At 43.0% G+C, this 72,089-nt stretch overlaps 2 protein-coding genes across 2 annotated transcripts; one reads left to right on the top strand and one right to left on the bottom strand.

The window, feature by feature from the left end:
* Window positions 1-10,249: 10,249 nt before the first annotated feature.
* Window positions 10,250-12,922, top strand: six2a (SIX homeobox 2a). The gene is made up of 2 exons (XM_041947681.1): window positions 10,250-11,087; window positions 12,586-12,922. The coding sequence occupies exons 1-2, from the start codon at window positions 10,528-10,530 to the stop codon at window positions 12,890-12,892; spliced, it is 867 nt and encodes a 288-aa protein (XP_041803615.1). The 5' UTR covers window positions 10,250-10,527; the 3' UTR covers window positions 12,893-12,922.
* A 21,651-nt stretch (window positions 12,923-34,573) lies between these two features.
* On the bottom strand, window positions 34,574-37,327 carry six3a (SIX homeobox 3a). The gene is made up of 2 exons (XM_041947799.1): window positions 36,636-37,327; window positions 34,574-34,766 (listed from the first exon to the last, which is right to left on the bottom strand). The coding sequence occupies exons 1-2, from the start codon at window positions 37,325-37,327 to the stop codon at window positions 34,574-34,576; spliced, it is 885 nt and encodes a 294-aa protein (XP_041803733.1).
* Between the last annotated feature and the right edge of the window lie 34,762 nt (window positions 37,328-72,089).

Here is a 72,089-nt window from a genome sequence, read left to right as displayed (position 1 = left end):
AATATCATTCCTTGCACACACACACACACACACAGTACCACATTCACTGCATTCTGCCATTCCTCTAACACAGACGGGCAGGAAGCAAATGTGTCATTTATTAGGGCCTGTTTCCAATCTGTGCTGATGATGAATATCTGCCATCCCCTCCGTGCTGCTCCTGAATATTCTGAGACAAAGGCCTCTTATGAAATTATCCTGTCATTAGAATGACTGCTTTGATTAGATACTGGGACTGGATTAGCCATCTGCTTGGCTCTAACGCAGAGGAATGATATGATCAAAACTAATTACCATGTATTCCTACGTGAGAACACATTGAAGGCTTTAGTTTCAAAGGATGATATGCTGTATTCATTTCGAGTGGCTAAAGAATGTCCTTATGTGGTGGAATTCTTTCATATATTGCTGTTTGATACAACGGGACGCTCTGACATTGATAAACATGTAATTGTTGTACAGGAACCTTGTTTGAAAAATGAAGATAAAGAAATCTGTTTTGATTTGTGAAACATCAAAGATTAAATAGATAATTTAGTTTTTTTTTCTTAGTTCCTGAAAAACTGCTGATTTAGAAATGGATATACCGGGTTTACAAAGATATTTAGCCTGATAGCACATATAAAGCTAATAAACCAGCTCTCTGTTTCGAACCTCCATATCCAAGGAAACATTTTAGATTTTCACTGCGTCTCACAGTGAAAGCCGTTCCACTTGTTTCCGCATGTCACGCAGCGTGAAAGAGGGCCGATCATTGTGGCCAGTGTGCTCGGAGTTGCCACTGTGGAATGGACATGTGTAGCAATTTATCACTTGTCTCTCAGCACATGTGTGGGTGGCCCAGCGGTGGGTATTATTGCAATTTGGGAGCAATCGACAGTAATCCCCTCTTTCTGCTTGTGTGAAAGCTCATCATCCCCCTGCGCGCCCACAGGCACGTCTTCACTAGCGGTGACCTCCAGAGCTGGTACAAAAGGCTTTGGGTCTGTCGTAGCTCATCTTGTATATCATTATCAGCTATTCTCGAGCTTTTTCTCGGTGGTCTGGAGAGGCCTCTTGGAGTAAACCACTACACGCTCTCTCAGGGAAACTAAGCATAGATGAATCCTTGTAGACGGAGTGATGGCGATTCTACACAGAGCTATTTTACTGATTTCATGACAGAGGAAATACTGGTGCATATGCTTGAATAGACACAAAATCAACACATATAATCTGGACATGGCTAACACTCCCATGTCAAGCTGCACAGCAATCAACAGTTTTGAATATACACTGTGTGGAATAGTAGAGCAATGGTATGGTCCTCATCCTGCATTCAGGCCATTTAATAAAAACGGAACCATAGGAGAACTGAGTGCCTGTTTGAAACACAGTGTACCCACTAAACAAACCCAGTTCAGAGGTCAGTCCTCCTCCTCCAGCTCACCTGTGGCCATCAGCTTTGAGTAACCACTGAAAGAAAACATACTGATAAAAGAAGCTGAAGTATTTGGGCTCAGTTTCAACTGCTAAGGATCCAAGAGGCCCTCAAAAGTTAAACTGCTGATCTGCTGTCTGAATTACATTTACTTGCAATGTCTTTTTCAGTCCTGGAAGTATGACTTGTTGTTGCTACTGTATAGAAGTCGAGGGACGGAGGTCAGGGTGGACAGGCACAGGACTTGGATACCAGGGAGCTGAAGTTTGTGTACAACATGGTGTTAAGTTTAGGCTGCTAAAACATTTAAAAGAGTTTTTTGATATTTAACCGAGACGATGATCTTTCCATGACGTTATTTGATTTAAGTGACAAGATCCTATGGCAATGAATGGATGAACAATCACAGGAAAAACATAGGCTTGATAAATAAATTATAATAATAACAGAACATGAACTTAGTATAGCAATGTTAGATTGAGGGTTTCCCAAAATCATAAAAAGTTAAACAGAGAGGAGATGGCTTGATTTATTTTATACTATTATAGTTGTGCATGTCCAAATATCATTTGATATAAACAGAAAGCGTTATGATCTATACTCTGGCTTGAAGACAAAAGTTTAAGAGGGAATATGTTGAGTCACTGGTATAAACAGCTTCACTATATGGAGAAACTAAACATTAGTAGCATGTAATGATGCATGAGGCAGTTCCTCAGCCCCATCTTTTCTCTCACATAGCTGTGGTTGCCATATGCTCAGATTGACTATAATTGTTAGTTTCCTGGACAAAGTGCTCAGAGGTTTGCAGGCGTTTAATATACCCTGCAGGCAGAATTAAAAAGCAATCATGAAATCCAATTCTTCCATATAAAAACAAATGAGCGATACGCCGTGCCACACTTCTGTTTACAAAGCAAACACTTGCCTTCATCTTCACAATGCCTCATCATCATGCCCAGTAGTGAGCAACATGCAGCAAAACGTTTGATGGATGGCTTGGTTTAATGAGACAGAAGTCATTTTGATGATGAAAGTAGACACATTATTAATAGGATTTCTTGGAGGCTTCATAGTGGAAATGGGGTTCGCAGAGCTTGAATAACTAACACACTGAGCGCATAAAAAAAAAAAAACGAAGAGCTGCACTGTAAAGACAAAGGCAGCAGCGCCAACAAGCGCTGATCAGAAGGAGGCCCTTCTCTTCTTGTGGTGGTCTGTGCTGATGACAGCATGAGCCAGTCCCAAATCAAAGTTGCTTGTATTCTTTGGAAACAAGGATTGGCAGGAGAAGAGAATCTGTCTTTTCATGGGCTTTTTTTTTCTTAGCCATGCTAGCAACATAGCTTTAGAGGTGGCAGTGTCTGTCTCTTGGTTTGTTCACCACTTTGGTCCAGACTGAAATATTGCAACTATTGGACGGATTGCCATATAATTGTATATATATATATAATTTCCTCCAGCACCAACATCAGGTCAACATTTTAATTGCCCAGTACTTTGATTTTTTTGACCAAAATACCCACAAAGCCAATGAAATAAACTATTAACCTCAGCTGTGCTTTGCTGATTAGCAAATGTTAGCATGCTAATGTGCTACACTAAGATAATGAGCATGGTTAAGATTAAACCTCCTAAACCTGTTGCTGATGTTGTGGGAATGTTTCCATGCTAACTTTTAGCTTAAAGCACCTCTGCACTGAAATGCAGCCATAGAGCTGCTTTTAATCCACTTGATGCTAAAACCATTAAAAACTAATACTGATGGTATCTTGCAGGTGGGATGGAGAACAGGGTGTCCATTAAACCTTTGGTGATTTACATTTACAGTAATTTATTTGTCAAAAATCAAGCTCTCATTACCAATTAAAATCATGTATATGAGGTTAAAATAATAGTTTCAAATCATAATAATAGTAGTGACAAAGTACATTATTAATTTTGACATGTGTGCCAAAAAATGAAGCAACTTGTGCAGCTGTTTTCAACACACACACACACACACACACACACACTGAGGCTAATTACAAGTCGCTTCAAAGTAAAACAAAGCACCAGTCACATTACCAAAACTTCATTGTCAATCATCTTCATGCCGTAAAAACACCATGTAGCATGATTTATAATAAGACGTTTCTCACTGATACAGTATCACTACAACCGCTGACTCTATCATGGAACTATTTACTGCCCATATGGCCGGTGACTCTGGGTCAAGCCTGTGTTTCAAGTGAAACCACGAATTGTCGTAAAAACCCTGCATACAGGAATGGATACAAATTCAAGCATTAGCACATTGCTAATTACTACGGGTCGCTTTTAATAAATTCTTTCCTGCCGTACGAGTTCCAGCACTGTAAAAAAGGAAGAATGTTGCATGAGGGAAAAACATTAAGCGATGCTGCAGACGTTTGCTCTGCATAGAGAGCTTAGGATGTATGTAAAGGAATACTAAGCTCTATGGATTCACACAGGAATACTGAAGCCCTCTGGCTTGACTTAAAGAGGACACTCAATTTAAGAATCTACACATTTTTTTGAATAGAAATAGAAACCTGGGCATCCAAGTCATGTTTTCTGAGAATAAGTAACTTAACAAACAGACACACTGTAAAACTGCGCCTCAGCTGCAGAGCTCTCAGTGGGTCATTTGACATGTTTTCTGTCCCTGTGCTTTCTTCACTGTTTTAGTAAAACCAGTTTCCAAAATAAGTCATGATTCCAGCTCTGGCCTCATGCTCTCTAGAATAACATTGTGGTATCAGAGTGGAGTCCTCTTTTTAGTTGTTTTAGGGGTGGGGCAAACTCTTCCCTCATGTTTGTGACCAAAAGGGCCAATTATTTGCTATTTCAAACGTTAAATGATCAGCAGCAATTGGTTATCATGATCCAATTATAAGTGCCAGCCTTCTGTCTACTTTAATGCACAGCAGGCTGATGTTTATCTGATCCTATGTGTTGGTCCAAGGGCTTCTTAGGTTAAAAAAAAAAATCACAGCCTGCATGCTGCAAAGCTGCACACTTTGCCCTGTGCACCATTTAGCAAACTGTATGCGATAAATACATGATTTCATACGGGAGTGTGTTTGCAGTCATTTAAAGCAAGCCCACAGCGTTGACATAAATCAGTGTATGTGTGAAGCTCGTATACCTGCATGTCTGCATACTGCGGGTTTGACGAGAGACAGGTCTGAGGGGATTTCATCATAAAGGTTAGGAACCGTGAAATATCTGAGAAGTGCTGGAACCCTTCTCCTCTCCAAATTATAGCCGAATGCACGCTTTAGGGTCTTAGTGGTCGAGGGGAAACGCCTTGGCAGTGCATAAAGGGCTCAGTGTGAGGCTGAAATGACCGTGCGACTCCTGAAAATAAACAGGAATCAAATGGAGTGATTGATCGAATAAATTAACCTCAGCAGCAAGCGGCACACTCTCTCTCTCTCTCTCTCTCTCACACACACACACATGCTGCTACTCATCAGCTCCAATGGCCGGCCTTATAGAAAAACAGACACTTGTTGCTGTTTGCTCCAGTGCTCAGGCCAGCTGCAATTTGGGAGTAAGTTTGTTCCACAGTAGTGTGGTGGTGGTGGTGGTGGTGGTGGGCGGCAGTGGGGTGTTGGTTAAGGGTTTTTTGGCAGTAAGTAATACATGTAATTACATGAGTGTGCACACTGCCTAACTGCAGGGATTTTAATGTGTTGCCTTCACTCAAGAACATGTTCAGATTTTAATTATGTGGGATGGAAATGCACATGATTTCACCAAGCTTCTTATTCGCTGAAAAATTGCTCACCTGCCGGTTTCAGATTGATGTAGCAGTTTAAGCTGTAGATTATCTTAGCAAACATTGTTCAGGTATTTTATCAAGTGATATGGTAAGGTTTAATCAAAGCATTAATGCATCACAATGTTTGTCTTGTTAGGTGTCACTACACACACAACACACACACACACACACACACAGAATAAAATAAAATACATTGCAATTTAATTCCAGGGAGAGTATATTATTGCAAAGTTCAAGCGTTGTCTCTGAACCTTTTCTAGTCTGACCAAGATTCAAATTAGTTGTTAACAATGGATGCTTTACTTGCTATTTAAAGTAATAGATAATATAAAATCATAAAAATCTGATATTGAGTCTCATGATAGCAGAAATCTTGAATTAAGCTGGTTCAGTGTTGTTCATAGAGGTTGATACTTTGTGCGATAAGTATGCTGCATAGAAAAGCTGTGTCCAAAATAAATAGAAGATAGAAATGATTGTCTTGTACCTGATTTTTTTTTTTCATTCTAGTGCTTACTCTGTAATGATCATCAACTGAAGCTGATGCTTGACTCGCCTTTAAACTGCCTGTGAAATTGCTGCGTTTTGTGCAGGCATATATATTCTGGAGTGGGCCTGAAATGTAAACCGTCCAATCTGATGAACCTACCGACCGGTCAGAGCACACACACACACACACACACACACATGCACACAAACACACCCCTCTGCCCCGCCCCTCCATCCCCACCCCTCCTTACTGCCTGTGCGGTGTGTTGAAATCTCCTCCTCGCTCTATGGGATGGGATAGGATGGCCTCTGGGGTAACGAGATAGATGTAAACAACCAATTATTGGATAGGCCCTCATTCATACCCCTTTAACTGGTATAGACACAGAGGTTCTGGCTTTAATAACGCCTCTCTCTGTCTCTCCAACATTTGTCTGTCTGTCCCAAAGAATGTTACTCATCAGCCTCTTGCTGCGCTTGTCTCAGGTCAGCGCGTGCAGCAGTCTTACAGAATAAAAGCAACGCCGCCCCCCCCCCCCCCCCCCCCCCCCCCCCCCCCCCTATATGCGCCGTGCCCCCAGCCCAACACACAGGCTTTGCAACACACACCAAAACACACATCTTGCAATAATCAGCTCAATTAGTGCAGGTCGTGGTGGAGAGTGGCCGAGGTGAGCGGTGGGAGGTTGTGAAAATAGAGGGCTGGCTATTAGGAGAAACGCGATCTCCATTCATCAGCGGCCGTAATAATGACCGTTTCAGGGCCGGAGTCCTCTGATCAAACTGATCCGTGGAAACAAGTGGTTTACAAACACTGTCAAGGGCCAGACACTGGATCCCGTTTTGGCGCGTCACCGCCGGTGCGCGCTCGCAGCCGCTCTGACCGTGAACAGCCCATCGATGCGCTCGGTCTCTGTTCACCTTTTAATCACTTGCTCCAGTGTTGTATTTGCTCTAATACAGCCTGTCTGCTGCAGTAACAATCATGATCACTAGGCTTTCCACTCGGATGCATTCTAGTTTAATAAGTATTTAGATATGACGAGCGTATCTGAGCGAGCAGATGTATATTTACGTCAAAAATGCCACAAAAAAAAAAAAAAAAAAAAAAAAGAGGGACAAATTTAACAAAATTTGACCTCGTCTGCGCTGATTTTATATCTGGCGGTGATTCTAAGCAAAACTGGATACCTGTCATGAAGTAATATATGGGAAGCTACTGTTATCCCAACATTCATGCTCACACAGTGTAACATCTTATCAGAATAACATCTAATGAGGCCCCTGAATGGCCCCAATCTGGAGCTCCTCTAGGACCCCACTAGTTACATCTGCTCCCATCACCCCCTCAAAAATAATCCAAATGACTCAGGACAGAGTCAGCTGGAGACGAACTCGGCTCACGGGCCTTCATGTAGCCACTGCAGCAGCTACAGAGAGGCAACAGTTGCCCTTTTCCGAAAACTGTGAATCAAAATAAGTGAGAAACAGCAGCGCGTCTGTCGAGGAGTGTTTTCAGGCCGTGAGGTCGCTTTATCTGAATCTGAGTGGCCCCTGATATGAAACAGAAAAAAGAGACGATGCATAAAACCTCACTGGAAAATATGGTGCCACTGTCTTTACAGCAGGGGGCTTTAAGGTGTGTGTGTGTGTGTGTGTGTGTGTGTGTGTGTTAGATGGTTGGAGATGATAAGTTTTAATCTGAAATCAGATGTGCGTGTTTTCATTTGCGCTCATCGGTCTCGCTCCCTGCGCGCGAGCTTTCTCCGATTTTCATGAGCTGTGAATAGAAGTGAACAAACGAAAACACATTCAGACTGTGATTTTTGCTCAGTCACATTATGATATGTGACATTGTAATTATTCTAAATAGATATTAACTTATTATTACGATTGCTATAATTACCCCCACTTTATTATTATTTTATTCTGTGTGGGAATAAAACTATTCCTTCTGAGTTACGGGTTTTCTACTGTGAGCTGCATAAGGTTAAACATCTTCCTTGTTTTTCTCCATATCCATTTCAGCGAGCCTCGGTCCCCTGACGATTACCATCAGTCAGCTTAATGCCGTAATACTCTCTGAACTGCGCTGCAGGCGAAACCCAAGTCAATTTATTAAACACAGGGAGAACACAACACGGAAACAGGGATCAGGCTCCTCTTACGGGACTCCTCTTCTCTGGTGATAAACTAACTTCATAATTACACTAATAATTCCTCTTAAACAGCCACGGCTGGGACGAAATAGGCCTGTGCATCGGGAAAATATAGATAAATTGGTCTTGATCTGAGCTAAAAGTGAACGTGTGATCTGATCGGCAACTACATTTTATTTTTGTACCTCTGAGATTTCATGCAGCTCCTTGCTGAGACTTTAAATGGTCTTCTGATATTTATTTGCAACGTCTTTTCTTGAATAAATAAAATGGAGGATCTCCATGTATTAAGTTACACCTGTCAAATACTTATCGATAATTAGAATAATTATTACAATAATTTGAATTGTCATTTTTTAAAATCTTTGATGCCTTTCAGTTAACATGCGTCAGCAGTTCATTCTCTCTCTCAGGTGGAATCTGTTGGAGCTTCTTTGTGGTCTGCAGGTAATATTAAGTTAGATGGAAGCTGCTGGGACAGGTCTGCCGCAGGAGTGTGTGTGTGTGTGTGTGTGTGTGTGTGGTTTGAGACAGCACTGTCGAGTGATGCGATACTGAGTGTGGGTGTAGCTGACAGTCGCGTCTCTAATGAAGCGGTCCCATGGTGGGCCGATAGAAATCTACCAACTGGTCAATCTTTGGTCCAGCAGTCAATAACACGCCATGCCCTCCCGCGTGACACACGTCACCATACACCTGACAACGCCACCGCAAAGCACGTGACAGCGTCGTGTCGCTCACCATTGCTGCTGCTGCTGTTTTTATAAGACAAAAAAAGTCATGATTTGAACAAGCAGCAAACTTTCCCTTCTGTGAGTCATAAAACTGATTTTACCTCTAAGACCCGTCCTGCCACTGCTCCCTCTCTGTGAGTCTCTGCATCACTGCTCTGAATTATCATGTTGAAATCATTACTCAGGGCACTTCTTCAAATCTTATCTTCTAATCCTGTTTGTGATTTTGATCATCTCTGACTTCCAGCTTCCTCCGCTGTTGCACTAAACCGTGTCGGCCAGATGACTTCAGTACAAACGGAAATTTTTGTCTCACCGGCGCGCAGCTCCGTGCCCGCTCCCTTCTCCGCTGTGGCCCGTCAGACTCTCCTCCTCCTCTGCTCTCCGTCCAAGAAGCTCCGCTCACGGAGGCTTCACCCACCGTTAGACCGGCTGCACACCTCAGTCTGCCTCTGTGCGCTCCCGCCGCCTGCGCCTCGCCCCCCATTTAGATTCTTCATCACCGTTATCAACGCGTGCATGAGATGATGAAGCGTGTCACGGGAAATACTCTAATCCGTTTTAAGCAACATGTCTATTTTGTACAGAATTATAACAGTCCTTTAGGGATCACGAATATGGAAACATAATTTATACCAGATTAGATTAAAATATAACTTAAATTAGCGAACTATTAAGTTAACCAGACGACAGATGCACTTCTAAACCAAACTTTCTGTACTTCTGTGAATATTTTAAGTCTTGTTGTGTGTGTAACATATCCCTCATATGACTCCCTTTACGGCTTCATTTAGTTAAATACTACATATATTAGAGAGAAATATTAGAGAGAATTGATTAATACAGCTGGCATGATACTATTAGCTCCACCTGTAAACGCACTTTCTCATTCTTTTTTTTTCTTTTTTTTTTAAAAAAAGGCTGTCAGAATATTTGCAACTCCCAGTGATCTTATATGAAATTTGTCTAAATTGACTGGATGTGAGCAAATATAAGTAATAAATATAGAAAGAGGTCGAATTAATTTCTATTTATATAATTTTTTTGCTTCACTGCAACCGCCACGGGTCTTTTTTTTTTTTTTTTTTGCGAGCTTTTCTTTAAACGCTGCTTTCCTTCACTTGCATGAAATGGTGAAGTGACTAACTTGAAAGTTCCAGGCGTTGTGGAAGTCTTGATTGATTTGTGAGCGCCGCTTGAGGCATGAAGACATACTTGAGCAGGCTCTGTGCGCTCTGGCGCCATCCTTCCCCCAGCTCCGGCACCAGCGCCGCTCTCCTTCTCCACACTCCCCCAGCTCTGCGCTCTTTGGCTGCCAGAGGTGTCTGTCAAAGTGAGGGGAAAGGGAAAAAAATGTTTTAGGAGAAAAATCTGAGCAATATTTCTGTTGGTAGGCGGGCTGGTCGTGAAGAGAACAATCGGGTTGACTTTGCCAGGGAGCCACCTCAAAGCATATCAGGTTACTTTGAGTGACAGCGTAACCATGGCAAATAATTTGACTAAGGCTATTGTCTTATCCTCACCATCCCCGGGTCAGATAACCGACCAATCAGAGTTCATATAATCGCTTGTCTTGCCAGCTTAGAATAATATTATTAAAACGAGCCAGCGAGCCCGGTCTCCGGGAGTAGGTTATGTTGAAACGGCATAGAAAAGGTGGAGGAGGACGGTGGAAGGAGTAGCAACTTTCTCTCTTTCTCACCAACTTTATGGGGATTTGTCGCCCGGGGTTTTGCATGGCTGAATGGACTTGAGTTTATTCCTCAATACGCAGTTGGATATTACCAAACCTTGGGCACTTTTTAAGTTTTAAGCTGCTTTTTTTGGGGACCTGTTGTCGCTTGTGGACTTAATGCGTTTTGATTTAATGTGAGACTGAGTGGAGAGACGTGGAAGTAAGGCACAATATAATCTGTATTGATTTACGTTGTCGCCATGTCCATGCTTCCGACGTTTGGTTTTACGCAGGAACAAGTGGCGTGTGTCTGCGAAGTCCTCCAACAAGGGGGGAACATCGAGCGGCTGGGGCGCTTCCTCTGGTCCCTCCCGGCGTGCGAACACCTTCACAAAAACGAGAGCGTCCTCAAAGCGAAAGCCGTGGTCGCCTTCCACCGGGGGAACTTTCGAGAGCTCTACAAGATCCTGGAGAGCCACCAGTTTTCGCCGCACAACCACCCGAAGCTGCAGCAGCTGTGGCTGAAAGCGCACTACATCGAGGCGGAGAAGCTGAGAGGCCGCCCGCTCGGCGCCGTGGGGAAGTACCGCGTCCGGAGAAAGTTCCCCCTGCCCCGCTCCATTTGGGACGGAGAGGAGACAAGCTACTGCTTTAAGGAGAAGAGCAGGAGCGTACTCCGGGAGTGGTACACCCACAATCCTTACCCATCCCCGCGGGAGAAAAGAGAGCTGGCCGAGGCCACGGGACTCACCACCACGCAGGTCAGCAACTGGTTCAAAAACCGACGGCAGCGAGACCGAGCAGCGGAGGCAAAGGAAAGGTAGGAGGAAAGATAAAGCGATCAAAGCGTGTCTCACAGTGGGTGAACCGTGTAGGGTTTTTATGAATGTGCACATCAAGCAAAAACAGACACAGTGTATTTTAACAAACAGCCAGTGTTTCTTCGGCGCGTCTATGCAACATGATTCGCTGACCTACATCTGGCAATTTATTGCATTTACAAATATTAATATATTTTCGGTCCTCAACAAATCTCCAGTTCTGTCCACACATCTGCGCGCATTGTTGGGAAATTATATCAGAAGCACGCACGTTTTTGTGCTTTTGGGTTCAGTAAACTGACGTCCCGCACTGTTGTTTGCGTGTTTGTGATAATTGTGCAGGCCGTGCGTAAAAGTTGAAAGGCACAAAATTAAAGGCTCGTTGTCAGATAAATTACACGGTTATAAAAGTTGCATATACCCCCACTTTTATGTTTTAATCACACTTATTACTACAACATGAAATGTGACTTTTGCATTAGGATCAGAGACATAAACAACTACTTTTTAAACCCTCCAGATACTGAAGCGAGCGCCGAGCAGCCATGGAAGAAAACATCTCAGAACACGTCTAAAAGTTGTTTTGCGGTGTAATTGATGTGGCGCGCTGTGTAGCCTTCATATCAGCCCGGCTGACATTTCATTAGGAGTAGTTTGTACTTTTCAAACTTTGGAAGTTACACAGACAGGGGCTCTGGAGACGTGTTTTAGTCAGGTGTTCGCTGGGTTGGTGTCTTCTTTCACCCTCTGGCCACTAATTCGGGCTGAAAGCTGCACGTAAATCATGTCTTCCCGCTGAGAAAAGCCTCACTCACACACTGCAAACATACGAACTATGCCATACGCAACAGGCACACGTTTAGCCACAATTAGACCTGTCATTTATTCAGACGTGGCGAAGGCCGGGAGCTTGTCCTCTCTGAGAGGCGTCTGAAGCCACAGGTCACTCTGGATAAATCCACTTGCCATCAGCGCAGATACTTCACGCAGGTTAAGCGATGAAATAGATTTATTGTCTTCAGTCGCTGTTCAGCACTGCAGCCGTTTAACTCTCCTCGAAGCCTATAATTGAGACTTGCTTATTGTTTGCATCGTGCCACACGTGCGCTTCAATTCATTTCTGATTGGTGTATCACTAAATCGTTAGACTCAACATTTTATCATTTATGTATGTTAATTGTGGTTATTGTGGCTTTTCTAAATATGGCGTCGCCTAATTAATATCCCAGTGCACACAGTTGCATGAACACTATTTTGTGTGTGTGTGTGTGTGCGCGCGCGCGCGCATGTGCGTGTGTGTGTATCTACTGTATGTCTGCCTAAACCTACTCTTTACGAATCTTTAATGACCGTATTTGGCCTTCTGGTTTGTATTCTGAGTAAATCCGACTGTAGCCGGTCTTCAACATGTGACCCTGATCATTTCTTCCACATTCTTCCTCATTCCTGTGTCAGTCTTTCTGTCTGTGCCACGCTCATTTTGTTTTCTGTTCGCAGAGAAAACAACGAGAACAGCAACAGTCACAACCCATTGACTTCTTCCATGAATGGAAATAAATCTCTATTGGGGAGCTCGGACGACGATAAAACACCCTCGGGGACACCGGATCACACGTCTCCGAGCCCGGCCCTGCTCCTCGGCCCCAACGCCGGTTTACAGTCCCTGCACGGCCTCGCGCCCCCGCCGGGACCCAGCGCCATCCCGGTGCCGAGCGGCGCAGACTCGGTGCACCATCACCACTCATTGCACCATGACACCATACTGAACCCTATGTCTTCTAATCTAGTGGACCTTGGCTCTTAAAAAAGCGGCACAAAAGGGGGACAGAGAGCAACGTTTTTTTTTTTTTTGTTTGTTTTTTTTCTTTTTTGGAAAAGTAATTTACAAGGTGGCGTGAAGCTTGAAGCACTTGCGGCGAGGTGCAAAGCAGACAGACTGGATCACTGCGAACAGCCACCGTAACAAATCATTTAGTCTCATATTCAGCCTTTAAAAGTCCTTTTTAAACAGGTGGGAAGAAAATCTGCCGGTGGGCGCAAAACCCCCAAATTAATCCACAAATTAAACTTCAACTTGTTTCCGGGATTTTCAAGAAACAAGTGTCAGAGCACTTAAGAAATGTTCGAAACATGCAGTACTGAAAGCAGCTGCCAGTTTCTCACCCTGTTGGCATATTTTCTCTTAAATTCGCTGAAGGAAAACTTGATCCAAAGATTGTACGACTTGCTAAGGCGGATCATTTTGGCAGAAAAAAAGGTGAGGCGGATATAGGTCGTTTTAGGTAAAAATAAATAAAGATATAAAAAAAAATAAGAAAAAAGAAAGAAAGAAAAATAAAAAAAGTATTTTACCGGAATGTAATAACGTAACATGTTATATTGTTGAAAACAATAACAATAAAATGTCTTAATTCTTGTTACTATTACCATTGTTGTTTTAGGGGTTTAGATATATCAGCAGACTCTATAGGCACAGAGCTAAAGGTAGGACACCCCATCGCCTATTTGTTTACACACGGTTTTCCAACAGAGCCATAAGCAGTTTTTTTTTCAGGGGGTCTGGGGAGGGGGGGTGATGGGGGATGATATTCTCAAGTGTCTTATAAGAGCCGTGACGAGATGAAATATCTTAATCTCTTGATATTATTATTATTATTTGCCTTTTCATTTGGAAAGAGACTGCATGTAAACTTTGCGATAAATGATGAAACATAAAAACGATTCACTTATAGTTTCATATACCCTTTACAATAAAAGAGAAAGAAATACATGGATCAAAGTCGAGGATTTCTTTGATTCTGAATGATTCTTGACTTTTTTTTTCCTTTTTCCTTTTCAGAAAACCAGCTTGTTTGTATAGTTTTCTATTTTTAAACCCTTCAAGCTTGTTGACATTCAGAAAACATTTAAACGAAGCAAATATTCCCACACTAGAGCAGCTGCGGGGAAATATCCGATCTGTGTGCTGTTTGCTGGATAATGTGTGCGCATTTTCACTTTTTAACAGAGCGTTTTTAATGTTTAGATCTAATCCTATTGCCAATTCTGTACCCAAATGGCCAGTGGGCTGTGTTAGAGCTGCTTTGTACCCAAGCTTCACCATTTCCTCTGGCCTTTTGAATGTGCGCTGAGCCACCGGTTCCTTAATAACGCCGGGGAAATGTATGATCAGATAGCGCTGCCTAAAATCAAGAGCCCTCAGGCTTTGACGCATGTGCCTGCTCCAAGAAAGGAGATATTGTCCTGCATGTGTGGGCAGTTTGAGGGCGCGCATGGGTCGATATCCCGGGATTATCTACCATCTAGTCAGAAATGCTGCCTGTCTCTCCGGTCATTTCCAGGCGTCTGCAGCTAAAATGGAACAGCAAGAAGTGGGTCAGAAGAAACCAAAAAGTCTGGAAACGTGTGAAAAGTGGAAATGCGCTGTAGGCACGATATCGATGTTTAAAATTTTAGGAATATGATTTCGGATCAGTCTGTTAACGGAGAGATAGTTTTGAATGCAGAGGTTTAATTATTGTGCATTTGAATTTTATATCAGTAGTATCAGTTTTTTTTAAATGATGTTCGCCGATTTCAGGTCAAAGTTCACAAGACATCATCGCAGATGCTAAAATGACAAACCAAGAGAGAGAGACAGAGAAGAAAAATATCGACACTTAATGCAGCGCTTTGTAAAAACAACACTGTTGGAGAGACTGTGGCATGTGGCCATTACAGGCAGAGCTGGGCGAAATTTATACGCGCTTTTCCGACCGGGGACCTTGATGTTCGAGTGATGACACCTTATCTCTCCGCGCTCGGCTGAGGGGAACAAAAGTGCCGTAGTGTTTGGTGGAGGAGAAGAACAACACAGAGCTGGAAACGGGCGATGAAAGAAGACACTTTGTTTGAACAGCTTCAGCCGCGCAACACCTTCAGCCCCCCTCCCCCCCAGCCACCCCACCAAGCCCCGGTCCGCTGCCCGAGCTGTTCGCAGAGAATAAACACGGCGCACCATCTTTTCTGCCTTTCGTGCTTTCATTAGTAGCTGCAGTGCTTTCCCTCTTACAGGCCACAGGCTCAGGTGGGAGCCTGGCACTGGAGTGCGCTCGCTGCGCTTTGTGGCCATTATAATCACACTGAGAGCAGCATGATGCCATATTTTTGTGCCAGCTACCTTTACCTTTGTGCATCTTATCATCCACAGTTAACACGTGGTGTAATGACTTTGTTTTGGAAAAATAACAAATATGCCTAATTCTGCACCTTAATCCAAATTAAAGTAATTTTAGCTAATTTGCTGCGTGCTGATTGGCTCTTAGGTTAACATGCTAATAGGTGGATTTTTTTTATGTGAAACAGCAGCACAGTTGTGATAAATTATCTTGCAGGCCCAGGAGGCTCTAATGGGAGTGTAAATATGAAAACTGTACACAAAGAGTGTGTCAACTGTCTGTAAATGCGAGGGATCAGTCGCACCTTGTTGGGCACAACTTCTGGCTCCTGAGGGTCAATTACACATGCAGCTCAGAGCCCGCACTTTCTAATTAAGGAGGACTACAGTGCATATGGGTCTACTCAAAACAGGCCTGTAACAGCAGCTTGTGAGGAGACACAGAATAGTTGGTCTCTCACCAAACCAACCCTATAACCCCGCAAACAGTTGCGATTTTCGTCTCCTCGCGCGTTCAGTCTCTCTTGTTTCCCATAAGGCTTGAAACGTGATCTTGAACTGGCATTGTGAGCGCGCCGTGTGTGCCCGGAGAGGGGAGGGGAGGCTATTAAAGTTTTTTTTGGGCAGAAGATGTTAGAAAAATCAGCCAGCATTGAGGAAAAGTCCTAACGAGGCGCGCTGATTTGATGCTGCCAAGGCGGCTTATGGGAACAATGGCCGCAGAGGAGTCAGAGTAAACAGACGGACAGGTGTGAACTGGTCCTGGTTTCTCGCGCAGATTCATCCGCAGACCCTTTTTTTTAATCGCCTGTCAGTTCACCACGGGGTGATCGGGATTTCGCGGAGATTAAACGTCAAGTGTGAAACAACTTTTCTGCAAGCAGCCTCGCAGACAGTTAATGGCGCTTTGCCTCAAGAAGAAAACCATGAAACAATCAGGAGGGAATGTTGAGCCCTGGCCTCGTAAACATCACCTCCGTGCGCTTTTATAGGATATTAAGCGCACGGTTTCTGAGAGCTGGTCTGACCTGAGATCTGTTTTTGTTCCATGACTGATGAGCAAATTAGCGCTATTATTGTCATCATAATTGCATCGCCGCCCAACTCAAAATGCGCCCCACACACACGGTTTTCACGCTGTTTTACCGAATAATAGAGTTTTCATTGTTATTTAATCGCCATATTGATTTGGGATTTTATATGAAACACACGCTCTGTGTCCGCATGGCTGCTGCAGACTAGCAGTTTTTGCATGAGTTAAATCGTTTAAAATAGCTCAGGTTGATTGCATTTAATCTTTACGTTTATTTATTCCTGCTAAAATAATTTAAATCACATTTTTTCTCCTTATTTGCTTATTTTTTTGGAGTTATCAGCGCTGGATATGGCAAAGAAAAATAGATTATAAACAAAAAAGCAGTACATCTACATTAAAACATTACGACAATTTAATATTGTCATGTTATATTAATGATATATTATCTTTCAAGTAGCCTCGTTTACAATAACATTCGTTAAAATAGAATAATTTCTCAGTTTAAATGTATTCGGCTTTAATGGGAGCGTTTCCTCTGAAATCCTCAGCAAAATATCCGATTTATTTTCACTGAACCCATTTCTGCAGCGCAGGAAATATTTTCTGGACGCTGCCATAATTTAGAATTTTTATTTTTAAATTCGACATCAACTGAGATTTGTGCCAGAGTCCAGTCGATAAACGCGTGATAATGATGGCTCACTTTCAGACCGACATGAACTGACACTGACAAACTGCAGGGAAGATTGATCAAGCTGTAATGATCAGTGGATGATCACAACTGATGAGAAATTGCACTCTGGATTCTTGTTAAAAACCTTGTATCTCTATCTTTTAAGCATGTAGGAAAGCAACCACATTCTTTGAGGTGAATCACAAAGCATTTTCTGGCATTATTATCATTAAAGTCTCCTCATTAAAATTGTTTTAAGAGGTGTTCTAAAATATACATCTCAGCTGAGTGTATGGACATGCAGACCTTCAGCTTATCTAATGCACAAAAATCACCAAAACTGGACATACAAGGTTTCCGTCCTGCAGCACAACACTCAAGGCGACTCATTTAACCTGGTTAAGTGATGTTAAGGCTCTCTGTAGAAACGTCAGGTACAGTGATGATAGTTATAATGTGACACATTATTGGTCCCAGTGGGGAAATTCTCTCTTCACTTACCCCCATCAGGGAGGTCAGAGGTCAGACTTTTATAGCAGCAGCCTCAGAGCTGGAAGGGACTCACTGGGTCAAACCAGTGTCCCAGCTTAAATTCACTGGTCTGAAGGCAGCCCGAGCAACTCTGCTCAGAGCTCTGACTCCAGGCATTGTCCCAGTTAACTGTGGAAAATGAAAGGTCTGTGAGGATGATAGCACAGGACACAACAAATATTTCTGAAACAAACGGAGGCATCGGGTGTGAACAGGCAGTGATTCATGCCACCTGTTGTTTAGAGAGGTTGTACTAATAAGGGAGTGATACAGCTGGGATTTACATTACTGATATACTGCGACTGCAAAGTAGAAACTGTTTGAGTCAGGCGACAGAGAGGAATATCAACTGGCTGCAGCATCACTATCATTAAATCACTTCTAACTGCGGGCTTCCACAGCAGCATGAAAAGGTCTGTACCACTGCCTTATTGTGTTTAAGTTTTAAATGAGAGGTTGGGCTTTTGCATTAAGAAACACACCATTTTATCATGCAGTCAGATAAAAAAGGAGCAGCGCCCACATGCAGCGCTCCTTTTGATCCAATGTGTTTATCATATTTACTTTTTCTTCATCTGAACGTCAGCTTCAGTCAGTGGGCAGCACAAACTCTCCCCTCTCCTCTGGTTGTAGGTAGCAGCAGGCTGCTCGTCACCCCAGATGAAGCCGTCCTGCTGAATGGGAATAACATGTCTAACACTGAAATTCCTCTCTGACAATGTAAAAACCATGACTGGAAAACGTAAGAGCTGCAGTGGCACTGCCAAGAGGCGGAGAGGCTGGACAGTAAGCACCCTGCTCTGAAAGGTAAAATGCACACAATTTACCTTCAGATCATTTTAAAACAAGTGATGCTTTGATTTTAAACATACTGAATGTACAGTATAAAACTGTTATATAATCTGTATTTTTGCATAATAGAGAAATTAATGTTGGAATTAACACCTTAAAAAACTTAAAAAATGTGGATTTATCTTATGAAGATAATTTAAAATGGCTTTGTTGTGATTCTTGTATAGAATAAATCCACTCTGTCTGATGGGAAGAAGCCTGCTGGGCTGCTTGGGCTGCACCTAAATGTAACACGGACTCAAATCTGAATGAAAACGCTTCACAGACAGTCTGCTCGTGGCTGATCCGGCAATGCTGACAGACAGCGCAGAGCCAGTGTTTTCAGGCTCGGATGAAGAGTTAAAACTGTGCACATGGCCAGGCCAAGAGCTGCGAGGAACACCCAGACAGACAGAAGGATAAAATCAAAGTTCGTCAGGAGTATGACGACGTAGAGTATGGTTTTTATTACAAACATCCTCGTTCTTAGTGCCTCGCCCAACATCAGTCCTCTGTTTGGAAGGGAGCTCTGACGAAAGCCAACCCGGGAATAAAAAAATGTAAATATTAAAAGGCAATCCGAACGTTAACAAGTTACCCCAGCAGCACAAAACAATGGTCAGCTGTTTACATCAACAATACTTGTGAACAAAGCAGACCATAGTTTTAATCATGAACAGATTAGACAAACAAAATGCTTGAACTTCTTTTCATTACTGAATTTCCACACATTTGGCCTTTAAATTAGTTTAACATGTGTCTAATTGTGAATACCAGTGTTGCACATAAAAAGCACATATTGACAAAATAGTATAAGTAGAAATACATTTTTTTTAAAGACATTTCACTTTCAGATCAGCATTTCTGACATATAAAGCCTCTTTTTTTGTTTCTGTTTAATTTTACAGCACTTTGAGGTCAAACACAGGGGTGTGATTATTGATGAGCACACTGATTTCAGCCTCCCCTCAGCCATTATGCATTTTGGGTGTATCAGGTGTGTCCCATAAAACAGGATAAAACAGTAGGGGGTTTGGGGAGTGAGGAGGAGGAGGGGATGGGGGATTTGAGGGGGGTGCACGGTGTTGGGTTACGGTCAAAAAAAGAGAGAGAGAGAGAGGGATGGCCAGGGGAGTACAAGCATTAATGCACTCCCTGTGTGCTGGACGCGTACTGTTACAAAACACACACTCTCACAAACACATAAGCACACCGCGGGCGCCCTTTGCTCGAGTGAAAGGTCGCCTGGCAGGCCGAGGCCCGACTTCCATCGCTGCAGACCTGAGACCTGAGCCGAGAAGAAACATATTGAAAAGCGACAGTGAAACATCATTTGATTTTAAACAGTGAAAACAATAAAGCTTTACTCTAAGTCCCCATATTTCGCATTTATAAGCCGAATACAAACATGTAATAAATGGTTTACAACGCACTATAATGCAGCTATATGCAGCTATGTGGAGGACGGTTATCAGTGTTTATTCATGTGTTAACTTGTCAGACATATTTAATATTATTGCATGTGTGTCATTCATGATCTGTTCATACACCAGCTTCCACTTATGGGTGCCCACAGGGGGAGGTTGACAAATACATTAAGTAGCACTCAGATCACATTATAATGTGTTATAATCAACGTAAGTAATGTTTGCATATGGTTTATAAATGCTGTATAGGGGGACTTAAAGTAAAATGTTGCTATGAGAACTGGAGTTTTGGGGGGGAATGATGTGCCTGAGTCTGAACATGTGTAAAAGGTAAAGAAGGAAAGGTTGTAGTATTTGTGTTTGTGTGTGTGTGTGTGTGTGCGCGCAGTTGGGGTTAAGAAAAGCTCACCTGGGCTTTTCCCCCCCTACTGTAAATTCCTAGATGGGAGACAGACACGGGCTATTCTGATCGCATTAGGTTCACTCCGATGGCTTTTCCAGCTATTGTCACTTGACACCGCTCCATTAAATCTGTCCAGCGTAAAGATTAACTACTCCATTCTTTATGCTTTCACTGGGTGTTCACTCCGAACACCAAAGGGCAGGTTAAATCATGCAGGAGATTTTCACAGCACGCTGTATTTTACGTTCGGCCTATCTAGCCTTTTACTTGATGCTATATCAACTAGCAGTACAGAGTGTCAGACAGATAAATTGTTGTAAAAGTAGCCCATTCGTCAGTTTAGTCCCACTTTTCATTATTGTTAGCAGCGGTCATCTGATATTACAATAACATACAAATGAAGATGCACAGTTTGTCAAACTTTTGACAAAATGTGTTTCTTCTTTGTGTTTTTCTCACTTTATTTGTTGGTTGGATTTTAACCCTACTTGACTTAAAAAATCCACACATTTATGATATAATAATTCCTTAAGTTCTTTTTTCCCCACATATTTCTAATATATTGTTTTATACATTACATTATTGAATAAACGTGTCTATTTGGAATGATGAAAGCTCCTCTACGTGATGATGGGACTCAACAGTTAGTGGTACAGGAAACACTTTTGTGTAACTCAAACTGTCATTAATAGACTGCAGTTTTATTAAAACAAATATGATACTAGAACTTCATAGAACTAAGTTTAGGTCTCTGTTATAGTTTTTATGATTTTGCTTGAATGAGCAGTAAAAAATGATGAAGGAATAAAGGATTCCTAATGTGCCACAGAAGCACATAGAGAACTGCTGATCATCAATAAAACTATTCATGCCGCTTTTCCTGTAGAGTCTGCTGCTGCTAAGTTTTGACTGATTAGGCTCAGCAGCGCAGCACATTTCTCTGGCGTCATCAGCTGCTGATGCACCCTGAAACTGGTCTGATGCCAGTGTGGTAATGGGGAAGTCTCAAGGGTTTTCCTGGCAGCAGGTCCTGAGTAAAGCCCATTGTCACAGCATGTTCTGCATGCATGAATCAGGCTCATCAGGACAAGTTATCATTTTGAAAAAAAATGAGAGGATAGATACATTTTCTTTTGGAAAGTCTTTGTAATCCAGTTGCATGTGGCACATCACCTTATTTTTGTATTACAGCATAATTTTGCCATATTTCCTGTACAATTTGCCTTCATGTGACAACAAAGTCTGCATCTTCTTTTTAGCCTGTGTTTGTGTGATGTGACTGCGTTCTTTACATCGCCCCCAACCTTTACCCAGCATTACAAAAGCATGTGTTGCTTGAAACGATTGGCGTTATGCAGCTCATTCATGTCCTGCTCTCGGCTCGTCCGTTCCAACTCAGCAGCAGAGGAACAAGCCTTGCCTCTAATTTTGATCAGTCAGTATTGGTGTTGATTGTGCACACTACGCTTGTCTGTGTACAGTGCAGGTTTGTCTGTTTCCAGCTAAACACAGTAACGGGCTCAACCTGCCAGACCGTTGACTCAGCACACAGTGTGTGTCAGTGTGTGTGTGTGTGTGTGTGTGTGTGTGTGTGTGTGTGTGTGTGTGTGTGTGTGTGTGCGCACACATTTTAATATTGCCACTGTGTAGTCGTCTAAAAAAAGCCTCACTGGTAAAAAGTACTGAAGAAAAACTGCATATCTTAGGATAACAACTTTAATAGTTTTAGTTAGTGGGTGAGCAATAACAGAAGACAGACTTTAGACCACAAAATAATTATTGTTTTATGCCCACGCCCTTTGTCATTCTGCAAACGTAATAACAAACGTAAGTCAAAATAAAAGAAAGACAATAAGCAAAGGCAGGGAAAAGTTTGAGGAACATGGTCTCTATAACATGTATTCATTGTACCTGAGGTGGAAAGGGTGTAACCATAGCAACCAGTGTGTAAAGGAGAAAGGGTAGACAAGGTGAGTATAAATGAAGGCATCTGCTTGATAAACATGAACTTCTTCATACGATCCTGTGGCACCAATAAACACACAGTGGCCTGAGACATAGATGCCCATGAAACCTCACTCCTCCACTCACATACTGTACACTGTCACACTGTGTTCACTCCACTTAGTGCTGTGTAGATTTGTTTAAAGAGTAACAAAACCTCAGAACAGACGTGATGAAAGGAGACTGTTTGGTTTTCTCCATAATTTAGAGGAAAGCAGCAGGACTCTCTGAGCAAAAGGGACCTACAAGGCAGAAAACCCAGCTTGAGCTGACCACTGCTTCCACCTAGCGGCCAGAGGGAGTAACTGCGTGTGTGTAAAGAAGACAGGACCCTGAAAGCAGTGATGAATGCGCACCAGCATTGGCAGCACGGCGTGGCTCTGATTCTCCTGCAGGTGCACTGTGGTGAAGAAGACAGGTGAACTCACGAGAGAAAAATCAGCCTCTCTACTGTCAAAAAACAGGAAGTGTGCTACCAAGACAATAACATCCACACCTGTTCACCAGGTTTGTACAGAGAGATATCCAATCAGATCATCCGATCTTTATTTCTACAGGGTAGTTCAAACTGACTTTTTCTCTCTTTTACATGACTCCCGTGGACACAGGGCAGTAAAGGGTCTGGAAACAAACCTTCAGACGTACAAACAAAACTGTAACCGAAATGGAATGAAAGGCTAAACATCATGAAATGGTTAAAAAGTAATTCATAATCAATGCATACATTTTTGCAGCAGTTGGAAGTGTACTTAACCTTAAAGATGTACTATATATATATATATATATATATATATATATATATATATACACACACACACACATACATACACACAGGTATATATAGAATGTTGTGTGTTTTTATATATACATACATATACATACACACACACATAAACATATTTGTGTATGTACACAATATACACAACATATATACACATATATGTATATATAAAGTAAAGTAAATCTTTAAGGTTAAGTACACTATATATAAACACGCATATATATACACAAACATATACATACTATAGATATGCTGTATATATACATATATACATATACACTGTATTTATGCTGTTTATAGATCAAGATCAAGTATTATTTGCTATGAAAAGTACAAGTCACACTGTCAAAAATAGTTCCAAGTTTTTAGCTTAGAAAGGTGATTTAGGTAGCATCCATACTGTACATGCACACAAATAATGAGAAAAGCTCACCTGCACAAACACTTATCTCATGCGTACGCAATGTTTTTGCTGCCAGATTTTGTTGCTGTAACTGAAGGTTTACAAGTTCTGTGACAACAAAAGATACGTTCATGGAAATGGAGACTGTCACATGATAGCAGATACATTATCACCGGTGGATATAATGTCAGCACAACAGTCATAAATGTCTTTCAAATCCACATTCTTGTTTAATTTCGTGTTTTCATATTCAAGTTCAGTCACCAGGAAAAATAACAAAAATAGCTGCAGTTCTCTCTTTCTCTGTTTCCCATCACTCCCCCGCCTCCTGTCTTCCTCTTCCTGATAACTTACACTAGACTGGTTTCCAAGCTGTGGACTCCTCTTGTTGTTATTTTCTTTTCTCACCCACAGCAGTGGCAGCTGCTTGAAGTCTCTTCTTGCTTTGTTGCCGTTCACTTGCTGCTTGATTAGCTTCTCCACTGCACTTCAAACGCTCCTGGGTTTCAGCCAAAGCAATTTCGTAGTGAGAAATGCAGAAAACATGCCACGGGTATAATTTCACCACACAATGAGTGGTAGGCATGGAGAGGGGGATATTTGTCAGTGACCTTAAAGCTTCTGTATACACCATTTGTAATTTATTGTACACTTCACTTGACACACACACATGCAACTACTGGAATGGATCTGGAAGCCATGAATGCCATTAGCAGCTTGCATAGACACCAGGAGAGGCTGTGTGTTCTTTAGATGTGCATGCATAAAGCTATATACTGAATAGATCTCCATGTAATGCATTCTGAGTGAAAGCGTGCCAGACGCTGTCACGCTTTTGTTGTGGTTGTCCTTCAGTTTTGTCTCACTTCCATCTGATCATTTCGTGGATTTAGTCAAATGTTGAACCTTGAGCTCATGATGACCCCTTGTGGTTGAAGTGAGACATTTCTTTTGATTGCTGCATGGCTGGTGTTTTGAATAGTGATGCCCACCAAGGCAAAGATGAAAATAATTCCGGTCCTCTGTAATTGTGCAACATTTAGAGTAAGGAATACTTGAATATCTTATTATGCTTGCTATTACACAATGAACGAGACGTGATGCAGGATTTGTTCCATCATAATTTGGCAAGACTATATAGCAAATTTGTCTTATTTATTAATCTATCTCAATTCATTTTTCACAACTTTTCCAACTCATTGCCAATTTTTCCCTTCAATTTTGATCATCTTTTAATAGAAAGGCCTCATTTTTTATTTTCTGTCCACTTAAAAGCTAATCTGGAGACTATGAGATGAGGCTGCCTTGCTCACAGACACAGCATGCATGATGACGATGCACACCAAGCTAGGACAGTGTTAAACGAACTCTGCGATGCTGTAGATGTTAGTAACAGTCCGCTTATCTCACTTTCACTGGCGCATTTAATGTCCTTTAAGAAATAAGAAAAGGTTTGGTCATATATCAAAACAGGCTCCTCTGTGATAGCATGACCTTAACTAACAAGCTATCATGCTGTGATACAAAAATAAGTGATTTTTGAATGTAGACAACTATCAACTATAAATACTTGATACATAATAAGATCACAAGTCAGTGACAGTTGTGGAAACAGCAGTCTGACAGCTGAGCAACTGGATGCTGACTGCTGCAAAACGTGCACAGATGTTTGCATTCTGAACAGGAAAAATATGTTTCATGCAGCCAAACCTTCCTGAGCAAAGTCATGAATGAGATCCAAGCAAGGCAGCAGCAAGTGATTATTCAGGCGAGTTACTACAAATCACTAGATGGCAGTGTAACATAATGAGACAGCAGCACTCCCTACAAGTACAATGAATACAGCCACAGAAGTGTGTGCATTCATACACATACATACAGTGTTTGCACTCATACGCGTGCGTGCATGTGACATTTGAATGAATGAATGTGAGGAAGCGATATCTTAATCCCAGAACAAACAGCGTCTCACTCATCTCTCCTCCCCGGGGCTTTATGGGATACCAGTATGGTGGAGAGGATTACATCAGGGAAATCAAAAGAGTGCACATTTGCACATTGCCCACTGACATCGTCCCACCAAGAACAGACACCACTGAGTTAAGCCAATTGACCATTTACACAGCTCTCAACCTCTCCCTTTGCCCTCGCTCAGTTCTCTCCAGCCGCTCACGTTCAGGTTTGATAGTGTGTGTGTGTGTGTGTGAAGCAGAGAGGAGATGCTGACAGAAAGCCAAAGATCTGATGTTGAATTAAACATCATATTGTTGAAACTAAAATATTTTCAGATTCCAAAGTATATCCCTAAAATATGAGTTTATATTTAGTGTTTGATGTATATTCTTCATGAACTTGGCTCAACATGAATCTTTTAGATACTGTTTTAATTTATTCTCTTATTTTTCAAGTACTTTGTGATGTATAAACTCCTTTTCTTGTAGTTCTCGGGTGTTTCTGTGTAATTGTATTTACCTCACCAGAATGAACCGCCTCAGTGAGGAGCTTCACGACACTCGTGAACTGTAGAAAAACATCTGAACATCAGTAAGAAGGTGAGCTTATAGATGTTTGACGTTTTGACCTGTAGCTGCTCCTCTTTCATCTGCCTCCACAGTCATACATCAGGTCTCTGAACACTTGCCCTGCGTTTTCTCTCTCCTCTCCCAGCTCTTATGGGAGCTGCCGCTGCTGCCTGCTGAACTGGACTGAGTGAAGGGAGTGCGGAGGACAAGGCCGGTGCACGCTTCAATAATGCATGTATTTTGGAGGCCACCTTGGGACAGAGGCCGTTTTTAAAGAGGCGCTTTAAAGATACTCCACAGCGGACTCATGTACAGGAACCTATTAAAAATAGAAAAAGTGGTCGGACAAAACAGCACGGTTCAGCTGAGGGCCTCCAGAGCTCTGAGCCAGTTATTAACAAGCAAGGTACATCCTACATGCACCACCTAAGTAGATGCTCTCACAGACAATGAACTGCAAAGGGTGAATTTGAAACAGGAATTTCATTAAACTTTCTCCCTGTTTTCCAGATGGTTAATCTCCATCCAAGAGCAGCTACGACAAGCAAAACCTTTCAGTTGGATTAAAGGCGCTGAATACGTGAGGAGGGAGGGAAATCCAAACGAGGAGGCCATAATTTGGCTTCTCATACTGTATCCAGGTATGTTCTGTAAGTGTTTGCTTGTCTGTCTACAGGCTTTTAAAATGTGAATTTAAAATTCCCAGAGTGGGTTTTTTACCTCCAGGCTCTATTAGCTAATGAGTCTGTGAAGGCTGGATGTATCTCTATGTAACCGCTGAGCTGGTGGAACTATGAATCGACTCAAGTGACCCCAGATAAAGCTTGCTTATACACTCACATGAAACCGAAATGGGGCTGAAACCATTTTAGGACATATGAGTGGATACAAAGTGGGGGAATGAAAGAGGTACTGCAATGACATGTAACATGCAAGCATACCCTTCTCCTCCTGCAATTATTTAATGGTGGATTCAAGCCTAGTTTGCCGTAAGCGTTTTACTGTCCATTTACAGTGAAACCTTCTCTGTTGCATTCTCTCTGTCCTCTTCCTCCCCCTGCCCTGCTCTCCATAATAGGCAAGTTAAACTCTAAAAGGCCGCGCTCCAGCGGACACCATTATGCCTCCCCTCCACACCACCACCAGCTCCACCATCTCTCTCTCTCACTCACTCACACACACACAGCAGTCAGTCACTTGGCTCCTTGGCGGCCTCAGTAAAACTCTGGGTATCAGTTTTAAAAAATTAATCAGGGATCAGGGGTTCCATTACACTCTCTGGCGTCTGAATCCTCGATCTAGCACTAAATGGAGAAGCTGGTTCAGTGTTCCAACATCATTTGACTTTCATGCAATGAAACTTTAATGAATGTGCCCTGTACAGTGTGTATACAGTATGTGCATATGTGTGGGCAGTAGGCCTTCACTCGTCCCTGCAGTGCAAGCCTATATATGTTGTGTTTGGGGCTTGCATTGACATTAACTAGAGCACATGGAGGGTGTAACATGGAGGTAAGAAGACCCAACTCAAACAGAGGCCTTGACGCTGCAGATCGTGGTGCTGTCACTAGTGAGGTGTTAAATATGAGCTTTTCAACATGTTTAGAAGAAGAAGAGCCAAACACCTTGAATTCTGGTCCCCTTCGCCTTCCATTTCTCAGCTGCTCCACATGAAAGCAGCGATTTGGACAGCCACGCTCTGGGATCGCGTCTCTTCCTCAACATTCCTCTAGATGGCAGTCAAGGAACACGCTTGTCTCCGCTCGGCTCAGCCTTCATGGCCGCTTTGCGACTGCCTGGCCCGCCGCTGTCCCCTCACTGTGTGGACTTCCCTCCGCTCGGGGCTGTTTGTAAGCTCGGGGAGGCTGGCATCCCGCGTAATCCATCCTATAGCTTTCTAAATGGAGGTTAAATTGATAGGGACACCCGGGCCTCAGTCAATCCCCGACCTTTTGTTAAGTGCATGGGCACCGAGAGGAGGCGTGTCCTCGGGCAAAGCTTTACTGAAGCACAGGCTTTTTACGGCGTGTCACACATGAGGCCAATCACTGTGATATATCATAAACCAATAAGATGCAATACATATTTCAGAACCGTGACTCCAGTGCATGTGATCTGGCATTTAAATGACGTGATTTGTCCTGCAAACAGAAAATCTCTCATCTGTTTTCAATCATCCACTTGATAAAGATGCTGGCAGTTTGGTCTTTTTCGCAGATGCGCCAAACGGCCTTGATGCCACCAGCATGTGATGATTTCATCATTGGTATTTTCCAAAAGAGAAATCATGTCCAAAACATACCAGACACCAGCTCGAGGAGGTGAACTTGGAAGCAAAATCTGCAACTTTAACTGAAGTTTTCAAACAAAACAATTTCAATTTCGCTTTGAAATGCTGCTTCTTTCGTCCTTGTTTGGGAGTAGGACAAGACATGCCCAAATATGTTTTGAGATGAAAAAGGCCTTGAGTCTCTTTATGCCGAATTACTTTGCTGCACGAACCTCAGGAGCTTCATGCTCCCCACGCTCCCGAATCTTAATGGTTAAAAAAAGATGATGTGTGTGTGTGTGTGCGTACGTGCGTGCGAGGTGTCTGTGCGCAGCGGGACCGGGTGTCCGTGTCCAGGTTCATCCGGTGCTCTCAGTACCAGAGCAGGCAGGAGCTCCAGTTGACAGACAATAGCCCTCAGCATCAGACCAGGGAACAATCACCGATTCATACAAGGAAAAGGGGGGAGCGAAAGGGGAGACTTGTCACCAAAACGCACCAAGTCCGAGAGCAGGACGGAGTCTGTTTTAATGGTTTCTTACTGATTAACAAATATTCACGGACGTGCTTGTGAAGACGGGTATGTTTTGAATGGAATAAATGGAGACATGTTAAGGTGACTTTTATCAGGCCAGTTGGTTTAAAATCTTTTTTGCAAAAGGTGAATCATTGCAGCAGTTCAATTAACCTGAACATTTAAATGATAAAATATCAAGATATTATTCCTTATTGTGATCGTGGCCTAGTCGATTGACGAGGCCACTTGGCACAATTAATCAAAAGTTGGCAATTTAATTCAGTTAATAGTCATATTTAACCAAAGCATGAGTGAAAAACCACCTTTAATATGTCGTGTTTCAGTTTAATTATTCAGTGTAGCTTAATTCTGAAGATAAACTCCCACATCCTTCCCTTTCATTTCTGGTTCGTGGCGTTTATAATGCACCGCGGTTCTCATCCCGGACATCAGTGCTGTACGGTGCCGTGCCATGCTAAGAAGGCCTGAGAACGGCGGTAGAAAACACAGGTGCTGGGGCTCTATTTAAGCTGCTCAGCCCTCTGTCCACTCGGTGTGCACAAGGCGAGAGATCACAGCCTGCACCCATGCGCCCCCACCCCAACGTACACACAGCCCCATATGTGCTGTCCGTCTACGGCAATACGCGTGCACGTGTGTGTGTGCGCGCGTGAGAGACAGGGGGGGATGGGGGGTGGGGGCGGTCATGTTCGCTTGAGTAAGCCAGAGTTGGGTTGCTTTCATGTTATGCTTGTTTTAAAAAGATGAGGCTTGTGCAATGGCAGTCCACACTAATAAGCATTAGACTGAAGTATTTCTTGACACCCCCACCACACACACACACACACACACACACCTCCTAACCTGAATATGAAAGAGAGAGAGAGAGAGAGTATGATCCCATCTGTCTATACATAGCCTACATATAATGAAAGCTTATACACCGCTGATCCTGTATCATTGCCTCCTGCCTTGTGTGACCTCCAAATTACGATTTAATGGACGGACACTTTTCAAACGCTGCCCTTGTCTTAGAGGGAGTGTGTGCGTGTGATAATGGTGAGTGTGAAAGAGAGAGAGAGAGAGAGAGGGAGAGAGGGGGGGGGGGGGTTGACAACAAGCAGCAGGTGCATGGCGCCCTGGCATTGGTGAAAACGCGCACAATTTACGCACGTCGGAAGCGGACACACATAATCGAAATTTACGCAAAAAGTCAAAGTGGCACACATCTCGCTGGTTGCAGCCAGGCCAAATTATAAAACAAATACCATATAGCTCTATTTTTTTTTTTATCTCATTCCAACTGAGTTTATTGAATTTTATGGCGGTTTTTATCTCTTATCGTGCCTTTAATGTCTCTAAAATCATGTAAAAAGTTGTAGCTCTTTCCTGTAATTCCTCTAAAATGTGCTGCAAAATAGTTGTGATTTAAGGGTGATGGTAAGGTGAAAATATAACGTGCAATTAATGCAGACTCGGTTGTTTTGGCCTTTACAGGGGTGGCTAATTGCTGCTAATATTTCCCATAATAACCCAGAAAAGGGAGAACAGCAACTCTCTGTCCAAAATGCAGAATGGCAGGTCACGGTCATATAACTTAGTATAAATTACCACTCAGCAGCCCTGCGCCTTACCTATTGAAGGAAGGAGAGAGCCAGAGCAGAAAGTTTAGTCCAAAGGGCCCCGCTCATTCCTGCACTGACAGCCGCGCTGGTGAGGCTATAGGGAAACTGGTGCTCTTTGGGTGCTGCATGAATACACACCAATAGGAAAGTTGTGTTCAGTTAACCGGTGAAATCCGAGAAAAAACAGGGCAGGGCAAGTATTTCTCACCGCCAGGCTCCGGCTTAATAGTCCCCCCCCCCTCCTCCCTCTTGTTCCCCGGTTGGACTGACAGTGCCTGAATTAACTTCGGTATACAAGATGTTGTGGTTGGGAATGAAAAGGAAGGTAAACTATGACCTCTAAGCGGATCATCGCGACGCAAACAACCATCAATCCAAACAAAAATCAGTAATACTGTTCAGAGGAGCATTCGCTTGTGCTTTTCTCCCCTTAAAGGCACTTTAAATCACTTTGCCTTCAAATCTGGAATCCATAAAAAGAAAAAAAAAGAAAAAACGCTAATCGTCTTTATGTTGTTGACTTGATGTTCATGCAAATCTTGTTTGACAGATGCACTCGCACAGTTAAACGCAAAACAACTAAAGGGAGCGAAGAGAGGAAAACATGCGAGTCTCCATTGTTGCCGCACTTGTCTCACATTCTCGTTTACTCTCATGTAAGTATCACACACAGAGATTACTCCTCGCTAAGTTCCTTTGTCTTGTGATCCATATTTGAGTTGACAGATCAAGAACAAGAGCTCCCCCACTGTTAATGACCCCAGCCAGCAACAGATAGACTCACACTTCCAGCACTTTTTACGACTGCCAGCCTGGCCTACATATGTTTAACGTGCACCTGTTTACATGCGTCTCATTTACACGATTAAACATGCTCCAGTGGAAAATCACTGTGATGTTTTATTAATATTGACTTTTGGTGAGTCTCTGGTATCATATCCTTGTGTTGAATTCCTATAATATTTCTTTAACAAATGGCGTGCTGGTGCATTTATGTAAATACATTATGAATATTCCATATAAACAAAGTGCAAACGCAACGGAACAATGAAAGAGTGCAAAAAAAAGTTTTTATCTGCATATTTACACTGTGCTTCCAGAGCCGCTGGATAAGGAACGCAACGTTTCGCAAATGAAGCCCATTCATCGCTTGTTTTGTATTCATGAGTTCCTATCCGTGGCTCCATCTTTCAGATATAGCCATAATCCTCGTGTCCTCCTTTGCCGATAAAGATGCTCTTCAGTTTACGATTAATTTAATCTCAATCATAGCTGAGACTTGTCGCAGCCAATAAAACTTGTGGAGTGCGTAAATGGAGAGGTGGGGGGCGTGCGATAAGGGTCTGGTGGTGCGGCGGTGCGATGGCCCCTCGGTGCTCTTGATAGGGCCTATCTGTCTCTAGCAGGCCGATTTAAGACCCAGAATGGGTTTAAAATATGATACAGATTTCTCCATCTGCAGTCGACTGCCAATGAGTGCGGCGGGAGATGGTTTGTTTCAGCCAGGCAGGGAGCTGAGCTTTGCGTTTGTCTGCATTATGGCCTCGGTTATTTCAGGATCACAGGCCCATTGAGTCGTATGACTGAAGCTTTCGACACACTTGTTTTTGTGTTTTGATTTGTGTCCGTCTGAGGGAGACTTATGCATGCAGATGGCTCATGCGCACATTTCATCCAGTGGAAAGTGTTAACATCTATGGAGAAAAAAAAAACATAATCTATGGTCAGATTTAAAGTATCTGCAACAAAGTTTAGTATTCATAAGAACTGCAACTTTTGTCTAACTGAATTTCAGATTTAAAGGACAGGATTTCACACCCATACAAACAAATATTTTAATTATTTTTATGCGCTTTGATTAATGCTAAGTTGTTTTTTACGCACTCGTGCCCATCGCCTCTTTTGTTAGTGACCTATAACCATTAGTTTAACAAATGCAACCAGTCTAATTAGGCTCGTTTTTGTATGAGAATTGGTTCCCTGGTCTCTATTCTAAATATTGCATGCCCCATTTCAGCCTCTTTTTCGTGCGTATTTATGTACGCACACCGCCCATACAATTTTAGATTTAAGCTTTCAGATTTTGCATAAACATCCTGAGAAAATATCTAAACAGCAGGCCTAAAAGACGCGTGTTCCACTTGTTGGAGACAGTTACGTTCCAGTTTCAGTGGTCGTATTAAAATCAGAGGTCGGGGTTGGGATCCGTCCTGGTGACAGGTTTGCACTGCTGATGTCGCCGCCGTAGCTTTTAATGCCCGTCTCCGCTTTCTGAACGTCCCGCGGTCTCCCTGAGCCAAACAGCAGCATCTGTCCTACTTTCTGCTGCTAAAGACACGAGTGCAACACTCACAGAGCGTCGACGCGTAGTGCAGAGTGGCCTGCAGTTCATACAGCGCCGTATTCACACGGGGAAACCCTCTGCGGCGCTTTTAGGAAGCAGAAATCTTTGCGCAAGTGTTTCTACCAAAACTATAGCTCCTGCAACAGTGTCCTATAGCAAATCTGCCCTAGTCTGCAGCATAATTGGTTAGGGATTTAGATGGAAAGGGACTGCAGGAGAGAAAGCCTTTTTTTGGAGGGGGAAATGGTTCTCGTCCGAGGAAGAAAAGCTCTTTTCAGCGGACCACAATGGGAGATTGGGACAGGGGAGGAGTCCCATCGTGATTAGCCCATTTAATGGCGCGTTTACTTAATTTCTGTATTCACTAGCAACGGTAAACAAAAGGGGAAATAGCACTCACATTTTTAAGTGCTGCATGACGTTGACGTTTGCCAGAATTTGTGTAGCATACAGAGGCAGTCACATAGGGCGATTTTACCTACATCACAGGGGTTTCAGATATGCGTAAATATAGATTAAAAACTGGGTATGACTTCTTCTGCAAAACAGATATCCAACATTGTAAATACAGCATCTTGTCACCGTGGAACCAAACAATTTACACCAATACGAATAAATAGTCTTTAGATAATCAGTCATCTCTGTTCCGGAAATAAATCCAAACTAATTTTAGGTGAGTTCAGCCCGCTGACAGCATAACCTGGTCCGGGAACGCATAAGCCAGGATGAGCATTAATGCTCCCACAATCCAATAATGACCCAATATGAGCATGTGTTTAGCCACTTATCAATGTCCTTATCCGTAATCGGATGGAGAGACAGACATCATGCAAAGAGGTATAGCAAATTGAATACTGTATTTGATTTAGAAATGTATGGTACATTAACATAATAACCACGCAAGAAAGAAACATTGAATAGGCTAATGTAAATAAGCGCTCTGAGCGACCCTGGGGCGGCAGAGAGGAGAGGAGAGGGGGGGGGGGGGCAGCCTGGAGACTTGAATAAATGTAATAATAACAAGCTCTTTTCATACATGTTTTTTTTCTTCTTCTTTTTTTTTGCACAAGTGACTGGTAACATATGTCAAATCACCCTCCACCCCCCACCCAAAAAAAAGAAAGAAAAAAAAAGCGGCTGGAGCACTTCAGTTGTAAGTTTTGACAAATATTTTATGTAGGAACACCAAGTCAAGAAAAGTGAGGAAGGGATAGAAAAGAGGATGAGACGGGGGAGAGCAATAATTATGTACAAGCATATTTATACACGTATATTACAGACCGGGAGAATGATCGCATTATAATTCAATATAAAATTTTGAAAATAAAAATAAAAATCTGATACAGTCATAAACGATCTCGTTCGACATTTTTTTTGACCATGTACCCCACACAGGCAGTGACAGAAGTGTATTTAAAAAAGGTGCTTACGACTTAAAATGATTGTCTGATGAACACAAAGTAAAAACAGGATTGCATCTTGACTGCACGGCGGCTGCTTCGCCGTCATCATCATCATCATCACTTGGACTAAAAACGGAGATGGGGTTTGGGTAGGAAGTGGGGGTGGGGGGCTGGGGGGTGGGAGCGACGAAGACACCAAGACGATCTGTTTTTATTCCCTCTGATCGATGTTCCTGATGGAAAATCTTGCACTCAGGTTATTTTCCCTGATTACAAAATAAAAAATAAAAAAGACATCATGCAAGTAGTCTAGTAGTAGTAGTGGTGGCGGCGGTGGTGGTGTGGGGGTATGAAGAGGAGGGGGAGGCGTGGGTCCTTTGAAAGCGCTTTTTAATAAAAAAAAACGACGTGCTTTTATCTCTTTTTATTTTAATATTTATATCAATCGGTCCTTATTTCATCCGCGATATTTCATAAGTCTTTTTTTCTTCCTCTCAGGTCCATTTTCCCTGTAAATATTTCTCTTTTTGTTTGTTTTTGTGTTTTTTTTTTCCTCCGTATCATACATCGCACTCCGAGTCACTGGATGTGACGGACAGGATGGACGTCCCAGTATCAACTCTCTCTGTCATACTGGAAACGCTGGTGGTGGGACTGGCCGCGGTCGAAGGCGACTCTGCCGAGCTGTGAGGGGTGAGACCGGCCTCTGAGAGGGACCTCATACCGCTCGGTCCTATTGCTTGGTGCTGGAGCCTGGAGAAGAAAAGAAGCGAGGAGGGGAGGGGAAAAAAGAAGGAAAAAAATGAGAGAAATGGCAATTAGACCTGAGAATGTCCCCCTTCCCCTCCTCCTCCTGCAAAATAGGGGTTCAAACTCGCCTTTCTTTCCCCCTGCCGGCCCCAGCCATGCATGCATGCTTTTATCAAATAGCCAGCTTTCAGGGGACAAAACACAGCACTATTTAGACTACCAAATGTTGGAAGAAATGTAATGGGCTCTTTTTGTTTTGTTTTGTTTTTCTTTCTACAAAAGTAGGCATGATGAACGCGCAAGTCAGCAATCTGGGATTTAAATAACGCGTCATATCACTCCAGAAAAATAAGATTTGATCACTTTCAGAGTCTTTTATGGAAGCAGTTTGATGGCATTCTTTACAACAACAGTCTACAGCTATTTTCTTTATATTCCGGTTTTATTTACAATGTGCAGTCACTCTGCACGTACTATTTGTCTTCATCGTTGCACAGTTGTATTCATCTTACGAAGCCCTGTGACTCTGCAGTTTCATGGCCAAAAATATTATTCAAATAAAATCCAGAACTTTTTCCAATTGCAAAATGTCACGAGGCTTTGACACAGATGTGCTTCAGTCTGATGGAAGTGGAAGTGAATGACTGAAAGACGTGGAGAGCCAGGTTACTTCAATCATCCTAAATGTTTATCTCCAATCCACTCATGATAATAACTCCATCACGGCGGGATAATGTCAGGCTGGAAATATATCTATTCATTTAGCAAAAAGATTAGAATAGTGTTCATATGGCTTAGTGCCCTCCGAGGTATTTTCTAATCAATTATAGCATTTCAATGGAATGATACCACACTTAATGTTATGAATACAGCCTATGTCTTCAAATGCTTTTTGATACGCATGTCCATTTCAGCCAAGTAATATCAATAATATTTCCATTATCCTTTCACATAATCTTTTTTCCCCCAACAATGCTAAGTAACATGTGATGATAAAATGATAAATGCACCGTAGTACATGATAAATGTGGCCACTACACGCTGTGTAGCTGAAATAAATCACTGCATTGCACAATAATAGTTAAAATTATTTGCAAAACATGACAATTTTAAATGTATTTAAAGGAACAAAGAAACAGATGAAACTTTTGGCTAAACTGGTATTAAGACTGATCCAGTCCTGTTTGTTTTATACCTTTTACTGATTAAAAATAATTCAGAGGGCTGTTTACACTATTATCTCCGAAATAGTGTTTCTACTATTAATAAGTGAAGTCCAGTAATGTTTATGTGTGTAATTTCAGCACTCTTCGTCATTTATGGCAGTACTTTCACTCTTACGGACACGATAAACAAGCAGTTTCTGTTTCATGTCAAACCTGCGCAAGAATCGCTTCTTCGGTTTAACAGCAGTCTAGTTTGTCAGTATATTATTATTATTTTATTATTCAGAGTTACTTGCGCAACAGACTTGAATTTTAACATAAATCGTGTTTTTTTTCCTATCTGATAATTTCACATTCTGCTCAAAATGCTGCAAAGTTGAATTACATATCAGCCGAAAATGCTTTAAGAGGACGACGAAATCAAAAGAAAAACATTTAGATTTGTCAAAAGAGTGTTTGGGATATTTACAGCAGCAGAAACAGTGTTTTCCATGTTCATCCTGATTTCACTTCATAACAAAAATGTCGCCGCAGCCTGCTCCCTCCCCCGCCAGACAGACTCGTCTTTTTCCTAGACAGTGTCTTTCCGTGAGCGCAACTACATGTTTAATGAAATCTCCTCTTTTTCTTTTTCATTTCACGCATTTTGGGCAAACTTTGGTCGCCTGCAGTCTTGTGTTTGACAGTACGGACAAAAATCACCAACCTGTTCTTGGCCGCCGCGGCTCTGTCTCGTTGCCTCCGGTTTTTAAACCAGTTTCCGACCTGTGTAGGAGTGAGTCCAGTGGCTTGAGCCAGTTCCCTTTTCTTGCTGGGATTTGGATATGGGTCCTGAAGGTACCACTCCCTCAGCAGGCTCCGTGTCCGCTCTTTGAAACAGTGCGTCTTCTGCTCGCCGTCCCAGATGGTCCGAGGCAGCGGAAACTTCTTCCGCACCCGGTACTTATCGACCGGTCCGAGGGGACGACCGCGGAGCTTCTCGGCCTCCTGGTAATGCGCTTCCAGCCACATGGCCTGCAATTTGCCGTGCGAGTCCTTGGTGAACTTGTGGTTCTCCAGGATGTGGTAGAGGTCTCTGAAATTCCCCGTGTGGAACGCCACCACGGCCCGGGCGCGCAGGATGGACTCGTGCTTGTTGATCGCCTCGCATGCTCCCGGAGCCACGGGCAGGGACCAGAGGAAGCGGCCCAGCCGTTCGATGTCCCCGGTCTCCTCCAGCGTCTCGCAGACGCTCGCCACCTGCTCCGGGGAGAAGTTGAGGGTCGGTAGCTGAAACATGGACAAGTCTTCTGGAGACCTGGTGGTGGGAGCGCTGTTCGCCAGGAGCAGAGGGCGATCAGCGAAGTTTGGCAGGAAGAAATGGGAGGGATAAAGCTCTAAAGGGGATCTGAAAACCATGGAAATGACCTGAGAGAGAAAGAAAATTATCGAGAAAAGGGAAAAACCGAAAAAACACGGCAAGTAAAAAAGATTGAATGATTCAATGGCTATCGCCTAATGACACCAGCCTCATAATATCTCCCCCCTAAATCCGCCGTTGAGTGTAGCATTGAAACATTTTGTTTCCCTTTTCTATTGGTCTTCTTGGTGTCGTTGTAGCGTTGTCATGGCAGCCCTGCCAATCACTGTCAAGCGTGCCAATCATTAGCCAGTACGTAGCGCGAGGCTTTCACCACTTGTGCAGCACGCACGGGGGGTTATCAGAGTCTCCGATCTCCACAGCAACCTCCCACCGCACCGTGCGCATCAGGCACAAGCCAATGCTCGCCTATCTGCTGAATGGAATGAGCAATTAGAGGGTGGAATATTATTGCGATCTTAACGAGGCTCGTTAAAGCTAAAGAAGATATGTAGACTGGAGATGCTTAGCAGAGACGGGAAGGGAGGGAGGGAGGCAGAGGGAGCTTTAAAAGGGTGACAAATGGACAACCAATGACTGCAACTCCGGAATACACGTTTTGAATAGAAGCGAGTCAATTTGCACATTATTTTCGTACAGTTTTTCCTTTAGTAGCTACTTTTTATCTTTTTTTTTTTTTAATCAGTCCATTCATTTTTGTGCGAGGGAAGAGAAGGCGTTAGGGTCTTCTACGTTTTTCCTTTTCTGTTATCACTTTCCGTTTTCTTGTTTTCTAAAAGATCAAACTGTGACACAGTCCTGTAATCTCTCGTCTTCTGCCCCGGACACGTCGCCGCTTTTACAAATCGCATGTTCGCAGTTTTATGACACGGGCTGGGCATGACTTTACTCGGGCTCGCTGTTGTGTGTGGTCACTTTGTGTCTGGTGGGTGCTGGTCCGGGTGGAGGCTGCAGTGTGAAGCCGTTCCCCCCTCCTGCTCTCCCCGGCCCTGCCTCTGGGACGCCGGGCGCAGCCCTGGCCCCCTGCCCGCTGCCTCCTCTCCAACCAACAAAATTTATTGTTCCAAATGAATATCGATGCGCAGCGTTGACTTGATTAAACAAAGGTCATGGCGTTTTAGTTCGAAAACTAATTTGCCAATGGCAGCGCCCTTCAATGCCACCAGTTTAGCACGGGTTTTTGTTATAGCCCAGCCCTCTAATTAATACCATTAGTATTGGAATTACAATCAAATAGGAACATGAAAGCCTCTTGGGGACATAAAAGCAGTTTTCATGCATTTGATCTAGTGGTAAGGACATGATCAATGTCCACATCCAGTCACAGGATTCGGCTTATAGCAGTAGCCACGGCGGTGTGATTTTCATGTTTATGGCTAAAACGGCTTCATATTTAGACAGGGCTTACAGGGTGTTAAAATAGTGTGAGTTCACTCTAACACGAACAGTGCTTACATTGTGAAAGGGCCGCGTACAAGGCGTAGCATCTAGACTCCGCTTAATCCGCCCTCAATAAAGCTGACATAATGATCCTAAGCCGTCTTTCTACAAAATCATTCAGGAATTCAAAACTTTTCCTTCCCTCTCTCAGATTTGCACATTCTCCGGGGCTGGCCAGATAGACCACCGACACCAAGCTCGGAGGGACAGTGAGTAGACCAGCTCCACATGCATGTGTGGTCAACCCTGTTTATGCTCACCATTTCACCTTAGCCGACGTACTTTAATAACTGCATGTGCAGTCTTGCTATTACGCACGTTTGCGCGCTTTTACGCATCGATGTTTTGGGCAAAAGGGGGCACTTACACTCCTGCATGTACGTGCACGCGTGTTGTGCGAGTGTCCGTGACACGGGAGCAGGGCTTGTGATGATCTCGTTGCAGGGTCAGGCGTTTGGTTTATGCGTGTCTTTTGGGATTGTGTGCGTGCGCGTGCACGATGGGGGTAGGGTAGTGTATGGGATCAAACCTGTCCACTGCGCTGCTATACGAACCTCAGGAGAACTAATTCCGAGTGGCACTTGAATTGGTCCCGTTGGAAAGCTCTGTGGACTGGAAGTAAAGGCTGGTATTTTCATGCTGGTGTTAAAACTAACCTCCTAGCCTACAGCCCCCCACCCCACCCCATCTCTCTCTCTCTCTCTCTCTCTCTCTCTCTCTCTCTCTCTCTCTCTCTCTCTCTCTCTCTTGCACACACACACTTACCCACGACCCCAGCGTTAAGTTGAGAGTGTAGGCTTAGCAGCACTCCTCCGAATATGCAAAGCCTCCTACCTGCCCGGGTTCCTGGCGAACCAATTTAGGTGATCACCATTCACGCCAAGGCTGCAGGTATTATCCAGCATTATGTTTTGGAGGAGCCTTGTTTGGGAGTAGCCCTCGCAGGCAATTCGGAAATCACTCCTACAAGAGACTAGAGGTGAAATGTAAAACCTGAATGGGGATTGAGGGGAAAAAGCCACTGGTAATTCACATTCTTTTACATGGCTTTTGTTTACGTTAAGCATGTAATTAACACCCCCCAAACAAGTTTATTCACCTGCCCTAATTGTGTGTTTATCCGAGGGCTTGCTGAATGTTCCGAGCAGCGGGGGACGAGAGCTCTGAATGCACGTCGAGCATTTAGCGTCTTCTCCGTTTACTTACAGCCTAAACCTCCAGACACGACAACACAAACAGCATTTTGCAGGCTAGAACGCCGATAATACGCTGGTCAAGCAGACAGAGACGCCTGTGGTCTGCTTTGCACCGACACCTCTCTTCCTGTGTGACCTTATTTCTGGTAATTTATCGATTGTGAGGAACTGTGTCAAACTTTTTGTTCAGGAAACTTTTACATAAATAAAGTTAGTTTTGCTGTTCCAGAAATGCAACTATTCCTTTGGCTCCAGCAGCTCTTGCAGCAGGCAGTCAGTCAAAAATTTTAGTTACCATACTGGTTAATTGCCAATTACAAGTTATTTTCATTATTCGCCTGTTCCAATAAGGGCAGCAAATAAACAAAGCTGATGTTACGTCATGTACGGGAGTGAGAGAGAGAGAGAAGGGGACCGGATGAGAGAAAGAAAGAAAAAGGTGTTGACTGTAAAAGGTAAGAGGGAAAGAGAAAGAAGGCACGAAAGAAAGGGTCTTGTTTTATTTTTTTGCTCCCTCGTTGACCCCGGTTTGGCAGAGGCTGGCCAGAAAAGGCAGCACACCCCTCCCTGGCAAACACTGGAGAGGCTCATGCGCCTGCTGCTCCATCCTGGATTCATCTCAACAATACACAGGACGACACTGTGGAGTGATGACTGGTACGTACCAAAAATAACAAAATCACGTTTTTCATTTTCGTTACTGCTTCAAACTAAGTTGCCTCCTTATATGCATGTTCGCGCGCACACGTGCAGCCATTTTCAGTGTGAGAACTTTTAATTACAACTCATGTCAAGAAATTCCTGAAATTTTATTAGCGGTGCGGAAATTCAACGCAGGTGCTTTTTTTCACCAAACATTTTCAGGAATTACCGTCACTTCTTTCCGCTGCTGTTTTTCTCCTTGCTCTTCTTCGCCCCCTGTGAGCAGGGTCCAGTCCGCGGACTGTCACCATTCGAGCCTGGGACTGGACGTGACACCGGTTCACTGCTGTTTCACCGGTCAGTTTGTCCAAGATCGGGATGGAAATCACACCGCTGCTCCTGTAAGTAAGCAGACCCGTTTTCCGTCTACGATGGCTGCCAATAATGTTCGGTAAAACTGCGAATAATTTTATTTATCGGATACTTTGAAAAAAAATGGAATGATACGGATGAGCTCATCGGACATTTTTAGTTTGAACGCTGGGGTAATTCGCTTCTCTCAGACGAAAGTCCGATTTTTATTTAGTGTATTTGGTTCATTTTTATCCACGGAGCACCGGGGAGATCTTTGCCTCTGCGGAGCAGATGTGTGATGCTGTCGGGACGGGGCGCACAATCCCCTCCGTCCCATGCTGGCCATGCCATGGTACGGAGACCGCACCGTGTCTACACTGTAAAAAGTATCAGTCTAAACAACTCATTTAATGTCGCACTCAGTTCTGGAAATCCATGCGTCTTGCTGAAAAGGTGTGACATCCGCCCGGCAATGCCATAGTTTCATCTGTTTCCAATACATTTTTTTTTTCATTACAATTTTGAACCAATGTAATTTTCTGAATCTTCTCTTAATGGAGAAATATCATAACATATTCTGTTTTAGATGAGATGTAGAGATGTTACCACTTGTCTCTTCAAAATTCCTGCAATGCGTAAAATTTGCGGATCTACTTTATTTGCTCTGGAAGAATTTCACCGCGTTTGAGGAGAAAATATGCTAAAATTAAGACTGAAGTGTTAAGATATTTTTTATAGTGCATTCTCTCCTGCTCTCAGATAAAACCCATGGCATGCTGCTGCGGCAATGTAATTGTATTTTTCCTTTTAAAACCTTTATGGGCTAAAATTACGCACGCCATTTTGCATATGATTTACTTGATTTGATGACCTCAAGCGTCAAAAACTGTTGCCAACTTGCTTGTTATCACAAGTGCAATAGGTCACCCCTCTGTGCACGTTTGTAGCAGCATACACTAAACACGGTAGTGCCTTCATTTGAAGGCGACAGTGCCGTGAATTGAAATTTTGAGCAGACAAGTGCGGCGACTGTGTAAGCGCACAATTTTTGTCAAATTGTTGTCATAATGATCTGCAAATGTGGCGCCAACTTTAATAGCAAAGCTTTTACAAAAGTTTTAACACCTCTCTCTCTCTCTCTCTCTCTCTCTCTCTCTCTCTCTCTCTCCCTCCCTCTCTCTGTCTCTGTCCCTCTCTCTCTGTCTCTCTCTCTCTTTCTCTCTCTCCTTTCTTTTATTGTTTTTATTGTGTGGTCTCATTAGGGGGACTTCCTGGCAGGGCTGGGAGCTTGTATCGGAGCTGTCCAATCAGTGTATTTACACGGGTTGTTAGCGACAGTTAATGAGGGCTCCTCCCCGGGCCGGTAGAGAAAGGCGCCTCAACATTAAGATTTACCTTGTGTCAACTCGTTACTTCTAATGAACCTCCATGCAAAAGCCTCCTCGTACTCAATGGAGCCGTGCGCCCGGATCTTGTGTGTGAGACCCTGGAAGAGTGGAGCTGCAAGCCGGCCTCCCTCTCCCCCCTTTCTTCCGCTCACTCAGGGAGAGTTGCTTTTTCTCTGCAGGTCCGGGCTCCATGATGCATGCATGCCTCTGTGTGTGTGTGTGTGTGTGTGTGTGTGTGTGTGTGTGTGTGTGTGTGTGTCTGTCGTATGAAGGTGGGTGGTGCATATGGCATATCTTTATAGGAATGTCAAGTTAGCAGCCCAGGCATCACTTTTATTAAATAATGGCACAGCAACACGTGGTTATAATGCGCTGTAAATAAACACAGCGTCGTCTGCAGACTATAAAGTCAAATGCGTTGAAATTGGCAGCGTTGTTACAGATTGGTGTCTAATTCACATCTAATCATCACTAAAAGTGTGACCCGGACAGAGGTGAGAGAAAGAAGGAGCGTGTCCGTGTTTGCGTGCCCGTATCACAAACCTGCCATGTCTTCTATTGTTTGGTGAACGAGGCTTGACATGTCAGCTTATTGCCTCTGCAGAAGTAAGTTCATTTAGAATCACCCTCCATCCCCCACTGAAGCAGCCAGCTCAGCTCTGGCCCCGGCCCCTCCGTCCACCCCTCGTCTGGCCCCCAGTGTGGCTTGTTGAGCCGCATCAGCAACACATCACTGCCCCTCAATTCAGGTACAAACTGGAGGAGTTTGGCGGATCCCTGAAGTGGACTCCCCTCTTACTCTTCTAACCCACAGAGACACCACTTAAAAATCAATTAGGCTCGTCTGGTCTCTCCCACCCCGCCAGTCGTCATTTCCGAAACAGGTGGCTTCCACTAAATTTTGGGAGGGATTTAAAAGTAAACTTAGATTTGTGAGTGGGTGCGCGCGCCATGCGCCTTATGGCCACTCTGTACTAATCACACGATTTCTCCGCCTTCATGAGGTCATTTCCATAGTTTTAATGGCATATTCGATGTAAAATATACAACATTTCTTGTAAAAATCTGCATCCACCATGAGCCAGCAGGTGACAATGCGGCTACAACTATATGAATCGTTCATGGTCGTTGGCACTTGGACACGTGCGGGTGATGGTGACAGGTGGTGGCAGGGTTTCATGTCCTTGATATATTATACCACACTGTATAAAGGTGTTGACAAAACTCAATTTATCAGTCATACAGTCTCTCCCTTTATGCCGGTAACTCCACATCAAATGCGCATTTTCTCATGTCGCCTCTTTCGTCAGTTTAAGCGCACAGTCGCCTGGTCGCCCCGCGTTAAAGAGCCGCAGCAATATGACACGGAGCAGCAGCGCTGGAGGAGGCCGCGTGCTCACTCTTCCAGGTAGATGGCTTGATGTGGAGACAGGAGGCAGAGAGGGAGAAATAAATATAATGTGCGCATATCAGATGTATTGCCCCGAGCTTTACATATGATGCTCACCTTCCGCTCCCCAATGGCTCTGTTTGAAGAGCAAAACAAGACCTTCTCCGCCTTCTCAGCTCAGTTTATTCCTGCGTCCAGCCCTTGAATCATTGTGTATCATTCATCTGCATGTGTGGGCCCAAAAGTGCACTCGGGCCTCCAGAGAGCTGACACGACGGGCAGAGTTACATCAGCGCAAATGATGGCAGAATTTCTGTCGGAAAATATGACTGTTTTGGACTTGACTGTCAAGGCTGATTAAGCGCCCCCGCGCTTAGATGCAGATAGGAGCTGCGGAGATGGCCCTTAAGCCCGGTGTCACAGGAGCTGACAAGCCGTAATTACTCTGGCTGACATATCGCTCTCAAATCTTGCTAATGTGGGAGATGTGGACACCACAGACAGCATGCATGCAGCCGAGGCCGCTCAACTCTTTGGCCACGCAGTCGCTTTTAACCCGGGTTCAGGCGCTGCTGGGCTGGCCACATGCTCCACCGATGACCTTTTCCATTTGAACATTTCAGCAGTGAACCAGCCTCTTATTTATCGGCTAGTGATATGGCGGAGGAGATCACAAGGCTGTGTGTGAGGGAAAGCAGCATGCTGACAAACATAAAATGAAAAACTTCAAATGAGATACTTGTGCTTTACTCCACAGCATTTCCTCCACTCTAGACGCAGTTATTCACACTTTGATCGACATTTGACATATAAACGCACCTTCATCAGCAATGTTAAAGGTTAACCTCTGCACCTCTGCAGCTTCATGTTAATGCATCAGAGTTCATATTTCAATATTTTATACACAACTTTAAAAGCAAGACTATTACTTGTAATAGAGTATTTTCCTATTGTGGCATAACATCAAGTAAAGTGTCTAAATACTTCTTACAGTAAGATAAATATGTTGTAAAAATCCTATAAGAGATAAAATCTTTTAAAATCAGCTGTTGTTCGTTGCAAGCTCACTAAACCAGGAGTAGAAAGTAACAAGTACACTTACTCAAGTACAGTTCTTAAGTAGCATTTTGAGGGACTTTAAGTGAGTATTTCCATTTTGTGCTACTTTATATTTCACTACATTTCAGTGCAGTGAAGAAATATTGTACTTTTTACTCCACTACATTTATTTCACACCCACTGTTAGCTCTACTTGATAAAATAATATTTTACACAAAATATGATCAATGTAAAATATTCTGCAGTACTACAAGTCAAACCATTCAACAGTGCAGAAAGTTGTAATATTAGTTGCACTTTGACCAGCTGCATCACTGAAAAGGCTCTTTACAGTTACAGTTTACAGATGCTTTACATGCATCAGAGTTAATATTTCAAGAACTTTTAAAAGAAAACAAAATGTTTACTTTTGATACTTTTAATACATTTTGCTGGTAATACTTATATACTGAAGTACAACTTTGATTTCAAGACTTTTACTTGCAGCGGAGTATTTTTATATTGTGGCATAGCTGTTTTTACTTAAAATACTTCTTCCAGCATGCTAAATATATTTAAATATCATGAAGATATAATAAGAGATCAAACGTCTTAAAGGAGGCTGCTACAGACTCCTCACCACATCAGTCGTGGAAAGTCATGAACTTCATCTCCACTACATTTCAGAGGGAAATGTTGTACTTTTTACTCCACTGTATTCATTTGACAGGTCAAGTTACTAATTACTGTCAAATTTTAGATACAAAACGCTCAACGAATAAAATCTAATGTAACTTTATTGATAAAACCTCCCACCAGCATATGAAGTCGTTAAGAACACTCTGAATTTCTCCAAACTGCATATTAAATATTTCCATTTTTCACACTTCACATGTTGCACATGTTTTATGATAATACTTGCATACACACATATAATTAAATATGCCCAACTTTTACCTGTTACAGGGTATTTTCACCTTGTGGGACACACTGCACTCAACGTTTCAGCACATCATTCATTCAAAGGAAGCTGCTGCAATCAGGAAGTGTTTTCACCTGCAGTGGCTGTTTGTCACAATCATTTAACTCACAACATACACAAGTTCTATCTGTCTCAGCGGGTAAATGCCTTCATTAAAGCTTTATTCTGGAATCGACTAATGTGAGTCATCTATAGATCCATATCTAGCAAGTCTCTCTCTCTCTCTCTCTCTCTCTCTCTCTCTCTGCTGTGTGTTTCTGTGTGAAGGTTACAGTCACCGCTTCACCCGCGATCCTGTCATTGTCTCACTTTTTGTTTGTTGCGGTGTTTGCATGGCACGCAATGAACGAAACCGACGTCACAGCCGCCCCCCCCTTCCCCCTTCACACACCCCACCCCCACCCCTCGACTGTAGCTTTTGACATTACTCCACTCGATTGCCCGTTTACCCCCAAGTCAAGTTTGAGACTGGCAAGAAGTGTAGAATAGGTGGGCCATGTCATATCCGCTCAGCGTGCACGGGACTGCTGGCCTGCACGGCTCTGATCATTGTTCACGAGAACAATTCCTGCACAGAGCGCGCAGGAAGGCGGCGGATCAGGACAAGTGGAGGAATAGTTGCAAACAGAGGCTGCTTGGACACAGTTTTTCACCGCAGGAGCGGTGGCGGTGCGGGTTTCTCACGTGCTGAGGTTATCGTTGTCCATTTGTTTTACTGCTATAGAAACACTTGTCACATTTTGATTATTATCTGTAGTGTGCATCCTTTAGTTTCATTACAGCTATTTACTCACACTGTAAAATACTCTGACGAGATTTGGTCAGCTTAATTAAGAGTGACTTACTCTCACCTGGACACGACTCAAGGATGTTACTATTAATCGGATGTATCCACCTGAACAGGCTCCAGAAACGCTGATCTCTGGACACTCACGGGTGTCTGAGTTATTCTTAATGGCCATCAGAACCCTTAAACCGAGAAAAGTCGCAGAGCATCAGTCTTAAACTTGTTTTCTCCAGCGTTACTCAACTTTACTACAAAACTCTACCTGAGAAATCTCGAAAAATCTTGATAGAATTTTTTTGAAAATATATGCATGTAGGCTGTGCATTTATTTACATTTTAAACATGTGTTTCTGTGTGGGTGTAGCCTATTGTCAGTTGTACTTTTATTTCTTTAGGCGTCCCAAAACTGTGCTGCTTGGCTATTTCAGGATCAGCGCATCTCCCTGCTGACTGTTATCCAGCTACAGATCGCAGTGTTGTTGTTGTGATAACGCGGTTCATAAAATCACAAAATCGTAGAAACAAAAGGAAATGACATCACTGTTTTGATCACCGATGAAGCATTTGGCTATTTGTACGAATAATAGCCGCATAAAGTGGCTGCTAGGCAACAGATTGGCCCACGTGTGGGCTGGTTCACCTCTGTTTACGTAATCTCAGGTGTGTTTCTTATAAACACATCACAGGGGCTTCAACTCAGCAGCCAATCAGAGGTGAGAACTAACGGCCTTATAACCACACATTAGCTTACAGGATAATAACGGAGGATGGTAACGGAGGGAGGCGGCCGAGCAGCCGGTTACTCACGGGTGAGCAGCGCCCGTCCAATCTGCTTTATGTCATGTTCTCCGTCCGGCTCGCCGGATCAATAACGGACGTCCTTTGAGAGGGAGGGAGGGTGGGAGGGAGGGGTGACGGTGAGCTGAGCTGCTGCACAGGTGCGAGGAAAGGAGAGGTGCAACAAGTCAACAGCAGTTTGACCCATACAGCAGGTCCTCACAAGATTAAGAGAATTATGCCTACAGGCAGCAGTTTGTGTAGTTTTAAATAATGAAAATAACAATAAATAGCACAGATGGGCCAATTAGATTATAGGTTATATTAAATAATATAGCAACAATAATGATTTATTATTATTATTAGTAGTAGTGGGGATAGTCTTTAAAGCTCTGTTTAAAATTCTAAAGCCCTGAAACCAAAGGATTTTGATTTTGCATTCCATCTACTGAGATTTTGAGAACATAACTGATTTTCAAGCCTGAGAGAGTCAAACAGCAATAATAAGCACTTTATTTGTGGAAAAATCCTCCTTCATTAGCCCACAGACGCTGCCATTTGAATTAGATCCACGTCTTAGTCTAAAAAGAGAGAGAGAGAAAAGTATTCAGTGAAATTTCCAAATGTATCAATGCGCATTTCAACTGTTTCATCTTATCCTGCAGCTGCATGTGTTTCTATTTTCCTGCTTGCTCGTGGGGGGGGGGGGTGTTTTTGCCTCGATGCAGTGCTGATTGCAATATCAGTAGTTTGTATCAAGTTAGATACGCTCACTACGCACACCCACTCTCTGCTATTGAAACCATAATGTTTTCGTACACATGGGGCTCATGCACACACTGCTGAAACCACTGAAGCCTGCATGCAGCCTGACCTGCCCTGTCCAGCCTGCACGCACACGCAGAAAGGCAGCCACGAGCACCAGCACTGAAACAAACTCCAAACCTCTAAACTATACACTTGACCCATATCCGTCCAGTTTTGACACATTGAGCTATTTCGGCTTTATTATTGCACCCGTCCATCCATTATTCAGCTCCTCTTCATGAGCTTTGGATGGCAGATGTCAGAGCGTGATAGAGATGTTTATGTTTGACTGATTTAAGGAGCCATTATCCCGCCTGCTTATCAAACATTCATGTGTGGCAGCTGTAGTTGTGGATCTGCCCTCCATCGCGTCTCCTGTGGCCGCTCCGCTTCTCCTCTCTCAGCACCCGCGACTTTTCCACTCAGTTAACTTATTGTCTTTTAACATCTGAGAGACAGCTTAGTCACCGCAGAGGCCAAAATATAAAAAAAATCGTTAAACATATCATCAAATGTGCTATATAATGTCACTTTAAACTATTTCTAGGAGGCGAGGTTGCAGTTTTCACATAATTTGGAGATTTGATGGATTAATTATCGATTCTATTCGCACAATTAGTCTTTGCAGCTGATAACGCATTTGTAAAGATCTAATGAAATTAATTCTGGCGTGAGTCATTAAAGGAATATTTTAAAAAAATAAAGTCTAATAATTACTAATATTTGATGTGAGCAAAACGAAAATTCAAACTATTTTTATTCTACACTAAATATTTACTCGATTCATCAGGAGACACTTGTGATCTTGCCATATAGGACTTTTATTTTAATATTTGAGCAATACTGAAGCTACTCTTTTCATCTAGAACAGTCATATTCATATAATACCGGGGGATTTGTTTTTGTGATGGGCTATTTGTGTTGTATTATTCTAAAATATAACATGAGTAAAGACAGAACTTTTTACAGATTATTCTTTTAATTCAATATGTGAATTTCATCTGTTAATTTATTACTCGATGTTTGCTGTGAGCCCTTTTAATCCTCCCGTCAAAGGAGATCAGATGGGAAGAAAAAGAAGAAATGCAACTTTTCCAGTTTAATAGGCAACATGAGTGCTTTTTCGCAGGCTCAGAAATCCGTTTATAGCTTCGCTCCTGCAACATAATATTTTCTCTCCCAGTTGACCGTCTGCACACACGATCCAGCGTCCATGCCTTTTTTTTTTTTTGTAATTGCCCTTCCAACACGGCGGTTTTCATTCTTTTGACCCCTCCATGAACAGCACGCCGCCGCCCTCGCTGCCCCCCTCCACCCCGGCCAAACAGCCCCGCACAAAGCTACGTGCGCGTGTGCGCTCCGCGGTACGAGGGCTGAATGTCGTGCAGAGGTAATGGGAAGTAGTCGGAAGGTAAGGTCGCGGGTTCACGGCGGGGTTAAAGAGACCCGTGCATGGCTCCTGTTTGCTTTTTTTCCACAACTCCGCTTCCTTCCTACAGGAGGATGTGTCCAGTGTGCCACCGTCCTCACCCCGCCGCAACCCCGCCAGCGCGCAGACCGTGTTTGTTTTTCTGCGTTTATTAAATCTTCCCCCGGCAGGAAAGCGACCAGCATCACCACGTCACTGGGTGCTGGTGAGTTTAGCACTTTGCATCCCTCCTCGGCTCCCTGAGAAATCTTTTGTGTTTGGATTTGTGAAGTCTGGTGTCTATTTATATCCTCACATGAAGGCTGACTGTTCAAGGCAGTCCAGCTTTTTTTTTTCCTGTTTAATGCTCAACCGTTTTACAATTTTTATTGCACAGCAGAAGCTAAAAATCAAATGTTTTTTCTTTGTTATCCAAAATACAATCATCTGAATGCTACAGGCAACAGATTAATAATAATAAAAAAAACATCAAGGGCAACTTTTCTAGCGCCTAGAATTTAATTTAAGGGTTTCACTTGTATTCTTTGCCCTTTCTGTAAAACATGTTTGATCGTAAATGTTTTTTGTTTTTTTTTAACCATCAGAAAGAAGTCCGTGAACTTCCAATGATTAACAATACGCCACTTATGCCCCTTTGCATCAAGGCTTTGATGAATCCACAGTATAAACCATATTTAAGCAGCATGCCGGTGATGTAAGTTATTGAAAGGAAATAGATGTTCTTTTCTTTTTTTCCTTTTTTTAGTAGAGATTATTATTATCTCATTAGGGATAACTGCCTGCAGGTCAGGTGGGTTATCCACCATTTTAATTGCCGCTGCATCATTGTTCAGGCCTTTAGCCATTTTACTGGGTTTTCCTCTAATGTAATGAGAATTACATTATGGAAATTACATCTCTATCATGTGATGTAGGTTTCTGCTTTAAGAAACCAAGTGAAATATTAATCATTCAAGGCTGGGATTCTTATATATATATATATATATTTAAAAAAATCTATTGTATTCCATTTCATTTCCGTTGACAGTAGTTACTGTAAGTAGCAGTTATTAAGTTTACTTTGCAGCTTGTTTTTGCATCTGAAGTTTTAACAGTGCTGGCCTACATTTAGACAGAAATGTGTTTTTCTATAGATGAGAAGATCAAATTTTTAAGCTTCTACTGCAATTACGTATGCTATTACAGAACTGAAAAACAATAAAACTTCTTTTAAAACCAATCTGGTGTCACTTTTATTTTTAAACTCAGACACTGATAAAAGTGTGTTCAACCTAGGATTGTGTGTAACTGAATAATTGACATGGAACACACACACATACACACACGCAAAAAGCTAATAGTGAGTATATGACCTGTATTTCATCATATGTCAAGCAAAATCTATGTCCCTCCATTATAACCTAATGGAAAGACTTTGTTTATTTCACTGGTATTAACACCAACTCCAAGTGAATAAAAGAGCTACTTTCAGTCATGTGATAATTATTAATATCACGAAAAACATTGAAGTAATATAGCACATTATGATATCAGTACAGTTAAGACATGATATAATACACTATGTCATGCAGACACACACACAAAAAAAAAACATGCAAATAGAGCATTGTCTTTAAGATGACTGATTACAAAACAGGATGACTGCTAATTTGCAACAGCAAGTGTGTTCTTAAAGACACATAACAACGTTGTGTGGCTTCCTACATGGAGGATGAGCACTGAGATTAAGTATTAAGCATGCAACCGAGACGTTCACTCTGTGCTTTCACCTATAGGGGAGGAAAGATGGAAGGAAGGATACCAGGATGCACAACAGAGGATGAAGAGAGAAAAGGGACACAGATTAAGAAATAGAAAGTGAATGGGGAAGTCATATATCCTCAAAGCAGGTGATTGAGATTCACCTGACAGAAACGAGACAAAAACAGAAAGGGGAGTGACAGAGTGGGGCTTTGCATTGGCATGGAAACGGCTTGTTTTTGTTGTTGCCTTCCCTCTGTTTCCATCTCTCATCCTCTCCCTTTCTCTTTGTGTCCATATAGAGACATCTATACTGGAGAAAGGAGAGAGAGAGAGAGGGAGAGAGAGGGAGAGAGAGAGAGATTTTGGTCGTCTGCCTATCTCCTCCTCACCATGGCGCCCCTGAGACCAAGCAAGCAAGGAGAGAACACATGCACACACACTCTTTTAGCCGCCACAGAGGAGAACAGCTTGGCTCTGTGTTAAACTGAAAACCCCACTTTCCCCTCAATCAGACAGACAGGTAGACAGCTGGGTGTTACGCTAAATCCCTTCCCCCATGTGTCCCTCCTAACAAGGGCTCCGCTCTTGCCGTCACTTCTCTCTTTCTGCTGTTCTCTTTACTCCGTGCCTCACGCTGAAAAGCGAGAGAAGGGCGTCAGCTTTGGGAAGTATATAACTATGATCTGATTGTAAAATGTGGAGTAGTTTATGAATAGTTTAGAGGAGGTGCTACGGTTTAAAATTGCAGGATTAGTCAACAGAAATGGCCACTTAACGCTGAGAATGAAACATAGTGTCTCCAACAGAAGTGTTATCTGTCCCTCTCTTGTCTCTCTCCACCCTGACCCCAAGTTCACTCCTTCTAAGCACCACTTCACCCCCAAGCCCACTTTGTGCGTGCGTGCGTGTGTGTGTGTGTGTGTGTGTGTGTGTGTGTGTGTGTGTGTGTATGTGCATGCACATGCACACCTGCATGCGTGTGTGTGTGATAGAGAGATGAGAGAGGATGATGGTCAGGCTTGGCCTACTGACTCATCCACAGAGAGAACTGTGTTAATACAGGAATGAAGCCATCACACACTCATACACACTCCCCCCCACCACCACAAGCACACACACAGACACACAGGCTGACAGCCTCTTCCCATCAGTCTTTTGTTGTGCTTGCCAGTGACGATGATCTCACCACATAGCAGGACTAAGCCTCAATAGTCAGCCAGTCAGTCAGTTTGGCAGGCAGACAGGCAGCCAGTCAATATGCCCATCAGTCATCCAGCCAGCCAGCCAGTCAGTTAGCAGCAGCTGGGAGCAGGTCAGCTATCAAACCAGATGGATAAACAACGGCTTACTCAAGTACTGCGCTTAAGTGCAATTTTGAGGTGCTTCTCCTATTTTATGTCTACTCAGTATTTCTATTTTCTGCTGCTTAAAACTTCTGAATATTGCACGTTTTGCCTCACTATATTTCTACAACAGATAGTTACTCGTTCCTTTTAGATGGAGATTTGCAACACGTGATAAGCTTATAAAATATAACACATTGTTAAAATATCAAACTTGTGGTTCCTTTTTGGCTTGTGACCCTTTGGGGCCCTTTGACAACTTTTAAGCTTCCATTAGAAACATTTCTCCTCATATGGTGTAATTTAGACATAAAGTGATGCAATATTTCACAAATAATAATAATAATGATAATAATAGTAATATTAAATACAGATGTTTGTAGTAGTTTAATCATCTCATGCCCCCTCAGATTCATCTTGTGACCATTTGGGGCAACTCTTACATCTAACAGTGTATCAGGTGATAAAATCTCGCTCCACCTTGAACAGCTACAACTGTGAAATGCTGCTTACACACTGATGCATCAGAATTAAAAATCTAATAATGTCATATATAATAGCTCAGTCACAGGGGACGTTTTTTGCAGAAGAAGTACTTTTACTTTTGATACCTCAAGTACATTTTGCTCATATGTATTTTTACTTCATGCAGGACTTCCTGTAATGGAGTATTTTTACATTGTTGTACTGGTACTTTTCAGCATCACAGTCAGTCAGTGGTTTCTTTCAGTAGTCTGGATTCAGCAGTTATCACCTCTAGAACATCTTCTCTCCTCCTCTGTTCTGCTACAACTCATCTCCTATGACGAAGCAACTTGGATCTGACACAAGAAAGATGGAAAGAAGAAGAACATTTAAAAGAACATTATTGTCCTTAGAGCTCATCTCGTCTCGTCACTGAGTGAAGAATCCTTCTGTATAGGCACAGATATAAATTCTAATGGCCACATCAATAACAAACTCAGCTATTAGCGAGGATCTGAGCATTCAAGTCCAGGCAAGATTCAGGAAAACTATCCACCCTTTTACTTCCAGCAGGTTGAGCTTAAACAGTCTTTTCTCCCAAAAAAAAAAAAAAAAAACCTCTCAGGCTGCAGCTGATCTGCACAAACACAAAGAAACTGAACATGCAGAGTTAGAAATACAGCTGCTTGGTTGAAAACCAAACACTCATTTTTAATAGCTTTTACGATATGCACCCTCTTGGTCTCTCGGGTCATCAGGTAGAGGTGTCTTAACTGTTCCCACAACACAAAGCAAAACATGAGGACAGGCATCCTCATCCCTTTAATAAATTATTTAAATGTATTCTACTGTATTTCATATGTGATGTCTGTATGAGTTATGCCAACTGATTTGAAATATATAAAATGTGCCATGCAATGAATAAACTGTCTTTGCATTGCCTTCAAGTAGACAGCTCAGTGCTTTGTTTAATTTTTTGCAGTAATTAAGTCAATCATAAAAGTTGTGTTTACTCTGGTTGTTAAAGATCAAATCGTCTCATACTTCAGCAGAGAGAGGGTTGACGTAAACCATGCTGGGTAAAATGTCAAACAAATTACAAACACTCTGGAGAGACTCGGTGTGTTTTAAATAACATGACGGTAGCACAGATGTAGATTTCAGGTCACGGAGCTGGTGGAGTAAGAGAGGAGACATCCCATCTCCGGGCTGGCTGTAATGGGACGGAGAGAATATGACATGTGACGGCCTGAAATCACCACAAAACACAGTCAGTCAGTGTGTCAGCCATTAGCTCAGATCCATAAGCTTTTGTCATTCTTAACCAGAGAATTTCAGTTCCTGAAAAATGAAAAGGTTCCTTATTTTTCATTCAAAGCCGTCAGATAAATGCGTATCAGATGGTGGGAGAGATTAAAAGGAAAGAAACAGTCTCCATTGTTGCCATCTGTAAAAAGACACTGAACACACCATAGAAACCCGAGAAAGAGAATAATGTGGTTTAATCAATTGTTTACCAGATTGAAGCAGTGTCGTTACCTATCTAACACTACCTGACTGATTGAGCTTCACTTCCCTCAGGCTTTCCCACAACTCTACTTTAAAAAAAAAAATGAGCGAGCAGACTAAAATAAAAAGCAGATTTATTAATTTATTTAGTTATTTTAAAGGAGAGCCTGGCATTGATATGCAAGCGGCGTGCCTGATGAGCATGAACAAAACAGAGCGCTGGAGTTGGAATAGTCTAAGAACAACTGTATCCGTTGTTGTGCTAATCCTAAATGAAATATGTATTCAGTAAAAGGATTAGGGCGTCCAGTGTCATAAAAGAAACCACTTACCAGCACCAAAGGTAATTTGTAACCTTAGCAACTGCTTGTGGAAATGAATGGGGGATTAGGATTGGCTGCAGCCAGTGTTGTCCTCATGCAGTAAAAACGACACACACGCACACACACACACACAAAACAACAATATTTGTTAATACTAAATTCAAGCATACTGAGCACATATACACGCATAAAATCGTTGGAAAAGTTGGGCACAGACAGACACAAAGGAAGGTTTCATGCATAAAATACAAGTTTAAAAAAAGAAGAGAAAAGTAAAATAAGAGGAGGGAAAACAACAGGATTAAGCTTTGTATGATTAGTCAAACTCAAACTGTTATTTCTGTACAACCTGGAGCGACAGGTCAAAGGATGAAGCTGTTCAACTGTCCCACTAACAGGAGTCGGTTTGGTTTGTCTGTATTCAGCTGACACATTTGAGGCACATTGTGTTTTGTGTGACAGCTCTTAGGAAGTACAGGCGTTAACCGTACCTGCAAGTTCTCACATTACACTTAATGATGTCAACTCTCGCCTGAGCAGACGAGGGTGAGAGAGAGTGTGTGTGTGTGTGTTTCTCACGTTGTTGGGTCATATATCTGTTTGCACAATCACATAATGGGTGCTTGTCTTCCTTAAGTCCTTGTAACGAAAACCAATAAATTTTAGGGTGAAATCTTTTATTAATTTCTCCAGGGAATGAATGTAAGTTTATGTAACGTCCCATAAAGTTGCTGGAAACATGACTGTGTGCGTGTGTACAGAGAGAAACATACTGCGAAGCCATTCATACGCTGATGGATATGCAGATGCAAAGACTGATATACAGATGTGGTGATACGTAAATTCAGCAAGGTGAGAGACAGAGAGGCGAAGCAGGAGAGGGATTATGCTCTAAATAGCCACTCCTGCCTAGTTGCACTACCTTGTTGGAGCCATCTCAAGTAGCTAATTGCTTAATCATGTGGAAGTGACAATAGCCCAACCTTGTTCTCATCTGTTCTCTTTCTCTCTGCCTTAATCCCTCTGTCGTTTCGAGTGTTGCCTCGCTGTGCATGTGTGCATTTGTTTTTCTCTCACTCCGTGTGACTCATCATCTTCCTTATCTTACCTCATACCTTCTTACTTTCTGTCACTCCCTCCGTGAGTCTGGGGAAGCTATTAAAGCAGTGGCAAATGGCTTCTTCGGTGACATTTGCTGACATTCAAGGAAGTGCATTTATCAGTGTACTACAGTTCACCTTGGTGAATGAAATCCATTTGTGCCGCTGAGATGGCCTGGTGGCCTCTCTCCCTCTCTCTCTCTCCCCCTCTCCCTCTCTCTCTCTCCCTCCATCCCTGTCCCTAAATGGATGCCCAGTGTACAGGGAAATGGCAAGGTGGCGCGCGGCTTCGCAGCTGCTCTCAAATGTCATGCTGAAGAAAAAATCTTTAATGGGCTAAGTGTAGCCTTTCCAGCCCTAACTTGTCAGGTAATCAGAAATCTCTCTCTCGCTCTCTCCGTCTCTCTCCTCACCCACCTTTTCCTCGTTCCTCAGCTCCCCAGGGTCATGACACACCACTAATTACCTGTTATACCAATCGGAGAGTGGGATGGCATGAAAGAGGAAGACTGCTTTTAAGACGGGAGGATATCTCCTCCTCCTCCTCCTCCTCCTCATCGGCTTCATTCAGGCAGGCTGCATATTTTTAGCCTGGTTATGATTTTTTTTATTATTATTAAGCCAAGGCATAACTCTATAGCACTGGAGTCACCTGGAACATGACACCTCTTTTTATAAGGGGGTGATTTTCATGTAACTGAGGGGATTTCTTTCACTACACCTGCAGGAACCAGAGTTAACCTGCACCCACTGTTTCTCTCAGGAGGGTTTACACTGTGACATAGGAAGAGCACACTGTGTAAAAACACTGCATGAAATAATCTGATCATAATGTTAAGAATGTACAAGCAATCACAAAAATAAATAGGGGGCAAAATACAAAAGATGTTAAAATATAATGCTCGCTTAAAGCTGCACTATGAGTCTAATCGCTACATGTAATGTGAGAAGAGTTGCTCCTAGTGATGAACCCACAGATAACTATCGCTCGACTTCCCCTCAGCTCTGCAGAGCTTTTCAGCACCTATCGCTGTCTTTGTGTGGTGGTCTCGCTGCTCTCCCCCATGTATACCTGCTCAGAATAAATGGCACACAAAGTTTGCAAATAGCTGGAGAACACAGGGGTGCATTTAGCAGCCACATGTAATAAAGAAGAGCCAAATATTCCCCCAGGAGTTGGTTAAGACCTAAATATATAAATTTATTTATTTATTTATTTTTGCCCAATTACTTATTTTTCTACTCATCATCTTTCTTGGAGAGCAAACATATTATGTTGTGGTATTTCTATGTGACCAGTTTGAGTTAAACTCAACTGTCATCTAATTAGAGGTTTTAACATTTGCTGTAAACATCACCTGCATCGTCATTAAAAAAAAAAAAACCCTCACCCAGAGGTAGGGAGCTTGCAGTTTACAATTATATCTGCGCTAAATTGCCAAAATGCATGTGATAGTGAAGCCTAACGTGACATGTATTCCTGGCAGAGATTTCCATTTCTCCCTGTGGGTGTCAGGTGATTGACAGTAAGCAGTGTCATGTGCACATGAAGTGCACGCTGGTGCGAAAACACTCAACTCACACACAACAAAATAACAATATAACAAAAGCATTGATGGCAACAAATTAGAGCCTTTTAAGTTGCTTCCCGTTCTGTGCATAAATGAATAGCTCCAAATGGCTTCTTCTGAGGGACCGGGGCTGGTGTTTGTAACTATCTTTAATCACTTCTTTATGTAGCAGCTTTTGAATGTGATTAACTCAACGAGAAGTAAATCTAAATATTAACAATTAAGACGGATGAACGTCCTCCTTTGAATAAAGTGTGCATCAGCTTTAATTCTGTTAAAACACCTGTGGATCAGCAGGAACTGCAGAGGCAACCACGGCATTGTGAGAAAAATGAGGCAGACAAGGTGAAGCAGAAAGTGAAGTACATACAATAAACAGTTTATTAACTGAGAAAAACCTTATTATTCTGTTCTGATGGAAGTTTTCTGTGTTTTGTTCCCATTGTGATGGAGATTATTTTCCCCCTAAAATAAAATCACTTCTTTTGTGATATATTCTCTTTTTGTTCCTGCCGTTACACTCACGCGACGCCACAATGTTTACATGTGTATGTGTTGTGATTAAAATGCTAATGCCTGGTGAGGTGCTGCTCTCCAAAGTGCTTTGTGCCGGACAATAGCCCAGGTCAGTGCGGTGAGGCAGGCAGGGGGAGGTTGATTGTGGGAGAGGTGTGGAGGTCATGGGCAGCCATGAAGCTAACACACCCTAGCCACCAGAGCCATTTACAGGTACACACACACACACACACACACACAGGGACACGTTCAGATAGGCAAGTGAAAGCACACAGCATGAATAGAAACAGGTACAGGCACTCACACCCATACAACCGCTTGCCTGCCGGCGTCTGAACACACACACACACACATGCAAAACACCCATTCAGAAGCAGGGTGTAATGTTATGTTCCTGCAGGCAGAATGTTAAGAACAAACGACAGGAGCAGATGAGGGAGGGATGACGCAGAAGGAGACATGAGGAATCATGAGCGACAGGAAGAGGGATGTGCAGCGAGAGACGGAAAAGAGGGACAGATGGACGGATTTGACCTTTTTGTGCCATTCTTAAAGAATACTTTTCCATTCAGTTCTTTAGATAAATAAATTGCATAGCTGAGCCAGCTTTCTTTTCCCCCCTGCTCGTTTCAAAATACAAGCCAAGACACAAGTATGTAGTATGAGTGACATTTTGGCATTCCAATAACATCCTGCTGAAATGCAACCTAAATAACAACTGCAGACAGTCATCTCACCTGCTGATCCTCTGTATCGTTTAACACATGGCTTTCATTTTAATGCGCTTTGAATTGTGTTTGGTGATTGCATTCCTCAAAATATAAACAATACAAACAAACAAACAAAAAAAAACAGTAAGTGGAATTTTGCTTGTGATGCTCACAGCATTGAAAATTACTTTACAACAGTAACTTCTCATTCCAGAATCAGTGTCCCCGTCACTCTGGACGATCCACAGACCTCACTGGGAACAGGTTTCACTCGCATGGCTTTCTAATGAAGGAATAGCCCTTACGATATATATATCTGCGTAGCAATACCTGTAGAGGTGAGTAAGAATATTGCCTGTTATTTTGTCATTTGGGTGAACTGATCTGTTAAGCAACTTCATGATTTTTTTTATTCTTCTTTTATTATCTGTGATTTATGATTTGTGTTGCTGCAAAACATGCTGAGTTGTAAAATGTGCTGCTACTCAAAGAACAACAAACAAAATAGGTGAAGGAAGGAGGTAAAGAAAGGAATCAAGTTTTTCTACTTTCTGCAGGTAAAGGTTAATGTATGTCTTTTCTTTTTTGGATGTTTTTTGTTCACCAAAGAAATGGTGTTAGCGCCATCTGTGCACTCTGTGTGTATGACGTACATGTTGTAACTCAAACTAAAGCGACACGGTGCTGAAAGTATATCAGCATAAAATACATTCATATGCAGACATACACATCCATGCATCGCGTCAGCTTAGACACATCTAAAATGCACACAAAAACACACACTCGAGAGGCTTCTGATTGCAGGTGTTTATCACTGTTTTCAGCTCTGCAGTTGAGCCCGAATAAGCGAGGGTTTATGAGTTTGCCATTTATTCTGCCAGCACTTCGTGCTGCTTTTCCAGAAGACCAGACCCTTTAAAAGTCAGCCCTTTCTTCCGCCCTGCATTATGGCCTTTCATAGTGTTTGGCCTCTTTATTGATAAGCAGGTTTTCCATTCAGGAGAACATGGACTGACACACAAAGACTTGAGAACAGGGAACGACCTTTGTGCTCACATCATATGAGAGAAATAATTCCATTTTTCGCAGCTTGGCTGTATAAAGATGCAGGTCTCATGTCGCTGATGTACCACAACTAGACTGCAGGGAGGAGTGCGAGGCAAAAACATGGGGACTTTTATCTTTTCCTCCCTGCCTCCCTCGCTGGTTTCTGTCTCTCCTGGCCTCCCTCTGGATGGCAGAAATAGGGGTCTCTTACTGTGCAACATGGGTGCTGTCAGGGATTCATCCCCACAGAGCAGAGTGAGACCTGTCTCTCAGGGCCCTGTGTGTGTGTGTGTCATGTATGTGTGTGTGTGTGTGTACCTGCATACAGAACTATTAGCGTAGCTCAGCAGCTCCAAGAAAAAGGCCACAAAATATCTTGTCCACACCTTTCCCTGGGCAGGCCGTCCATGAAGTGCTTTTCTGTGTCAGAATCTGGGACACGAGTGTGTGAACGAGTGTGTGCGCGCTAGTGTGCATGCATGTGAGCGTGTGAGCATGCCCCCTGCAGACTTTGCTATGCTACCGACAGTGAGCTGACGTGAACATGACTGAGTGCCTGTCTCAGTTATGATAGGGGAGGCTGATAAAATGTCTGTCTGCCTAAACAGCCTCTGCATCCACTCAGGACAAACAACCATAGTCATGCCTGTGGACAGTTCTTATATGTACACTGTTTCTTCCTGCACTTCATGTTTATCAGGAACACCAAACATATAAAAACACTCATGTGCACCAAAATCACCAGGGTTAAAGCTAAACGCTTTCCTCACATATAAATAATTTGTATTAGTTAATATATTTGCAGGAAAAAGAATACGTTGAAATCTGCTATGTGCCTTAGTTCTATGACATTTGTTTTACTTACATGCACTTGACTCCACTAACCTGTTTGAAAAAAGCTGGCTTGTGATGATCATCATAGGAAGGCAGCAGGTGATGCAATATGTTTGTACTTGGTAATCCTCTGCAAATGAGAAATTCAAAGAGTGAGTGCAAACCAGTTTACTAGTGGTATAATGGGATTATTTCAGTAAGATGAGGAATGTTCATACTGATTTTTCATACTGTTTTCTGCCATATGTGTTCCATACGATATCCACTCCTGGGGATTGTTTCATGAAAGCGATGAAACCATGCAAATGGTGGTAGTGTCACATTTCACGCATGACTGTCGCTTGCAAATTCTAGAAAAAGGGCTTTAGCATGCTCATGCATAGGTCTTCAGTATGGTTTTTGTTTTAAGCAAAAATGAGCAAAACAGGAAGTGGTCAGTGTTGCCAGCTGGGTAAGATGGGCCCCTGGCAACTAAAGCATGATTAAGATTTTCATTGTTGTGGGCAATGCAGAGCACTTGGTTAAGATTATTTATTTTCAACATTTAACCAACCTGAATTAAACCAACTGTTTTAGCAGTGCCTAAACCTGGCAACATGCAAGAGGTAGGATGCAAACACCATACGGTGTCCAGTGTTTTGTGTGGTCATATTAACCTCCAAAACATATCGGACCGAGCAAAGTAGTAGTACAGTATGTAAATGTATTCTTTAGGAGAATGGACTGTAAAGACACTAAGCTAAGCATGCATTACACGCATAAATGTACACACACACACACACACACACAAAGAAATGATCAAGTATCTCTGTTCCTCCTTAATGAGAAAAAGCATATCTGCAGTTAGATTTGGTAATTATTAATTATTAGAGGGTACACTGCCTCAGAGTTCTTAGCAGGGTGATGGGGCCATGGTGATAAGCTGCAGTGCCACACTAATAGTGCCATCCACTAGCACAACGCTTCAAAGATGCTGGGAGTGGCAGCCATGACACTTTGAGGCTCCTCTGAGGAGGCCGTGCAGCAATCATAATTGTTTCTAGATCAAGAAGGCCATAATTAATTTGCCTGTCTTGAAGTTCGGCAAAGGGGAATAATGGCTGCTGGTAAAGAGGAGACAGTGGAAGGATGTGTGTATGTGAGGGTGCGTAAGTAAACGAGTGTGTGTGTGTGTGTGTGTGTGTGTGTGTGTGTGTAGGCTGTAGTTCCTCTCATAGTGTCAGAGTAATAATCAAAGCTGTGCAAAAGCAATAAGGATGGAAAAAAGAAGCTTGAAGCGTTCAGATGTTAAACTACGTGCCGTCTGTCCGCAACAGGGGCCAAGGTGGTGTGTGTGTGTGTGTGTGTGTGTGTACGCGTTTGTGCATGTGTGTGTCTTAACGCCATCCCATTGTGATGGAATTGAAATGCCATAACAGCGACAGTTTGTCCGGCTGCTTCTCTCCACTTAATAGTTCTACTGCGGCGGTATTTAATGCAAGGGGCCCTGGCTTTTTAAAAACTATTTAAAAGAACGCACACAAATCACAGTGTGCAGAAAATGACCGTCTTAATGAAAACAGTGTTCCCTAAACACTGCCCTGTGGGAGGCCCAGGACCTGGGGGAGTACTTGGGAATGCAGGGACCACAGGGTGCAGAATAATGACCATGGAACCTGGACTGCCGAGTGCACGCTTGTTATGCTAAAAGGCAGGACTGGTAGCCTAAGGGCTGAGATGGGAGGGCAGAAACATACATACATAAACATAGGGAGGAGACAGCTGTGCCTTAATAACCTCTGGTAAATGGTGCCCGAGGTAATTAAGGTGCCCAGGAGGAACGGAGAAAAAAGACAGGCACTTTTAGTCAGCTTCGGGTTTTAGAAAACAAGTAAGTTTGGAGATCTAGAAGAAAAAGTGACGACTGAAGGTTAGTTTATTCATGTCAAGACCAAGTCATATGTTTTCTCCTGGAAAATCACATGGCCAAGATAGAAGCCATAACAATCTCCTACATTTTACTGTAGTGCGACTGCCCTCATCACTTCATTTATTTGATTGTTTGCTAAAATTACCTGTTTCAGTTTTCCCGACAGAGAGACTGTCAATAATCGACCACCTTGATGTTGTACAAAGTGTGAGACACTGGTGTGCTTCCCACTTTCTAACGACAGTCAGCGTTGATGTCTTGTAACCATGAAGGCCTTGACCAGGTAGAGTTGGCTGCCTGAACCTAACCAGACCTCAGCCACAGGAAGTGACACACGAGTCGTTTTTGGAACAGTCATGTGCACATTGCTTAAAAAAAAACACTCCTCTAGCAAACAACCTGTTTCATCATTAAGGTGGATATTAACAGTTTTTTTCCAACAGGTTGCTGACATACATAATGAAAGAATATAGACACTTAGCAGATACTTTGCTGAAACAGTGGAATGATTTGCCTTGTACTGCAGCAGCTCAGTGTGTGAGGACTTGGCTTTGGCTCCCCACAGTTGCGTGTCTACGAGTCCTGTGTGTGCATGTCTGTATTTCAGGCCTACGTTTGTGTAATCCCCAAGAGGTTAATTAATGCGGTAATTCTTCTTCTTCTATTCTACAGTAATATCAAGTAAACTTTAAAGCTCTACAAACTCAACAGGTGCACACTGTGGTCCCGACTGTGCATATGGAAATATACAAATTTATGTTTGGACCAAATCTCTTTTTTCATTTCCTGCTTGCTCGTGCTGTTTTCTTAAAATCTAACCCCAACATGAACTTGAATATGATGCGGCACTTTAAAAATATCCATAACAGAGACTCAAAGTGGTATTTCCCTGTGGGCGTGGGTGTGTGTGTGTATGTGCATGTGTGTGTGCATGTGTGTGTGGAAATGGATGTATGTTTAACAAGCTCTTGACTAAAGTAATAAACAAAGATTGCTGCCAACAATGTGCAACGATGAAGGTGATGATGATAGTGATGATGATGACAGATTTGATGATAAGACAACAGCCGTCACTGATGATGACTGTGATGACAGTGATGCTTCCTTTGTGTGTGTGTTTGTGTGTGTGTGTACCTGACTTTTTTTTCTTCATCCTCAGATTGGATTCCAGAGCAAAGAGGTGTGTTGCTAATCTTTGCAAGAATGTCAGGTGTGCGCGCGCGCGCGTGTGTGTGTGTGACAGAGAGAGCGTTGATTACACCCTCCTCTCCAACACAGAGAGCCGACATTTCTCAAGTGTGTGTAATTATAGTGAGCACACAGCCTCCTAAGCATCCTGTCAATCTGAATCAGAAAGAACACACACATGCACATGTACACATGCACACAAACACAAAAAAACTATTGTGTTCTGAGTGTGTGCTTTCAAGTGTGTGCAATTAGCCTGAACCTGTGTGTGTGTTTGTGTGTGTGTGTGTGTGTACTTTTGCTTGCATGTGCTTATGTGTGTGTGTGATTTTAGCCCTGCAACCCTCCATCCTATGTGAGAATTTGGCTCCTGAGATTGCGTACATGTCTGCACAGAGCCTGATCCTCGCCACCTCCTCTTGCACAATGACAAGGTTTGGGTTTCAAACACACACACACACACACACACACACACACACACACACACACACACACACACACACAAACTGACAGTCAGGTGCTAAATAAAAGCTATCCTGATTACGCTTTTAGCTTATAGCTCAATTATGGTCTAAATGAGTATCTAGGCCCGAGGCCAAAGCTGTCAAAACGTCCCGTTGCCTGAGAATTCAAGTCATGGAAACAGCGTGTGTTCACAAGGCAGCAGTCAAACAACGCTGATAGCGGGTGATTCTGTAATCCGTGCATTAGGTTCAATGACAACGTTTCTGAAAGTTCACTCTGAGCATTTTCTGGACGTGTAACAACCAAAGCACAGTTACAGTTAGGCAGCAAAAAGCACTTAAGGGTTCGGAGAGATCAGTGTCATTGTTGTCACACCATCTTCTGGACTGATCCAGCAGTAGCTTACTGCTGCAGCATAATTGTTGTGCTGATTTTGGTACACCTAAAATAGCCAGGGGGAGCAACCTCAGCGAATAATTCCATTGGTTTGTAATTTAACACCTAAATCAAGTGAACATAATGCAGAGGTCATATATTATTTACCGAAATTTAGATATTTCAAATGAATTGTTCATGCCAACAAAATATGTTACTATTTCAATGCTTAGCAGAGTCAAATAAACATTCAAAAACATTTGGCGTTAACCGAAACCTTCTGCACAATCAAACCACAGCACAGATGACAGATTATTATTATTCGAATATTGCTGTATTGAAGTGAGATCACTACTAACTGGCGTTAAATCAAATAAAAGTATATTATTACTGAAGTTAGGTGGAGGAAGTGTGATAAACTGGGTAAGAGCCACCCAACAAAGAATTCTTTTCAGGAGCAGTTTTTGCCCGTTCGCATTTATGATTAACACGTAAGAAAAAAGATACTAATATACATGCACAAACATTTCACATTAGTAGCTTCTACTCTATATTTCAATTTGAAAATGTATTTTCTGCTTCCAAGAGATCCTTTTTAAATGACCTATGCAAGTGGACAACAGTTGTTTTGTTGTTCTGCCTTTTTCCTGTATGATGTTTAATGTCTGAAACGTATTCATGATGGAAATCCCAGCGGCCGCTTGAGTTTCCTCACCTCACTTTCTCCCTCTTGCTATGAATTAAACAGAGAGATAGCGAGAAGAGGGTGGTGGAGACAGATAGTGAGGGAGAGAGCTAGCAGCAGAGAGAGAGGGAGAGAGATGTGGTAAATTACATTGTCAATTCAAATCCTGCCACTAATGCATCTCATTGAGTCTGTGTCGCTGTCATCCCGGATGCTCAGTTATCTGTGTCAGTGCAGCCAGCAGAGGAGGGTTGCCATGTTAACAGCCCTGCGAAAAGCCGTGCAAAGTTTAGCTAGCCAACACGCCCTGAGCCAGGACGAGAACGGAGCCACAGTGGAGATGAAGTAGACGTGCGAGACATGAAGAATTCATCTTTCCAACATGTGTGTGTGTGTGTGTGTGTGTGTGCGCACGCGCATGCAGAGCTATATCAGTTTAATTACAGCTAGCGCCCGGCCTCCATTCCGACACGGCCTCTTTCCTACGCGAATTAAAACATCCCTCTGACTTCTCTCTCTCTCTCTCACGCACACACACACATATTTGACATGCACACACTCAAAAGTACAGTGCTACACATGTGCACGCTCCCCTGTTGTAGTTGTCATCCCCTGTTCGCTCGCTAACTCCCCCGCCCTCCCTACTCCGCGAGCCCCCGTCCCTGTTCCTCGTCCTCAAAACTATTTGAAAATCAATTATCTCAACAAACCAGCTGTAAGGAGTGGGTGCCAGCCACTTACTCCTGAAGTGAATAACTTATTTGAAATTCATTATTGTGTCGAGCGGTGCGACAGGGCCCTCCAAGACTCTGCATTTCCCATTCCTCTCTCTCTCCCTCTCTCACTCAGTGTCTCTCTTTCTTTACATAAACTAACTGTGCTGGACCGATCATTTTTTTTTCTTCTCTTATGCCCCCCCATCCTCCCGTCATGCAATTTTAACCAGCTGAGCGCCACCGACATGAACACACACTGACTCACACACACACACACACGGCTCCCTTGATTGGTTCACCTCATTTATTTATCACATGCAAATCATAGGATGCCCTGAGACGTTTTCTCTCCTGCCTGCTTCTTCAGGCGTGAATATGGATGGTAGGAGCAAAGTATGGTTGGAGGGGGAGGAGGAGGTTCATATGGATATACATTGTACATTTTGTTTCCTTCTATTCATGAACATTTGTTACTTTGATAATATAAGTAATGATAACACACTTTATGGTCCATATGGCTGTTTGACAGTTTCACAGTGACAAGGCCTGTAAAGAAATTGCTTTTTGAGTTTAGTGTGGCCTCAACCCCATCTGACACAAGTGGAATGCCATAAAAATATATGAAATATAATACAGTAAATATGGTGAGAAATTTTGTGTTAGCAATAAAGAAAGAGAGGTTTTGCACTGGATATTCCCAATAAAAATGTATGCCGGAGAAGATTAAACTGGAAGTGAATATAGAATATAGAAAGAAGCAATTCACCACCTATTCTATCATCGTATCTGCACAAAAATGTTCTGGATGGATGAATGTTTTATGGGAGAAGAGAGAGACTGAAATTATAATAATGATAATAATCCACCTACAAGACAGGGACATTTGTCTTTGCTTTGAATTGTCTTGTTTCAGCAGCACAATTAGATATGTTGACAAGAGGGTAATAAAAACTCTGTTGAATACAGTATATTCATACAGTGTATTTCTTTATTTTTTGTTGTATCCGTAAGAAAAAATAAGTGATTGGAATGTTACAGCTAGCCAGGCCTTTCAGGTCAACGTTAGCACCACGCCTCGCTAAAGCTTTGTGTAAAAAACTGCAGCCTCCTCATCTCTGCGTTGATGCAACGGGGTCCCAGCACAGAGGACCTTGTCCAAAAAAATCCTGGATTGTATTTCAGCCGTCCCATCGGTACCTGAGGCAACATGCCCCGACCAGCCGGTGTCCGAAGGGGAGCAAGTCGCTGCAGCCAGGCTCCAAAATCACATAAAAGGCCTTCTCAGAGGAGCGGAGGCTGTTTCCTCAGCCCATTTTCTCCGCAGGTTTTGTAACAACACAAACCTACTTCACCAGAAATCCTCCAACAGGGAGATGTGAACAATTTCAGTAAAATGACTGCAAGAAAGACAAGTTGCTTTCTTGTTAATTAAAACTTTTGTCGAAGGTTAAATCTCATTTAAGAGAGATGCTCATGAACATTCAATGGATGTGAAGAAGCTTGAGAAAGTTCCCAACCTTTTTTACCTTGTAAGGAGTGGAAACACACACACACACACACACACACAGGCTGGTGGTATGTCAAGGACATCGGTACTGTGGCAGGCTGAGAGACACCAGTGTGGAGGCAATGTGAAAGTGAGTTGACGCAATGTCACTCCCACTTGTCTTTCCCTTTCTTTCCTCATTCTCCTTGTTGCTTTCGAGCTCTTATTCTCCTCTCCTTTTCTGTCTGTCTTTCTCTCACCCACTGTGTATGACTCTCCTCCTCACTACATACAGTATATCTCTCTTGATAAAGCGAGAGTAAATGAGTGTGACAGGGCTGTCATGTATGTTCCAGCAAAGGCCAGCGAGGGCCAGGGCAGAGACAGGAGGTGTCATATCCTTACATCTCTCTCTGTTTCTGCCACCAGCTGGACTCTCCTTCTCTCTCCTTTTCTGTCACACTCCATCTCTCTCCCAGCCTTTTCTGTCTTCTGTGTCTCTCCTCCTTTCCTGTGTTCGCTCTTTCCTTCCACAGATCTCCTTCCACAGAAATGTGAAAATGCTGTTGACGTCTGAAAACACTGCACGTTTTTTGGTCGCGCCTCTTCCTCCCCTTGAGTTTAGCAAATCGTGTGTACTCTACTGAGTCTGAGCCCACCGTTATGTCTGGCATTTTTGCGTTTTTAGGTGAGAAAAATGCTGAAATGCTGAGTTTTGTGCTGAGTTTAGTGTGGGTGTGCTCGTGTCTGCGAGGGCTGCGTGATGAAAGCAGCACATCAGCAGCTTCATCAGCCTTAACGATGCAATCAGCCACAGGACTTACTGTACGGTCATCTATATTTTGGCAGCAGAGTGGTTGCACATGAAAAGCACACAAGCAGTCAGAAGCCCTGTGCAGAGAGCTGCCTTGTTTAAAATAGAAACAAATCTGTTGCGTCAAAAGCTAAAGATGGACGGCGAACAACGTGAAACACAACCAGTGTTGGCAGCTTGTAAGAAAAGAGTGAGTTTCTTTCTAGACTCCTTTATTGCGTCTTCACAATATTTCTGCCTGATGTGTAGAATTTAAAAAAAATGTAAGGAGCAAAACAGCATTTTGGCTGCGAAGGGAAGCCCCTCAATGAGATTTTCTGACCTAGACCTCATCACCATTGTAACTTCCTCTGTGTCTCTCTGCTCCACTCATCCTATTGTGTCCTTTTAATTTCTTTTCCTTTCACTTTTCACCGCACTCCATCACCAACAGCGACTGGCATCTGCGGATGTTTGTACATGAATGTGCACACTCACAGGTATTGTATGCGACCACTTGTGTTGCACACATGAATTAACACACCTACTGCGCATGTTTGTGTGTGTGTGTGTGTGTGTGTGTGTGTGTGTATACGTGTTTGACTCCAGCCTGCGGGCGACTCAGCAACAGGAAATTGGTCAGCTGAGCCATCAGAGTAAAAATGGGGTCAAATTGGCGTTTCAATCATTCCTTAAAAAAAAACCCTGCCTGCCACCTCTCAATGCAGCTCTGCTCTCAAACCCACAGAAAATAGTTCATTTCAGCTTTTGATGAAACCACACATACACGACAGGACGTATGCTGAAAGCTTGTGCGTGCATGTTCTGTATAAGTATGCTAAAGCGTCGCTGCAGTGTGTGCGTGTTCGCCGTTCAGCTCTCTGTGAGCGCGCGCACGTGTGATCTGTGCCCATATTCACATACCCTTTCTTGCTCTCAAGTTCTGCAGTTGAATGCGGTTTGTTTGCATCGGGAGTGAGTGAGGGATAGCCGCGATCAATGCCAAAACCATTACGGGACACGCTTTGAGTAGAGCAGCCCCATTTTAGCAATTTGGCAGTGGGCGAGGCCCGCATATGGAATTATTTGATCAATAGCCTTGTAGCTTGATAGAGAGGAGTAAATTATATGATCAATGCTGTGTACAATGTCTCTACCTGCTCACTTCGTCGAGAGCCTCTGTTTGTGTGTGTGATTCCTTTGTGTGCGAATCAGCGTTTGTGTGCAGACATACCGGCGCACGTGTAAGTGCAGATATGTAATTCCTGAATGCTTTTGTCCATACATTGTTGCGGTGCTGTTGTCGCGCCACTTACTTTCCTACTTTTTGGAACGAAGGGCTCGTTTCCTCAGGCTCTTTGTATATTTTTCGCTCGCCTTCCGGACACAATGCGCAGAGTTTTTGAGAGTGGAAGCAGGCAGGGATATCAAATGGCAGAGATGAAAATAGAATGAATGGGGAGCCGGGGAGACAAGCTAAATTATTGATGTGTATCATAGTGCCTATGAACACACAACACACTGAGCCATCCTCTTGGCTATTCACCTCCAATAACACACTCTTATCACTCCGCCAACCGAGTGCACCTCTGATGCTCCAACATATATAATACGTGTCCAAGCACACATTCATATTCGCTCACATTGGTAAATATGAGCAAAGGTGCACGCATACAAAAGAGCACGCCTGTCCTTTTACAGGAACTCATGAGCTGAAGTGGCTCGAGCATAGGAGGTGACTTCTAATACACACAAAGACATACACACACCTCTATTCTGAGTCCATGTCTGTCTCTGTGGATGAGATCACTACCCTCTCTGTCATTTTGAGACACTGCCTGTGTGCGTCTAAGTGTGAGCGTGAGTGGCGTACATCAGGGTGAAGCGATACCTCTCCTCATTGTAGGTTCATGGTCGCTTACGTGTCATGAAACTCACCGAGAGACAGAGCGAGACAGCCTGATAGCCTGGCAGAGAGGCCTCGGTTTGAGCCTGATTTGTTTTGTTTTTTTTCCCCCGTCTCCCTCTCTCTCTCTCCTGTCACAGGGTAAAAGTTGAATCCGTCGTGTGGGGGGGGGCATAAGCAAACGACACGAGGAGGTTGGGGCAGGGCGAGAGAGAGAGAGAGAGAGGGGTGGGTGGATGGATGGAGGTAGGGACACAGGAAGGAGGGGGGTGGAGGTGGGAGAGAGAGAGCGACACAAAGGAGAGCCTGTCACACTCACTTAGATGCTGAAATATTAAAGTGAGCAGTCAGGTTGTAATTTTCCTGAGAAAGCCGAGGGAAGAGGGGGATAAGTGAAGCGAGAGAAGGAGGGAGGCGGGTGGGGGGGGGCGAGTGATAGAGACACGGAGAGAGGAAAGGTATCACCGCTGATCTCTCTTTCCTCTCGTCTTGGATGAGACACAGGCACACTTTTAATACCACTACTTTAATTAGCTTGGCTTTATACGGTCTGTCTCTCTCTGTTCCTCTTCTCCGCAAGACGTGAATAATTCAGCAGGAATGGTGTACCGCTGCCTGGCGGAGACAGCAGGCCCACCGATCTGCAATGTATCTGTGGAGAAGACACACAGAGAGAGACAGAGAGAGAGAGAGAGAGAGAGAGAGAGAGAGAGAGAGAGAGAGGCCAGAATTCAGGGTTTCCAGCAGCAGGCAGCAGACTTTGCTCGTCTAAAACCTGAAGACTTTTTGTCCCAATCGAACAGATCGATGTTTGTTTTGTAACAATTAGCGGTGGTCTTGTGGTTTGTTTGTTTCGTTTTTGCTTGCGGGCTGCGGTTACCTCCGCCTGCACACACTTACATTAGTCTGGTTAGTCTGGTTAATTATTATTCCCACCTCAAACGTTTGAGACACCACTGTGTGTCAAACATCAGAAATACAATATGACACATTCTGGTAACACATAGTAAAACAAAGAACAGACTTTACTCATTAAATATCATTTAAATCTGCAGCATTTCAGGCAACATACACTCAGCTGGCAATTTTTTGCACATAACATTGGTGTGGTAAAACACAGTGGAAATTTAATTTGACCTATTTCAATCATTTCTCAGGTTTCCTTCTAAAATATGTTCCTGCAGGCATGACACCTTTGCAACTAATGCATGTCTAAAACAACAGGCTTGCAATAAATTCTGCCTTCATGGAGGTTATAATGTTCCACTTAGGTTGAAACTTTTTCAAAAAGATGTTGATTCAACTTCATGGTGATTTTGGAGGCTATGGTTTATGCTGCTGTTGAACGTGATGCATTATACTGAGAAGTGTTTCTCATATTCAATACGTGCTCATTGATATAAACGAGGTGGACAAAATATTAGAAACACCTCTCAGTATGCCTAATGCCTGTGTTCCTAATAAACTGGCAACTGTAAGTGTATGTTTATGTGCAGAATTTCACCTAAAGTCTGGACTGAATAGCTGAAGAAGAAAGAAAGAAACCAGTGTTGCAGCAGCCCTTTTTTTCTTTATTTCCCAGGTTTTTCCCAAGTAACTGGTGAACTAAAATGTTTTGTATCATACTAGTCAACTCAATCTAAACAATAACGTCTGCTGTTACCAGGAAAAAGCACAAAGTGTGTGTTTTTGATGATTGCATATGAATGCTCACATGCATTTGTGCCCAGGTTTGTCTTGCACTTCTATCAAGCATCCATGTGTTTGTTTGTATGAGTGTGTGTGAGGGAGCGTTTGTGCATCTTTGTATATATGAGTGTATGTGTGTGTATGTGCTGGAGTGTACGCATGTCAGGCTCTGCTTAGCTCGCCGATTTGGGCCGTTG

This window comes from Chelmon rostratus, chromosome 11 (assembly GCF_017976325.1).
Source record: "Chelmon rostratus isolate fCheRos1 chromosome 11, fCheRos1.pri, whole genome shotgun sequence".
NCBI classification, from domain to species: Eukaryota; Metazoa; Chordata; class Actinopteri; order Chaetodontiformes; family Chaetodontidae; genus Chelmon; species Chelmon rostratus.
Note: the sequence above shows the minus strand (reverse complement) of the source record. Positions and strands in the feature narration are given on the sequence as shown.

Coding starts and splice junctions, on each gene's coding strand:
- six2a (XM_041947681.1), top strand. CDS start 10,528: ATGTCCATGCTTCCGACGTTTGGTTTTACGCAGGAACAAGTGGCGTGT. Junction 11,088..12,585: donor GCAGCGGAGGCAAAGGAAAG/GTAGGAGGAAAG, acceptor TTCTGTTCGCAG/AGAAAACAACGAGAACAGCA.
- six3a (XM_041947799.1), bottom strand. CDS start 37,327: ATGGTTTTCAGATCCCCTTTAGAGCTTTATCCCTCCCATTTCTTCCTG. Junction 34,767..36,635: donor GCCGCGGCGGCCAAGAACAG/GTTGGTGATTTT, acceptor TTTCTTCTCCAG/GCTCCAGCACCAAGCAATAG.